Source organism: Sarcophilus harrisii, chromosome 3, assembly GCF_902635505.1.
Source record: "Sarcophilus harrisii chromosome 3, mSarHar1.11, whole genome shotgun sequence".
NCBI lineage: Eukaryota > Metazoa > Chordata > Mammalia > Dasyuromorphia > Dasyuridae > Sarcophilus > Sarcophilus harrisii.
In genome coordinates this window covers 89,951,784-90,023,872 of record NC_045428.1, presented here as the reverse complement: position 1 = coordinate 90,023,872, position 72,089 = coordinate 89,951,784, and the positions used below count along the sequence as shown (strand labels likewise).

Here is a 72,089-nt window from a genome sequence, read left to right as displayed (position 1 = left end):
TGACCTAAAAATCTACAAATGTGCCATTACATTTCTATTTATTTTGTTAAATATTGTACCAGTGGGAGGTTTTACAGAACTCAGCAGGTTGGGAATTTAACATATCTGATGTTCTTATATATACATACACATATAAATATGTGAATAAAAGAAAAATACTCCCAAAAGAATGAGAAGGAATGGATCTCTGATTTTATTGGTAGAGAAATCTTAGATGAGGGGTTTCATTTTACCCATAGAAGTAAATGATTTCTTATAGACTTATAGAGTGAGAGAAGTGACTTGCCTAGAATCAGAACTTATTTGTCAGAGTCAAGAATGAACCTTGGTCTTCCTAATAGTGATACTAGATCTCTTTGCACAAGACCATAATGCCTCATTTAAATTGAAAATTGATAATTCAAACAAATGTCCTCTCCCTCTTTAAATCACCTGTGTTGTATTTTTAATACCTGGTAATATGAAGACAAAAGAGGAAAAGGCATAAAGGGAAAGCTATGCTGAGTTACAAGGTTAAGGCTGCAAGTATCTCCTCTTTGTGTACCATGTCTGCATTCATGTCATTGGTGACCTCTCAGAAATAAAGCATTGCATGAGAAAAATCTTGAATTAAAAGAATTTGGGCCTTAAATCTTAGCTGTCTCCAATTCACTAGAAAATCAGGCAGGGGGAAGTTTTGTTAGTTATTTCAGAAATATGAAAAGAAATCCTTATAAAAATTCTTAAATTCTCATCCAAAGTTGAAGAAAAAACATAGTTTTGATTTTAAAATAAAATAGCTGGGATAAGCAGATCTTGAATACAACATATCTAAAGAAATCCTAAGTCTGCAGTATGGACCATCAAAATGGCAATACTTTGGGGATTGCTGATTCCTTAAGTTAGACTACCCCCCATAAACAGGACTCTATCTTTACCAATATTGGTTTCTGTTTCTGAATTATCTGCTAATGATACCACTGCTGACTCAGATTCTCCAAGTATAGAAAACATTTCTACTTTTATGCTGTTTCATTAGGAACTGAAAAATTGTGTGGAAATTGAAAAAGTGAGAAAACTCATCTTTTTATTTCTTTTCCCAGTCCATGAATAAAAAAGGGAAAGGTGAAAAAAGAATAATACAAGAAAATATTCAAAATTTAGTTTGCATTTTGCTTTCTCATTTTTATTTTCTTTTTGATCTGATTTTTCTTGGGCAGCATGATAATTGTGGAAATATGTACAGAAGAATTTCAAATGTTTATCATATATTAGATTACTTGTTGTCTAGGGGAGAGGGTGGGAGGGAAAGGAGGGAGAAAAAATTGGAACACAAGGTTTTCCAAAGATGAATGTTGATAACTATCTGTTTTGAAAATAAAAAACTTTAATTTAAAAAAGGTTTGTTTAAAAATTTATAGTTTATGATATTAAAAACTGAATGAATTGTGAAAATATAGGCAGTATACTGTTATTCTTCTCAACAAGGTTATAATTTTTAAATTATTTTTTTAAATCTAGACAAAACATGCTTAGAATGAAATAGCTTGAAATTATCAATATGTATATTACTATTTTATTAAAACAATTTAATTACATATGTTTTATTTTGAAAAGAAAAATCAAAAATTTAAAAAAACTATAGATTTACAACTGAGATGAACTTTATAGCTCATCAGGTCCAATTTTCCTCTTCCCCTGCCTCCTCTTAAAAAAAGCTTTTGCTTTAAAAAAATTTCCACACATAATTTTAAAGTAATATCTATTGTCTCCCAATAAAGTCGACAACTCCCCATATACTTTTATTAGATTTTGAGTTAGATATAATTCATATCCTATTAATTTACAAGAAATTTTAAATTAGCTTTGGCTCACAAAATAACCAAATCATTATTTTTCTATTATTGCTATAAAATTAAACTGAAAAACAAATCATAGCAAAGAATGGTTATGAGAATTAAAATGTATACCTTTTTAAACAAAATTAAGTAAGTCTATCCCTGCGGAGATATAATATTTTGGACACAATTGTGTGTTGTTGGTAACTCAACTTTACAAAGGATTTTTAAGGTGAAATATCATTAAAATATACATTAAAGAATCATCAAAATTGAGGAGTGTTACAAAAGGACAGCACAGAGCTTGAATTGTATAGTGAAAAGGAGTCACAGTTAGCAACACTGCTCTTCAAAGGTGAGATTTGCTATCCAATTAGTAGCTCTCTAAACTTGACTAATGAGATACTTTAAGAGGCAAAAACCTCATTCAATAAATAGAGGATTTAACAAACTTTGAAGTATGAAGAAAATTAGAAAAATTTCTGGCCTACAAAAATTACTCCTAAACATTGATAAAATAATCTCTAAGAAAACTTACATAGATAGATAGATGGATAGATGGATAAATTGATAGCCATGAATTTTGTTTAAAAAAAAACTATTTTCTTTTAAAATGTATACTGTAATCCTTCATCAGATTTGCTATCAAAATTTTTAAGTGAAACATGTATTTCTTCATAGAGAATTAAATTATATAATACCCAGGCTTTTTTTCACTTTAGCACCTTGAAAAACTTTCCTAGATTTGAGTTATTACATATACTAGTACCCATTTAAAATTATAGCTTTGAGGCCCTATTAATATGTTTATTTTTCCAACCAAATGATACTTTATTTCAAAGGAAAATATGTTTCTTTTAAAAATAGCATATTAAGTGATAAAAATTATCTTTTATGCATGCATATATAGAACAATCTTTCCCCCAGGTTACCACAACCAACTAAGAGGAAAAAGAAACACATGGGAAGAATTCACATGAGTAGGTAATATTCACGAAGTGCATATTTAGAGAATATGCATGACAAGAGAAAATATACCCAAAAGGTGGATTTCCAGGTACCCATGTGAGTAGGGCATGTGTATATAAGCCTGGGGTCAGGGCTCATGTCAGAGTGTTTATATGATCAGAGCAATTCATAACTGACTCACTGCAATGCTGCTCATATCCTCTGGCAATTGTACTCTAGAGATGTCATCATTTTGCTCTCTGATATTTTCTGTCGGGCATAGTGCCACTCTTAAGTATCTCTGTTGGTTGCTGATTGTTTTATGCTACCATCAGCTAGTGCATAGGTACTAATAAGTTTCTCCTTATTAAAGGAGAATTAAAAATGCATAGTTGAGGACTATGAAGTCCTTCCCTAGCTAGGAAAACAACAAAAAGCAACAGAATTCCACAGGGTAAGTAGCAATCTATTTTGAATAATTTATTCTTTGGGTTACCCAAGGTCTTTGACACCAGTCAAATATTAAATATTAACCATGACATTATATTTTTATTTCTAATAATTTTCTGATTTTGAATCTTTATCTGCTCAATTACAGAAATTCTTTTTAACAAAACCCCCAAGAGCTATATATGTCCAAGGTTCTCTTCATTCTCATGATGCTTTCTGATTGACATTCAAATAGGCACAATCAAAAGGCTAGGTGAAAGAGAAATCTCTATCAGCTTCTGTCTCTTTCCCACATTTTTGTGATTATTTTCTCATATAATCTGCTTGCAACAGACTCATTGACTTTTTTCTGTACTCTCCTTAATATTAAAAAATGCTAATGCTTCTACAAATATAAATCAATGTCTGACCCAGACCTTGACATTAGGCTACCGTGAATCAGAACTCTCTTCTTCCTCCAATACAGAGGATTGAGGAGAGAGAGAGAGAGAGAGAGAGAGAGAGAGAGAGACAGAGAGAGAGAGAGAGAGAGAGAGAGAGAGAGAGAGAGAGAGAGAGAGAGAGAGAGAGAGAGAGAGACAGAGAGAGAGAGAGAGAGAGAGAGAGAGAGAGAGAGAGAGAGAGAGAGAGACACTGAGGGGCAGGAGGGAAAAAGAGAAAATCAGAAACCCCATGTGCAAATTCATTGCATATTCACTACTAATACTATTTTGATTGCCGTTTTCTCTAGTCTGTGAAAATTATACCTTATGTTTTCATTGAAATTTGGATCAAACCATCTGATTTTCCAATCTATGCCAGATTTGATAGTAAATTTTTTGGAGGAGGTTATTTTCTTGTTTTAATGGACTTGTTAGAATGAATTGACCTGAGCTTTGCCCAAACACTGTCAAAAAGAAGAATGTGTGCCTCTTTTCTTTTTACTCCACATACTTGTGATTGCCCATCCAGCCCTCCTGCCCCAGGAGCTGTCATCTTCCTAAATTCTATGGTCTTTCTATTCTCTTCCAGATCCCAAATATTATTTTTACTATTATTACACATTCACAATTAATTTTAAATGCACATTAACAATAATTTCAAGACAAATCACAAGGACATTTTTTTTTTTTTTTGCAGCCAAGAAAGATAGTGGATGTTTGATCTGGAAACAGAAAGAATTGAGTTCTAATCTTGCTTAATTGTTTGATAACAGACAAATTAGTCACCTCACAGTATCTATAAACTGTGGATATAAGGCTCTAAGATCCTTTCCAAATCTATATCTTTGATTCTTTCCTTAATATTTCATAATGACAAAGTATTCTAGAGTCTTTAATTCAATTTCACATATACAATAATTTGAGCTGCGGAGTGCAACCACTTCAATAAAGAGCATCCTTTGACCTGTGGTTTCAAAATAGAAATGGGGACTACTAATTTATACAAAGGATCCTTGCCAGCTATATATTGACTTTGTTTTTAAATGCAATGTTATCTATGTTTTATTACACTTTTTATTTTGTTAAATATTTTCCAATTACATTTTAATGTAACACTGTACTCAGGAGTGTTATTGGCTATACATGGCACAAAGTCTGTGTATCTGATATGTCTGCTTTGGATGTTTAAACATATTATAAAATTCTATACAGTGTGGTGTAGCAAAAAGTGCTGGACCTGATAACATTGGTTTGAATCCTACTCCAGACAATTACTAGTTATGTAAGGTGAAAGAGGTCACCTTTGCTTTTAAGTCTCAGTTTCTACAGTTGTAGAATATGAATAATAGTGGCACCTATCATATGCTTATTGTGTGCTTCCAAGTAGATAATATCTCAAGTAGATAAAGTCATTCGCGAACTTTAAACTGTAGCATGCATATATATATATATATATATATATATATATATATATATTTATATATATATGTATGTATATAAGCTAGATAGATATTAACTAAGATAGACAGATATTAACCACTATTATTTTTACTGTTATATTGTTCTGTATCAATATGGTTCAGATAGAAAAGGTTCAAAGACAAGTTGCTCTCCTGCTGTTATTGCTTTATATTTAACATTCTGCAGACTCTTGCACTGGTGATTTAAAGGCCTTATTTTTATAATTGAATTAGAATACTGGAATCTTAGCTCATTTTTGCAGGCCCACTATTACTATTCTGCTTAGAATTACAGTAGTAGACAAGATTAGTGGGATTAGATGCATTTGCCCTATTCCTATGTCATTTTAATTTTTTCCTCAAGGTTACTATATTTTGAAAGTTTGATTTCCATGTAGTCTAGAGAATATTAATATTCAAGATGGCAACTTCTCTTAAAATTGATTATAAATTGCTATGGATCAGTGTTGTCCGTGGGCAATTGTGGGCAACAATTTTGCTTGTAATGATATTCCATTTTCAACAGAGTTTATTCATTGAATTCTTAAGTATATTTGGGCTATATTGGTAGTGCAGAGATTTCTTGTTTCTTGGCTTATGAATGATAGGAAGCTTCTTATGCATAATTAATTTAAAATATTTTTATCATTATAAATTGCCTTTATATCAACTACATTTTCTCCTAGTCCCTCTCCCTACTTCTTTTAAAATGAGTTTTGAAAAAGAAAAATAGTAAGAATAAAACATCAAAACCAATCAATACTTATGAATACAAAACTGAATGTATGCATTGGTTTATATATATCTCCCAGTTTCCAACACCCCACTTTCAATCCTTCAAACAAATAAAGGGAATTATTTTTCTATCTCTTCACTGAGGCCATGTTTATTTCTATTTTTGCAACGTTCATTTCCAATTGTTTTATATTTTTTGCTGTTTTTTCATCTATATTGGATATATATATATACACACATACATACACATTAGTTCTGTTGGCTCTGCTAAACTTCACTTAAGTTTATCTAAGTCTTTCTATGCTTCCCTAAATTCATATTTGTGACTCTATACTGCTTAATAATAAATCATTAAATTCATTACCATATCATTTTTAGTCATTTCCCAAGTAATAGTTGGTCTGAATGACTCATTTTTCTCTACTCCAATCTATCCTCCATTCACCAGCCCAAATGATTTTCTTAAAGCTCTACCATGTCACCTCCCTCTACCACACCTTCCACACATAATTAATCAATTCCAGGGACTCCTTGTCATATTCATGATCAAATTCAAAAAATCTTCTGTTTCATGGTTAACAGGTGCTTCATAACATAATCTTTCTTCCCCAACTTTTCATTCATTTTATATCTCACTGTTTGACACAATCCTCTTCAATACTGTGACATCAACTCTCTGGCTATTACTTAACAAAATCTCCATCTGAGCATTTTCTCTAACAATCCTCCATGCCTAGAATGTTCTCTCTTCATTTTTGCTTAGAGGATACTCTGGTTTCTTTCAAATCCTAAATAAGATCCCTTCAGCCTGTCCTAATCACTCATTTCTAGTTCCTTCCCTCTTTTAATTATTTCCTATTTATCATATATAGATCTTATTTGTATATATTTCTTTTCTTGTCTCCTCATTAAATTGTGAAGTCCTTCAAGGCAGAAATGGTTTTTTGTCTCATTTTACATACCCAACATTTAACATAATGTCTAGCTTGTAAAAAGTGCTTAATTTTTTTTTTATTCATTGACTTTAAGTTAATAAATATCTAATCTGGTTCCAATTCTTTCTTCTACAGAAAGTGTTTCTATAAAAAAAGCTAGCACAATTTTATTTTAGCAAGGACTTTTAAAAAATGGCTCTCTGGGCCAAATGGATATTTTAGCTACTTAATTTACACAATTCCAAATTACTTTCCAAAATATCTCCACTAATTCATATTCCAACAACAAAATATTGATGTTTATATTTCTATAATCCCTCTGACTTTAATTTTTCTGGCATTTTGTCCTTATTAGCAATTTAAGGGTATAAAGTGAAATCTTAGAGTTATTTTGATTGTTTTATTTAGAACGTAGTTTCAGACGTTTTTAGGTTACAATTTTTTTTTATAGCGATGTTCATATTTTTACTTATTTATTGGAAAATAACTTTTGACTTTATGCATTTCTGTTAGATACCTACATACATTGACTACTCAACCTTTGTCAGAGAAATGGGCTATCAAGAAAGATGCTTCCTATTCACTTCCCTTTTCATCAAAGATGGATTGTTTTTGGGGGGTGTAATTGTTTTTTATTTTATTTGGTTAAAAATTTAATTTAGTTAAAATTCATTTATTCATACCAATGAAATAATATTCTATTTTTATTATAATCTATAATATTCAGATCATATATTAATTTTAATTTCATTATGGGCTCGGTTATTAGCATTATTTTTGTGGTACTGCTTTCCTTTTTTTTCCAGGAGTTCTTAAAACATAGGCATTTCTCTGCTAAGTAATTTATGTTTTGAAGTTTACCAAGCATTCTTCGACTGTATTCTATTATTTCTTGTTCTTCCTTGTTTAGACTGTTTTGGTAATATTTTTTATGCTTTTTAATAAGGAGGTAATGCTTTTGAAGACTAACATTTTGTGATATCATGACATATGGAAAGATCCCATATATTTTGGCTTCACTGCTATACTACTCAATATTTTTTGTAGTTGACAAGGCTAAATCATGAATGCAAAATTTTCCTTCAGCTATTTATAGGTCCTTTATTTCTTTAAAGAACACTTAACAATTGCTATTCAATTATTTTTTTATGTTATGGCAAATTGATCCCTAAATACTTTATACTTTTAAATTTATTTAGAATAGGTTTTTCTCTTTCTATTATTGCCACTTCAGTTTTCTTCTTCTTATATTAATTATGTAAAATTATTGTTTTTTGTGGCTTTATTGTAAAGTCTTCAGTTTTGCTAATGCTGTTAGTTCTCTCTATTATTATCTTTGTTGAACTCTTTCTAAATAGATTGCTATTTCTTCAGCATATTTGTATGTTATGCATGTATGTAGCTTTATCTTCTCCTTGACTATATTTAGACTTGTCGATAATTTAAATTAAAAGTTTAATCTGTAATTTGTTTGACAGAATGTTATTTAAATTTTTCAGATTGAAATCCATTCATGATAATAATCTATAGTTTGTTTCTGTTTTTTCCCCCATGGATTAGGTATTAGAAGCATATTTATCTCATATTAGAAGTATATTTATCTCAAAGAAGAAATTTGACAGTTCTATCTCAATGTTTGAGAATAATTTGTATAATATTGGTGCTCATTGTCCTAAAAGTTTGACATAATTCTCTTGTAAAGTTATCGAGGTCAAGAGAAACCCCCATGTATTCTTTGATAATTACAATATAGCCAGTTCTATTTTCTGTAATTGGATCTACATTATATTGCATTCCAACAACAGACTAATGTCATCAATATTGTCACAGTTGAAAAGGTGTGGCATCATTAAATGTACCATGGCTAAATAATTTCATCCCATATTTATAATAGACTCCCAAACAATAAATTATATCCAATTAAACAGCAAACTCAATTTTCATCCCATTATAATTGTGAAATCTATCAATTACATAAAATCTGTGAATCTAAACTAGTTAAAACTAAAATACCAAATATAATTCCAAATTACCTACTTGCCAGAGGGTTTCCTAGGACAAATGGAGCCAGTATTTGATATCTTGTTATAATGATTCATCAGACCCTTAGCAACAGGAGGATTAGCTGCCCTTGTCCCCCGCCTCCTCGGCACCCAATAAGCCAGTTCCAATTGGAGAATACTGGTATTTCTTCCTTCTCCTTCTCCTCCTTTTCCTCCTTCTCTTTCTCTTCATCTTGTTCCACTGTCTCTTCCTTCCCCTCCCACTCCTCCTCTTCTCCTTTTCCACCTTCCCATCCCTTTTCCACTTCCTGCTCCTTCAACCCCTTTCTACTTCTCTCCTTATACTTCATTTTCTTCCTTCTTTTCTTCCTCCTCAAATCCTTCTCCCCCTTATCCTCCCTCTTCTCCCTGTTTCCATATGGATTGGCATACACTTACATGCCAGTTCTCTGTTCAAAATAATATAAAATGTAATAGCTTATACTTCACAAGATATCTTGGGATATGAGGACTAGATTTGTTTTTCTTCCCTACTTATTTATTCAAATATTTTTTAAAAAGAGACAAATCTTTTGTCTTGTGTTTTCATTTATTTGTTAAATAAACTCTGAAAAAACAAGCTTTCATAATACCCATTGGGATTCAAATGGAGTTACTTGACTAGACTTTTAAACCAAAATCACTCTGGTTCACACTAATTGTCCACTAATAGGTCCCACCCACCAAAACTCGCTTGCTTATTATTTGGTTTTGATAGCAATATCACTAGTCCTCTTGATATATATCTATCTTGCCATTGGGTTCTGGTGATTCTGGAGGAGAAAATAGTACTGATGACTGCACAGATCTGCCTCACTTAAATCCAATTTAAGTAGGAAAGAACAAAGAAGGCAAAAAAGGGAAGAAGGACTTGGATGAGGAAGGGCTAGAGTTGAAGGGCGAGAGGGGAAGAGAAAGAAGGAGGCATTATATGCACATACATACATATACATTTTTATATGTGATATTTTTGTTTGAATATATTAAGAGATTTAAAATTTGAGAGATTTGGTTATTCACCTTCTACTTCTTGTGTATAGAGATCAATATTGTCTCAAAAGGGATATATATGCCACAGTTTGGAATCCAAAATATAACATATAATACAACATATTCAGGAAACCCAACTTTTTTTCATCTATTCAGGAGTCATATTTTAATTTCATGTGATGTTTTTTCTGGGGTTGAAATATTCTGTACAACTCTATGAACTACTGAAACTATGGACCTTTGTTCTACTTAGTCTGAGTTAATTGAACATTCTATCATGGTAAATCAGGGGCTGTCTTAAGTTCTTCACTGGATAATTCTGATTTAAAACCTTTTAGATCTCCTACTTACACATTATCAATTAAGTTTTGAGACATGTTAAATTGTTCTTTTAAACTTTTTAAAAATTTTTCTCACTATACATTTCTTATAGTTGCCCCACTTTTAATATAAAAACATGTTTTAAAAATATGGGAAATATCAAAACATGTCACTGATCCAAATAGCTGTTTGACCCAACTACTTTTGCCTCATTGTTTGCTTCTGGTGACATATATGTGTCCCTTTCTAACAAGAGGAAGGGAAGAAAGAAACAAGCATTTCTCAAGCACCTACAATGTGACAGGCATTGTGATAAATGCTTTACAAATATTATCATATTTAATTTTCTCAGTAATTCCATGAATAAGTGCTATCATTATCTCTATTTTATAGTTGAGTAAATTCAGGCAGACCAGGATTACATGGCTAATAATTGTCTGAGGCAGAATTTGAACTCAGGTCTTTTTAACTCCAGTTCTAATGCTCTTTCTACTGCATTAGCTAGCCACTTAAGGGGATTATTTAATAGAGATTTTATTTTAAACTTCTTTACTAGAGCATCATATTTAAACTTTTCTGTTATTTCCCTTTGTCCTGCTTTTTTGTTTCAATTTGGTGTGGTTTTATCCATACTGTATATCCAATGGGCAGTAAAATAACACAATGAGTAGAGTCAGAAAAACTCATCTTCATGAATTCTGATGTTGCCATATCACTGTTCTGTGTCACTGGACAAATCATTTAAACATCTTTGCCTTCTGAGAAGGAAATGGCAAATTACTCCAGCCTCTTTTCTAAGAAAGTTGGACATAACTTAAAAATGGCAAAACAATGACAAATCCATACTTGAGTAATTATATTTCATATTAAGGCCTACTATCTAGAATGCCCTCAAATGCTCACTATCCCTAAAGCTTAAGAATTTTTCAAAACTAATTAGATTTTTCATAGATTTTGACTACTGAGTTATAAGATCTGGATCTGGAAGAAATTTCAGAAGATATGAATCTTACATGTTATAGATAAGAAAACAGATGCAAGAAGGTAAAGTGGGATACCACAAGGTTCAGTGGGAAGATCACTGGCTCTGGAGGCATATGTTTGTGATTCAAAGCCTTCCTCTGATACTATTTAGGACACTAAATAAGTCCGGACCTCAGTTTTCTTATCTATAAAATAGAGAAATGCACTAGAAGTCCTTGGAGATTCCTAAGAATTGTGATAATCCTAATTCAAGTTTATACGCACTAAATTGAAAACATAGGACAAAAATAATGGCCACCTAATATGGCCACCTTCAGAACTAATGAAAAAGAGCTGCTATTGCATATGACAGAGGTATTTTAATATTCAGACAAGCATTAAAGGAAGGAAGAAAAAAACAAAGACTTAAAAAAGACTAGACGTGCTGATGGCTTTAAAAATATCATCTTATTTAATTCTCATAATAATTCTGCAAAGGAGGCATTATTATTTTTTCTTATTTTACAGGTAAGGAAACTTAGGTAAATAAAGGTTGAGTGACTTGTTCAGTGGCTTGCCATCTAATGGAGGAGGTGGTGGGGAATGAGGGGAAAATCTGAAACACAAGGCTATACAAGAGTCAATGTTGAAAAATTATCTATGCATATGATTTGAAAATAAAAAGCTTTAAAATTAAAAAAGTGACTTGCTCAGAATCACGCAGCTATTAAGTGTTGGAGATCAAATTTGGACTCAGGTTCCCCAATTCCAATTCAATATACACTTATTGAGCATCTTCTATGTGTCAGGGACTATTAAATATTAGGGATACAATTAAAAAAAAAGATGAAGTCCCTACTCTCAAGAAGCTCATAATCTAATGAAGAAGGGGCATGTGTAAAAGAAAGAAGGAGGAGGGCAACATCTATTCTGGTTGCATCTATCATATCACAGAAGTGCCTCCAGCAGCCTGGAAAGTAACTGCATGTTCGTGGGATAAGGGTGGAAACCAGAAACCAGATGAGAAAAGAGTTTTGTAAGTGGTACATGAAATAATCCTTATAGGAAGCAAAGGGTCCCAAGAGATGAAAGGGAGAGATGTCCACTTTCCACGGGAACCCTTCCCCAAGTCCTCTTAATTCTAGTGCCTTTCCTCTCTTAATTATCTTCTATTTATCCTGTATATAGTTTACTTTGTATAAATTTGATTATATGTTGATTATATATTAAACTGGAAGCTTCTCAAGGATAGGGATTTTCTTTTATTTTTGTATTTTTGTATCTCCAGCACTTAGCACAGTGTCCAAACATAGATTTTGTTCATCCTGCATTTTCAAAGATGACCCATGATATCACAGGTGAATCTTGGCTTATGCATGAATTGGATGTAAGAAAGGCACATTTACACAAAGTCATCCACCTCACTCTCCCTTCCAGAGTCACAGCAGGAAAAATAAAAGTCAGGAGGACTGGTGATGTACTGGGATGCAGTGGATTACCTAGCATCTCCAGTGTCTGACCACGCTCTAAGGCTCTCCAGCACCTACTTCAGCTGCCTTCTGGCCATTGAAACATTCCATCAGGGGAAGACTTCACCCAGTATGTGTAGACATTCCCCCAAGGAGTTTTGAGACTTGTTGGTTACTCTCAGCCTCTTTTAACCCTTCTGCCAAGATCTTTTTACTACAGTTTGATGGTTGTGCCTCTTACAGCTTCTTAAAGTCACAGGTGAGAGTTGGGTGAAAGATAGACATCACAAGTTGATGAGCAGCCTGGAAAATGGCTCAATAAGCCCTCACAACAGAAGTATTAGACCTCAGGGAACACTCCTTATACCTCTGACACATAGTAGGTACTTAATAAAAGTGATTGAGTTAACTGGAAAATTCTGAGATTTCTTTAAGGAAAGCTTTGGGAAAAGTTTTTTGCTCCACTTTCTCACTTCCAAATCAGAGGTGAGAGGAAATTAAGGGAGCTGAGGAGATGAATATAAATCTGCATGGTGATGAGATTTCTGGTGGAAGGTGGCTGGGGAGGAGAAAGAAAATGGTTGGGGATGGCAGCTGATATTCCTCAGTAGAAGTTACTCATAGAAAATGAAGAGCTCTAGACAAAGAGCAGAGAATAAGGGAGTATATGTAGTCATGTCAAAGAACTTTAAATGGTAGATGATTGTATGGTTTATTTTAATATGATATATTTGATAAAATAAAAATGATAATGATACTTTTGTAGCTTCTTAAACAGAGAAGTAAGTGGAAACAAGTTTTATAGACATTCAATTTGGAAGTTCTGCTTAGGATGGAATAACTAAACACTGTTTTTATGCCAGGAATAGATATAATTCCTTTTTGCTGAATTACATTGAAATGAATATATATTTTATATAATGATGGCCCCATTTAGAAGGGAAGAAAAGATAAATTTGAAGCATTCTTAGTAATTTAAGTAACCTGATTTTTTTTTAAGTGGCAACCTTTCTTGGTGACCTCAATAAAGAACATACTAAAATAAAAATTAAGGGATACAAATTCAAACAAAAAATCACTGAGGGCATGAACAACAACAAAAAACACCAAAACATAACATATATAGGCATATTATTTTCAGAATAAATTCTTGCATTCTATAATAAGTAATGGTCCATATCCCTAAGTAATAGGGGTCTCACTATAAGTTGAGCAAAAGGAAAAAAAAAATCCAAGTAAGAAGTTGAAAAATTGTGGGTAATTCAAATATCTCCACATACAACAGGAAACAATCTTGTCTAAATAAATCAGAAGCTATTACACTACATCAATTCATTACCTATAATAATATTCCAATATCTTGGCATTCTTCATGTTTTTATGATTTTATCCAATATAAATCCATTATAGAATCTCAGTAACTTTAGGTAATCTCAACACCCTAGGTATTCTAAGTTTTAAGAAATTATTTATACTAGTGTATTTGGTCTTTAAATCAGATATCAGAAATATCTGATAGTCAATTCAATAGATCTTATATATTAGGTTTCTCTTAGTTCATGTCAACAAGCTTAAATTTAAAATACATTCAAGAAAAAAAAATTAATTCTTTTTAAAAATTAGAAAATTATCTACCAATGTTTGTAAAAGGAATCCCACAGTATGTGTATGGGGGGAAGGGAGGAATGAGAAACAGAGAATTCCCTCTAAATGTCATAGATTTTATTCCTGGAAAGCCCAGAAAATTAAGTCCATAAGAACTAGAATACAATTGGAAACTTAAACCACAACACAGTGAACTACAGCACAGTAATACAATCATCCCTGGCACTCCTGATTTCAGTTCTTTGAAGTCAGGCATCATGTTTTATGCTTCTTTTGATCTCTACCCCACTTCTACAATACTTAGAGCAGTCTCTTGTATTTTTTAGTATGTGCTTGATATGTATAGTTGTTAAGTTAAATATAAGGGAATTAAAAGATGAATTCAGAAAAGAACAATAAACTGATTACCAAATTAGCTTTCCTTAGGAGTTCACATCAGATACAAGCATTAAGGATTACATAAATGACAACTTATCTGTACACCTTACTGAGAACTACAAATTAAGGAGTGTGAAGAATTTGTAAGTAGAATTCTAGAAATGGAATTAGAAAATGAGTGCAATCTTGTATAATGCAGAGCCCTTGGTTTGAGGTCAAATCCTAATTTTTCCACTACATGGTGTGATGGAAAAAATGCTGGAGGATCAAGGGTCAGGTAGACCTAAGATCAAATGCAATTTCAAGCAATTACTGAATAAATTTTAGCCAAGACATTCTCTACCTGACTCAGTTTTTTCGATTATAAAAATATGATATGATATAAATATCACCTTTCTCTCAGAGTTATTGTGAAATCAAATTAGACATTTGTAAATGATTTGGACAGTGGCTGATATACAGTAGGAACTTAATGAATATGTATTCCTTCCTTCCCTTTCCAGTTAATGGCTGAGAGGGCAGCTAGGTGGTATAGTACATAGAGTGCTAAGACTGGAGTCAAAAGGATTTGAGTTCAAATCTGGCTTAAGAAATTTATTAGCTATGAGCTCTGAGTGACAATTGTATTTGATTCAGTTTCCTCATCTGCAAAGTGGGCTAGAAAATGAAATAGCAAACCATTCTAGTTTCTTTGCCAAGAAAATCCCAAACAGGATAATTAATAGTCAGACAAAATTGAAATGACTGATAAATAAGAAAAAAGGCTCCAATTGCTTTATCTTTAAAATGAGGGTGTTTATACATTATTAAATACAAAATGAATACTTTTGATTATATTAAATTAAAATGTGTTTGTACAAATAAAACAATGCAGACAAGATTAGAAGGGAAGCAATAAACTGGCAAAAAAAGTTTTACATTCAAGGGTTCTGATAAAGGCCTCATTTCTAAAATATATAATTGATTCAACTTTATAAGAACTCAAGCCATTCTACAATTGATAAATGGTCAAAGTATGTGAACAGATGATTTTCAGATGAAGAAATGGAAACTATTTCTAGTCATATGAAAAATGCTCTAAATCATTATTGATCAGAGAAATGCAAATTAAGACAACTCTGAGGTACCACTATACCTTCTCAGATTGGTTAAGATGATAGGAAAAGATAATGACAAATGTTAGAAGGGATGTGGGAAAACTGGGACACTGATACATTGTTGGTGGAACTGTGAACTGATTCAATCATTCTGGAGAGCAGTAGGGAACATTGCCCAAAGGGCTATCAAATTGTGCATACTTTTGATCCATCAGTTCTTTTACTGGGTCTATACCCTAAACAGGATAAAAGAGGGAAAAGGGACCTTTATGTACAATAATGTTTGTGGCAGCTCTTTCTGTAGTGGCCAGAAACTGGAAATTGAATAGATGCCCATCAGTTGGAGAATGGATGAATAAGCTATGGTATGTAAATGTTATAGAATATTATTGTTCTATAAGAAATGACCAGCAGGATGATTTCAGAGAGGCTTGGAGGGACCTACATGAACTGATGCTGAGTGAAATGAGCAGAGCCAGGAGACCACAGCAATAGCAAGATTATGCAATGATCAACTCTGATTGATGTGGCTCTTGTCAACAATGAGGTGAGTCAGGCCAGTTCCATGGTCATATCATGAAGAGAGCCATCTGCACAGAGGAGGACTGTGGGAAACGAGTGCGACTCATAACACAGTATTTTCACTCTTTTTGTTGTTGTTTGCTTGTATTTTGTTTTCTTTCTCATTTTTTTCCTTTTTGACCTAATTTTTCTTGTGCAATATGATAATTGTGGAAATATATATAGAAGAATTGCACTGTTTAACATATATTATATTACTTGCTGTCTAGGAGAGAATTGGGAGGAAGAGAGGGAAAAAATTTGGAACACAAGGTTTTGCAAGGGTGAATGTTGAATCTATTTATTGAATTGAATCTATTTATATTTTTTAAATGAGGGTGTTTACTAGCTAGAAATATCTTTGGTCACATCAATACTTTTTTTTTTTAAAAAAAAAAGAAAAAATGGGTCCTTTTTGTTTCTCCCCTTCTGGAATTACATTAGCAAAGTGGTGGAAAATAAGGCAGAAAGTGATACAAATTACATCCATTTTAAACTTTTTACAAAGATTAATATAACTGTTGAATATTGGACATGAACCCTAAAATTGATTCCATGTAAATTTTGTTCTTGGGACACTTAAAAATTAAGGACACCAAAGAAAATTGTATGTGGGATATGTATATAAATGCATATATATGCATAAGTGCATATAAAATATATCATATATCATATAAGAAGTCTGTTATACTATACTTAATAATCCTGATAAAAATACTGATACCAGAAAAGTATCTTGCATATACCCAGAAGTCCTTGGATTATACATTGAGCATCATAGCAGAGGATCATATCAGTTTTGACAGTCTCCAGATAAATAAAAGAAGAAGACAAAAGCATTGTGTGGCCAGATGAAAAGACAGCTCACATATTGTCTCTTTAGAATTAAAAATAATGTATTTGGTAAAGCTAGTGTTGAATGGGAAACATAATTGCAATAGACATTTTGCCAATTTACATTTTGTGTTCCTTATAAGTACTTCTAAAACAAAATGAAAGAGTCTTAGCAGTAAAATAATTATAGCTTATGCATTATCATCCATTTGCAGAGAAAAATCAGATAGGGAGATTCCAGCAAGACTCATTAAAACCATTAGATAAATCAATATATAGTTTAAAAATTATTTATTTCAATATAACAATGGACATAGAGAAATGTGTCCAAAAGAATGGTTCAAGATAAACAGAGACTAAACTTTTGTAGACAATACAAAAGACATATATTGCTAAATTGTGAACTGTCTGCAAGAATAGCATTAAGAAGCATTAAACATGGTAAGCATTGAATAACACAATCAAAAAAAAAGATAAATTTATTATAATCTAATATATAGGAAACAAATTATTCCAAATAGATTAACTGTATAAATTCATTCCCTAGATTTGCCAGAAAATAATAATCAATACAAATAATAATAAAAAATGAAAAGTGAGGAAACTATATTCTAAGCTATACAAATAAGCTATTCATGCCAAAAATTGGAAATGGATAAAAGAACAGATAACATAAAACCATTTTCTATACAAGTTTAATAAATATGAATATCACCATAATAAGAACAAAAAAGCCCTAAAAACTATCAGACAGCAAATATTTCACTGCCTTGCAAGTGGAGACATATAACAGTGAAGAATAACATCAGTTTAGGATATAATCTGTTTTGTAAAATCTTATAGAGAAAAAAGGTGAAAGATTGGTGTGGGAAGTATATACTTAAAAAGTAATGAGAAGCAAAGAAGGGAAAATCGGGTTTAGAAGAAATGTGGTGAGTCACTCAATTAAATCAACATTTCTGAAACATTTAATAATGTAACTGGAAGAAGGTTAAAGACAACTAAAAAATGAAAACTGTCAGACTAAGTTTCTTCAATGAACATATTTCATTGCATCATTGAGAGAATAACCATCACCTTTAAACCTTAACATTGCCTTTCCTGTTGCATTGGATGAAAATAAAATGTTATTAATGGAATACATAGGAAAAATAATCTGATCAAATATAGACATAAGGGATTCATAAATAGGCAAGAAAATTTAGAGGTTGTTGAGGAATTTGTTAATATGATATGTGAAAACAGTATGTGAAGAATAGATTAGATACACATGACACAATAATCAAGGCCTGTGGCAATATAGTGTTTCATAAATCCTCAAATTCTAACTTCTGGAATAAAAACTCACTATTTGACAAAAATTGCTGGAAACATGGAAAATAATATTTAAGAAACTCACCATGGCCCTAAATCCCACACCCCATAACAAAATAGGGTCAAAATGGATATATAGTTTGAGTACAAAGGGTGAGACCATAAACAAATTAGGAGAACAAAGGATAATTTATCAATCAGATCTTTGGAGGAGGGATGAATTTATGACCAAAGAAGAACTAGAGAACATTATGAAAGGCAAAATTGACAACTTTGATTATATTAAATTAAGAAGTTTTTTGCACAAACAAAACCTTCAGAAACAAGATTAAAAGGGAAGTACAAAGCTGAAAAAAAATTTTTACAGACAGTATTTCTAATAAAGTTCTCATTTCTAAAATATATAAAGAACTATCTCAAATTTAAAAGAATATAAGTCATTCCCCAGTTGATAAATGGTCAAAGGATATGAACAGACAATTTTCAGATGATAAAATTAAAGGTATTTATAATTATGTGAAAAATGCTCAAAATCACTATTGATTAGAGAAATACAAATTAAAACAACTATGAGGTACCACCTCATACCTCTCAGATTAGCTAAAATGACAGGAAAAGATAATGATAAATGTTGGAGGGGATGTGGGAAAACTGGGAGACATGCATTGTTGGTGGAGTTGTGAACTGATCCAACCATTCTGGAGAGCAATCTGGAACTATGTCCAAAGGACTATGGAACTGTGCACATCCTTTTACCCAGCAATGCCATTACTGGTCTGTATCCCAAGAAAATTTTATAGGAGGGAAAAGGACCCACATGTGCAAAAATGTTTGTAGCAGCTCTTTATGTGATAGTAAAGAATTGGAAAAGGAGTGGATGTCCATCAGTTGGAGAATGGCTAAACAAGTAGTGGTACGTGAAGGTGATGGAATTTTATTGTTCTATCAAATTGATGAACAGGATAATAATAGAATGCCTGGAAATGTTTACATAAACTGATGCTGAGTGAAACAAACAGAACCAGGAATACATTATAGAAAATAACAGCAAGAATGTGTGATGATCAACTATGAAAGGCTTGGTTCTTCTCAGTAATTCACTGATCTGAAACAATTCCAATAGACTTAGGATAGAAAATGCTATCTGCATCCAGAAAAAGATCTAAGGAGTTTGAATGTAAATCAACACATGCTATGTTCACTTTTTTCAGTTTTTTTTCCTCCCTCATGGTTTTTCTCTTTTGCTCTGATTTTTCTTTCCCAACATTATTCATAAAGCAACGTGTATTAAAAATAAGTAAACTTGCTACAAATTAAAAAAAAAGAAAATAGAATGTTAACCAAAGACTTATTAAGTACTAAATGTTAAGTATTAAGGAAGGAAGGAAAGAAGAAAGGGAGACCAAAAGGAAGACAGAGAAAAGAAAGATAAAGCTTTAGACATCTCAGATATTATAACCAAAATAGGGGACAGAAAAATATTAATACTTTTTTACCTTTTATGCTAATTTTCCTTTTAACTGTTCAGTTATTTTTTAGTTATGCCCAACTCTTTGTGACTTTTGGGTTTTTCTTGGCAAATATGTTGAAATGGTTTGCTATTTCCTTCACTAACTCATTTTATAGATGAGGAAACTGAAGCTAAGTGGATCAAGTGACTTGCCCAGGATTATATAAGTGCTGAGGCCCAATTTGAACTCAAGTTTTCCTTCAGGCCCAGTACTGTAGCCCCCATACTACTTAGTTGCCCTGCTGATTTTCCTATCTTTCTAAAATCTTGAGAATAATCTACATATTTGTTTGTGATATATATGTTCAAACAATCAATTAATAATTATTTAAGTGGCTACTATATGCCTGAAATAATTATTCTTGTTAAGAGTTTACATTCTAGTGGAGGAGGCACAAATATGTCTTGTAACAATTATATGTACTGCATATATATATATATATATACACACACACACACACACACACACACACATATATGTATTTAGGCACATATAGATATATAGCAAAAATATAGAGAATAAATACAAATATATTCAAAGTAGTTACATACAAGAAGTTTGGAAAAGCAATGTGGAAAATGGTACATGACCTTTAGGAGACAATATTAAGAATAATACAGATATGTGAAAAATATAAATGTAAGTTTTGTTGGAGGAGATAGACATTTTTTTCTGAATCAATGAGTCTATGATAGGAAGTAATGTCTAATGAATCTAAAAAAGATTAATTATGGACTACTTAAAAATAAATATGAGTTTATATTTTATATTAGAAGCAGTAAGAAGCCACTAGAACTAACTGAGGAGGAGAAGCACATGATAAGCTATGCTTAAAGAAAATCATTTAGAAATCAACATATAGAATGGAATAGAGAAGAGATCTTTGAGGCAGGGAGAACAATTAAGACTTCTCACAGAGATCTAGGAAGAATAAACATATCTTTATAGTTTCATGGTTAATTGAAAGCTACAAAAGAATCCAATACAACATTAAGCTTACTCATTGTTAATTATTTTTTAAAATTCAGACAATAATACATTGTTTGAATAATACATTACTTTTAAGGCTCTCATCTATTAAAGTGTCTCCCAAGTATATGTTAAAAATCATTGCAGAAGTCTTAGAAAATATAATAGGGATGCTATTGTAATGATTCTCTGATTAATAAGATCAACAAAACATAAAATTGGTCCATTTATACTTACCAAAGGTATTTGCTTCTTTCATGAAGAATGTCCAATACAAAGTTCAAATAGAAGAGAAATTTTCTATAAATGTGGATGTTTCTCAATTGCAACTGGACTGATTACACTAAGCCTCAGAATAAAGCTAAGCATCCTAAATGAAGTGCATAATTGCTCAAAAGCATTTGACCCCATTTTCCACATAGGAGAAACCAAGTGGAAGAATGCTTATCATCAAGTTGATATTTGAGCAGTAACAGAAAAGGAATTTGGGTTTGTTTTGCCTTTGGAAAAATGTATAGATTTTAAGGAGGCAAAGATTTTCCCTATAATAAGAAGTATTTCTTCTTAGGCTCAATTTTTTTCTGATGATGCTATGTGGCTGCAAGTCATGAAATACCACAGGCTTCAATGATATAAAGCTACAGTTCTCCAAATGGGCAATGGAGAATTATATGGTAGCCGTGAATAGACAGCCTTAGGCATGTTACCAATATATAATTGAGAAGTCAAAGCAGAATAAAATATATTATCAAAGAGTAGATTGGAAAGGAGGTGGACATTTAATAAAGTCAGAGTGAATGATAGTCCTCTCTTGGTATCCACATAACATTATGAGACCTAAAGGGATGCCATAACATATTGGCTTGATCACCTGCAAAGGATTTATAGATGATTCTCATACAATATGAAGATATGGATGCATTTCAGTCTTTACTGTTAGAGGGATAACCCACCATCAATTTTATTGCTGATCAATAAAACAAAGCAATTTTTCAGAATGGGGAAGTTTATAGTCCCATTGCACTTTTTCCCATTCAGAACATGTTTGTAGTATTGTGGTCAGTTGCATGGACTAAATTTGAGGAATTATTTTGATTAAATGAAATTCAGAGACGGGAATACCAAAAATTAGGACTGAAGACAAAGACTTATGAGAATTAGTGAGAGAAAATGGGGATATTTAATTTGAAGAAAAGCAGATTTCAGGAGGGGAAGCTCACACTTACTATGTATATGTTTAATTTGTTCTCTATTATTTTGTATTTGAGGCTGCTACTCTATAACTATTTTCAAATCCTTTTATATGTATCCCAAAACAGATTGAAATCTCCTTAAGGACAGGGATTGTGTCTTATAATTTCTTCTATCTCTTTTATTCCAGGAGAATATATTGAGGAATTTTTCAACCTGTGTTCTTAAAGATTCACAGATCCTATCAAGTATCTGAAGGGTTAATGTGTAGATGAGGGATTGAGGTTACTATATGACCCCAGGAATCAAATCTTATATTAATGAGTAGAAACTATAAAAAGAAATATCTTAGCTCAATGCCTAGATAAACTAGCTAACAATTAAGAGTTTCCTCAAAGTAGAATTAGCTAGTTCAAGAAGTTGGTCCTCCCCCTCCCTAGAAATTTTCAAATAGAAGGTGGATGACCACTTCTTAAACATTTTGTAGGCATAATTTATGTTCAAATCTGTATTGAACAAGGTGATTCCTGAAGTCCCTTGCAACAAAGAGATTTTTGTGTCTATGTTATGCGATAAAGGTTGCTTCCTATCTGGAGATTCTGAGTCTATAAATCACATCTAAGCTAAATTCCACTTTGAATTAATCATCAAGGTCCATCGTCACACCCACATGTTATTTTAAGTATAAAACATAGCATGCTGTCTGATTACATTACAGTTTAACTACAGAAGTAGATTTACTATGCTAAGAAACATTTCCAACATCAGGTGCTATGTTGCTACCCAAGCAATGAAGCAGTTAATAGGCTTTTCAATACCCTTCAACTCTCCAGATTCACAAATACTCTGCTGAATTTACCCATATGCATTCTGAAACTATTTATTCTGGATCAGATGGTTCTTATGCAAATGAATTTTTCATACTACGTGTAGGATAAGAATAACATATGTCAATATTCAAGCATAGCCTTCACATATTAGCATACTGTGTGTAGTTCTGAAGGGACCAAAAGTTCAAATATATCCCACCTGGGGATAAGAATCCTTTATGGGTTTGCAATGGGATAGCAATGAATTTCCAAGTAACCACAATTCTCTTTAGGCTTTCCACTGATGAAGCATTCATTTATTTACCCTTAAAGTTTCAAAAATGAATTGGAAATATTTTGTGAACAGCAAGACACCAAATCTGTGAGAGGTGTAAGGCCATCCTTCACAGTGAGAGGGAGAGCTAGCATCTGTGTTAGGAATCAAACCATCTCTTACAAAACATTGACTTTCTACCTTTCAGAGGGACCGAGAATAGAACATACTGCCTTCTGGACAGACTGGAAAAAATAGGGAGAATGGGAAGAATTCCTGAAGTAAAGACTTACCACTCTGTACCTGTCAATACATACATGAGATTGGGTGTGCACATGCACACACACACACACACACACACATACACACATACACACACACACACCGCCACTTGTAAGACTATTTTAATTATTTAGGTAAGAATAAATACAAAGTACGGCAAGTGTGGACCTTGGCAGAGACAAAAAATTAAATCCTATTAATTGAATTTATACCTGGAAAGAATTAAGTGGCCATCAAGTCTAATCTTATGACACAAAGAGGTTAAAAGAACACTTATTGGATGTGCATTAAAATGCTCAGCATTAAGTTACTGGGTTAGCAACAGCTGCAAGTTGGCTAAAAAGTAGTGAGTTTAGAGATTTGCTCAAAATTTAATCTTCTCACAGCCCCCAATTTGACTTCCCCCTAGGAGCCTTCCCAGGTTAAGCTAAAATGATCTGATCATTCCTTAAATCTGTATCCCCTTACCATGTATATGTTTAATTTGTTCTATATTATTTTGCATTTGAGGCTGCTACTCTATAACTATTCTCAGATCCTTTTATATGTATCTCAAAACAGATTGAAATCTCCTTAAGGACAAGGATTGTGTCTTCTAATTCCTTCTATCTCTTTTATTCCTAATACAGTAAAAAGTCCATTTACTATTTGAAAATCAGTAGATATCCACAGATTACTTTAAATCTTCAATCTAATAAGGGAGACTAGTTCCACTAGAATTCAACTGCAGACTCAGCACCTTTGAAAGAGTTCTTATTGCAATGAAAGTGATGTAAGGGAGCAAAACAAACCTGGGGATGGACAGAAGAAAGAACAGGGGAAATAAAAATTTTCTCAAAACCTTACCTCATTAGGAAACAGAAAATTTTGTAAATGTCTGAAATCTGAGGTATTTAAAATAAATTATTATCAGATTAGATAGTTAAGAGGATAGAAATACTTCTGAAAAATAATGGGGCAATTGAAAAGCACTCATTAAAGTAATCAGGCTTGGAAAGCCTTTGATGGAAATGCAAATATGAAGTTTTGACTGGATCATTTAACCAGCAGAATCAACCTATAGCAATCCATTGTTTTGATTAGATTAAAACTCTAGTTTCTATGTCTTTAAAAATGAGCTAAAAAGCAAAGTTTCAGAAGTTCTTAAAGGACAAGTGAATAATTTAATAATACTAGCAAATGCTAATTCAAATTCTCTTAGTGTTTTTCTCCATTTTCTGTCCAAGTATCTTATAAAGCTCAGTTGTCATGTTCTTGAATTTCTTCTTCTTGATCAAACCCATTAAGTGGCTGGAGTGGGGAAAGGATGTGAAGACCTTCTATGATTAGACCTAAGGAACCTAGGAAATAAATAAAGGTAGTAACATTCCTCACTTGGGGAGGAGATAGACTCTACCATAAAGAGCTGAAGCTGCTTTCAACCATATACAATATTGAGGTAAGGATCCAGAGCCAGAACAGGAGTCAATACTAGGATAAAACAATTGAAAGGACACAGGAAGAATTTTGGTTTGTGGGCAAATTGGTAGATTTCAATACTGGGATACTAGAAATGTCTGAAATCCAAGTATTTATGGACACAATCCATAGGATGGCTTTGCATGCATGTGTGATTTCATATCTTGCCAGCTGATGATTTAATGTAACTAGCTCCATCTTTCTCCCCTTCTTCTAAATAACCTGAAACTGATAGACTATTTTCAGTGGCAGCAGTACTAAGGAAACAGTTCTCTTAAGTACCAGGGGCATTTCTCTGAGGAGCTACCTCACGTTTATATTTTCATATTGTCTCTCTAAGTTTGAATATATCAAAACACATTTTCCCAAATAATGCATGGAAACCCATTTTGGAGAGTGTCTTTGTTAACTTTTGTTTTTTTACTGGCAAATATCCTCCATTCCAACAAAAGTTTTTACTATACAACTCTGCACCAAATAGCCAGCCAGCTCTCAGTCACTAATAGGTGAGATTCATTGGAACATTTGTAATTTAGAGTATATCATTATATATTTTATCTATATAAACTCATTGGTTAAATGAAGCTGAGAAAGAATGAACTCAGGCACAATCCTTAAAACTAGTATTTTTTTGTTTGTGGTAGCATTCAAATAAGAACCCATCAACAACAATTTATATCTAATATGTACAAGTTTTATATTTATTTTATGTATATTTTACATGTCTATTATATATTATTCTTAGATTATTAAACATATTAGAAATTAATATTTGCTTTAATTAACTATAAACTTCATGAGGGCAGGGATTTTTTTCTTGTCTTTTTATCCCCCAGAGTTTAGCACATAGTTGGAATTTAGTAAACATTCTTTTTGATTATGACTAATTAAAAGTTGGAAAATAATGAGTGACTAAATCAAGATTTCTTGGATGATTCCTTACAATTCATGGCAGAAAATCACACTTACAAGTAGGGGGCAAATTACCATTTTCATTCAGGGGCAAGTTTCTTCTTTGGGAAGCATGTGTCCTTAACTTGATATGGATTTTTAGGCCATAAAAGCAATGAAAACTTGAATTTTCTGATGATAGGAAGTACTGCAAACATAACATACTTTAGAGAAGCTGGCTTGGGAAACATTCAAAATAAAATATGCCCAACAATGGCAAGATATGCAGGATGGTGAAATTCTATCAGTCCAAACAGAACTGTCTGATAAATGATATAGAAAACGAAGATTTAAAGCCGAGTGAAGATTCTTCTCTCTTAGAGGAATAGAAAGTTTAGAAAACAATGACTCTTTGCTCTAAAATACCACACTAGATGTCCAATTAACTTTCCACATCCTTTATGTTTTTGTCTTTAAAAATGCATAGTCTTTGTCTTTCTTTGCCTCTGTCACTGTGTGCTTGCATTTGTCTCTTTCTTTATATCCTACCTAGTTGATCTATAACTCAGGTTCATATATATCAAGACTTAAGTGGATGTGGCTTCCCAGTCTTAATAACCAGTTTTCCTTAAATGGTAGTTCATTAAGTCAAAGATTATAGTGTACATTTTACTCAATTTGATTCAATTAAAACATTAATAATTGAACATAAATATTTGTCAATCAATAACTATATTTATATAGCTAATATATAATCTGTAATCAGATTTTTTAAAAAAGAATTCAGAACACCTAGTTAAGAAAAACCATCTAATTAGTAATTTGTTCACTTTTTATTTCAATCCTTGCATAATATAGTCCTAGCCTTTTTCAGATCTGAGATTTAGGATTAATTTAGCTAGATGTTAAAATTAAGTAAATCACACATTTCTCTTGACAAAGCACCTTTATCTGACCTAGAAAATAATATAATACTTTAGTATTGTCATGCAACTGAACCTGAAATTTTATTAATGTAAGGAAGTGCTCTCTACCAATGGAGATGAGTAAATAGTTTGTAATTTATAGTCTAAGGGAGCATGATAGTATATATGACAACAGGTAAGAAATTGGAAAGCACTTTACACATGTCAACTATTCCCTGAATTCTTGGAGTTCTTGTATCTGCTTTTTATTTTTTTAAGGAAAAAAAAAAGCCATAATTATATAAACACTTCATATGTAACATGAAAAAAAGCTATCATCAGCAACAAAGCAACATTTTTGAGCAAGTTTGAGTCTCTGCCTTTTTTTTAAACAATGATTATCTTTTTTTATTATTATTATAGACTTTTATTTACAAGATATATGCATGGGTAATTTTTCAGCATTGACAATTGCAAACCCTTTTGTTCCAACTTTTCACCTCCTTCCATCCACCCCCTCCTCCAGATGGCAGGATGACCAATACATGTTAAATATGTTAAAGTATAAGTTAAATACAATATATGTATACATGTCCAAACCATTATTTTGCTGTACAAAAAGAATCGGACTTTGAAATAGTGTACAATTAGTCTGTGAAGGAAGGTGGGCAAAAATATAGAGATTAGGAATTCTATGTAGTGGTTCATAGTCATTTCCAAGAGTTCTTTCGCTGGGTATAGCTGGTTCAGTTCATTACTGCTCCATTGGAACTGATTTGGTTCATCTCATTGATGAAGATGGCCAAGTCCATCAGAATTGATCATCATATAGTATTGTTGTTGAAGTATATAATGATCTCCTGGTCCTGCTCATTTCACTCAGCATCAGTTCATGTAAGTCTCTCCAGGCCTTTCTGAAATCGTCCTGCTGGTCATTTCTTACTGAACAATAATATTCCATAATATTCATATACCACAATTTATTCACCCATTCTCTAATCGATGGGCATCCACTCAGTTTCCAGTTTCTGGCCACTACAAACAGGGCTGCCACAAACATTCTTGCACATACAGGTCCCTTTCTGTTCTTTAGTATCTCTTTGGGGTATCCAGTAGAAACACTGCTGGATCAAAGGGTATGCACAGTTTAATAACTTTTTGAGCATAGTTCCAAGTTGCTCTCCAGAATGGCTGGATGTATTCACAATTCCACCAATGATTATCTTTCTGATTAAGAGACATTCCTACTTCCCATTTCATATTCAAGTGAACATAACGAGGTTTTTTTTGTTTTTGTTTTTGCTTTGTTGTAGGTTTTCTATAGTTCTCACCTGTGAAGTTTTCACTTTATTCTTTTTTATCCCTTTCCTCTGTCCCACCTCCCCCAAGAAGGCTATAGTTAAATGCAGATATATTTATATATACTAACACACATACAGATATACATATGTGTGTATATATACACACTTAAACATACATGTATATATATACATACCTATACATTGATATCTATTATTTTACGTATATACACACACACACACACATACACATAAGCATTCATACACATCTATGAAAGGTTGTACTATGTTTGTCTTCCTCTGTTTCTCCGAAGGTGGAAAACATCCTTCTTAGGTCCAAGTCTAAATCCACCAACTCATCATTTCCTACACCACAGCAATATTCCAATCATATACTATCTAGTTGTTTTAAATAATTGAAAACAATATTGATTAAAATAGTTGGCATATAATATAGTTTCCCTATTTTTCTCTTTTGATTGAATTTATTTTTTTCTGAGATCAATGAGTACTACCCTATCTTTATTTTCAGATAAATTCCTCATCATTATGATTATGTTTGTGTATATCTCTCATTCCCTAAATCTGCTGACTCTTTGACTTTACTTCTACTTGCTACCTTTCCTTGATATTTTTTAACCTCCCTTCCAGGTTCCCTCCTTTGTCCTCTCCCCTCACTTTTTGCTACCACTCTCTCCCTCCCTCTTTATTCTGTTCCCATTAATCTACACACTTTTCCATATGTCCTCCTTTATTTTATTACTTCTCCCTCTTATTTTTTAACATTTAGAAGAATTTTATAACCTTCAAAATATAATATATATTTTTTCCTCTTTAACCCATTTCCAATGCAAGTAGAATTCCTGAACTACCAGACCTCCTCCCCCATCTAATCCCTCTGTGTCAGTTCTTGCTCTCCTATATCCTAATTGCTCCTTTTTTACCTTTTTCTACACAGTTTTGCTTTTTAGGATCATATCATGTTCAGTTCTTTTCTTTTGAACTATTCACTTACTAATGATAATCTTAGACTTGTGTTTTACAGTTAGTCTTTAGTTTGTCTTCAAATAGTTTGTATTTTTTAAGTTTTTAAGACAAACTAAAATAGTTTGTTTTAATTTAGTCCCTTGAAATTAATCTTTGATGTTTACATGATATTTCTCTTGGATAATATGCTATGTTTGACCTGCCCACTCTTCTGTCAGTCTGCATTCCACAGTTATTTAATCTCCTCTCCTCCTATTTCCCTGTCAAGTAAGACAGATTTCTATGTTCAACTGATTGCATATATCATTCACTTTTTTTTGAGATAATACTGGTAAGAGTAAGGTTCAAGTGATGCTCATTTACCACCTTCTCAGCTTCCTCTCCAAAGATCTTTTGTGCCTCTTCAGGTGAAATAATTTACAATATTATAATCCCTCCTTTTCTTCTTCGCTCAGTGTACCTCTTTAAAAATAAAACAAATATTTCCCCAACAAAGTAGAACAGACAAAATGATTATTGCATATGAAGTTATAAATTTATTACATACAACTTGTTATTCTTTTAAAATATGTAATATAGTTAGCATGTAAATTTTTTCCTCCCTCACTGTCCTAGAGATGGTTGCCATTAGATACAATCATATAAGTATATAGAGATATCTAGAGGTATATACACATGCACACATATGCACACATACATACACACATATGTGCATCTGTACATATATATTTCATATATATGTACTGTGTATACTGTGTTTTATATATGTATGTATGTATATATATATATATATATTTAACCATTTCATACATACTTCTCTTTATTGTTTCTTTCTCTGGATATAGATAGAAATTTCCTTCATAAACTTAAGTATTTATAATACTCAAAATGACTTAGTTGCTCAATGTTGTTCTTATGACAATATTGCTATTATTGTATTCGATATTTTCTTGATTTAGAAGTAGTAAGTTTAATAATTAATTATTAAATGCCATTCCCTTACTCGTAGCTGCTCATGGAATGTACCTGGGATTGACCAGTGTGGCATCTTTTATAGTATGTGAAGACATATAAGCTACAAATGTAGTTATATAGCAAGAGGGCTGGCTTCAATATCAATAAGACATGGTTTCAAGTCCTATTTGTTAGATGTTTCTTTGTATACAGAATGAGACATTGTATTAGGTCTAGGAAGTATATCTTCTCTGATTCTTGATTTTATTTTAAAAGTGGTTCATCTAGAACCAATATTCCAAGTAGCATCAAATATTTTAATATTTTTCAGTCACAAATTATGTGTGTATACACACATATTTGTATAAACACATATATGTATATACATACATATATACATAAATGTATACAAGTATAAATTTTTTAGTGTAGTTCCCTTAGTTGCTATGTAGACTATATTCCACAAGTCTCAGGGGGGGTTATCAAATGCCCAAATAAATATGTTAGTTCATTTTAAATGGTCATCCTAAAGTTTTCCATTGTATCAGATCAACATTTGACACGGCTCAAATACAATGACATACTATGCTAAAGCTTACATTGAATAGAATATGTTTCTCATTTGAGACCAACAGTGCAATTTAAAGTTTGCTAAGATAATAAGACCAAGTTTCTACATAAAAACAACAACAAAACTAAGAAGCAGTGAGAAGTGCTTCACAATTATAACTGCAATAAAGACAGTGACTCATTTTGGCTTTCTGAGAAATATCATACTTCATCATAAATCATCATATTATTCTTAATAGTACCTCTCAAATAAATTTTTAATTATTGCAGTTTATTTTAGAGTCTCCCATTTTCCCCCTTCTCCCTCAATTTTACTTGAATTTCTGCTACAGATGTTTCTAACAGCTGCAAATAAGCAGGGCTTGTGAAACAAGAAAGAGAAGATCAAATTGGTTCAACAACAGGCTTTTACTTTCTCAACTATGTTGCTTAGAGAGGATTTAGTTGTTTTTGTAATTTTCTCCTGTGCTACAGACCATGCAAACAAAACCTTTAAAAAGCAAATGTACAGACCACAGAAACAAACTGAAAATGGACAAGTTTCCTTGACAGACTGTTAATTGGAGTCTGAGTGATTCTAAAGCTATTAGATAGTCCCATGACACTTACTCCTACCTGGATTCAAAATTTCAGTAGGTCATTAACTTGGATGAACTTTGCAGTACAAGTGGATTAAGTAGAAGGGCAGAAGTTGAAACTTCCTTTCTAAGCAACAAAGAATCCATAAGCCAAAGATTCCATTGATATACTGACAGCAGTTAAATGGCCTAGCAGATTAACCATGGTACTTGGAGTAGAAAGATCTAAGTTTAAATCCAGCTTGAGTTCCTATCTGAGAGACCCTGGCCAAGTCAAATAATCACTGTTTGCCTTAGTTTTCTCATCTACAAATTGGGATAATAACTTTTCCTATCTTTTGTTAAGTGAAACTGTTGTGAAGATAAAAGGAGAGTGTTTGTAAACCTTTAAATGTTATATGTATGCTAGCTATTATTATTGTTTTTTTTTCTATATTTCTATTACTATTCTAATGCTCTAATATGTAAGTTGTTTATATTTTTTGGTATCTGGACACTAGGCATTTACAAAAAAAGAGTTGCAAGCTAAAATATTTTGCCCAAAAGAAAGTGTTTTTGTCAATCTACCTGGTACCAATAAGAACATTTTGAAGATGGAAAAAAATCACCTTCATATGTAGGCCCATCCCACAATGAAATCATAGTATATGATATAGTTTTGTAATTCAAAAGCATTTATTAAGGGCCCATTGTGTCCTAAGCCTTGTGCTAGGTATGCAAAAACAAAGATGAAGTGGCCTAAACCCTGAAAGAGCTTACATTCTGTTTTAGTTGAACTCCTCAAGACATAAATTCTTTTATTTGGGGAACTTTCAATTCCATTTTTAACATGCTACACAATGAAATACATTCATCTTGATATACTTGTAAGAATGACTTCAAAATGTATTTCTCAATGTCTCTGTAGTGAAAATTTTAGGAGAGTTTTAAGAGTCTTATAAACCTGGGTGGAGCCAAGATGGCAGAATAAAGGCAAGAATTCATCTGAGCTCTCCCCCAAACCTTTCCAAATACCTTTAGATGGTGATTTTAAATAAATTATGGATTGATAGAACTCACAAAAAAGACAGAGTTAAACAATTTTCCAGCCCAAGACAACTTAGAAGGTTAGCCAAAATGTCTATTGCATCAGGGTGAGAGAGAATTGCAGTCCAGCAGAGGTTACACTTGCTCAGACCAGGAACAGTTCTCAGCAGTGAATCAATGACAGCAATAGTGGTTTCCAGACCGCTTTACCCTGAGATGCTAAAGACAATTTAGAAAAGAAGCAGGAAAATTCTGTCACCTGGGTAAAAGTGGCCATAGTCTAGTGCAAGATACACCAGCAAAGTCCCTACCCTAGCAAACCAGGAGTGAGCCTTGAGAGCCACTGAATCAGCAACTTCAGCAGTTGCTTCTGGAGCTTTCAGCCCACAGAGAGTAAGGGGCTCAAACAAATGGTCAGAAGGAGATTACAAGGTCTTTATGCTAGCACTGAACCAGAACTCTATTACTTTGCACATTTTGGGATTCAGTTCAGAATCCTAAATGGCAGCTCCAGGGTGAACACTGAGCTTACAGCCACAATGGGTCAGGGACCATTGTCACAGGTGCAGGGCAGAAAAGATGCTTTTGTTCACTCACAAAGCAGCACAGGCCAGGAGGAGAATAAAGATACCTCTTCTTAGATCAAATCACCTTGGAAGAACCTGTTAGAAGAACATCTGAAAACAGCTGCACAAAATGCTTTTTAAAGCTAAAGAAATTACACGATCCACCCTTGTAAGTAGAGTATTATTTTAACAAAGAGTTAAAAATCAAGAAATAGGGGAAATGGGCAAATAACAAGAAAAAACCCTGTCTATAATGAGTTATTATAGTAACAAAGAAGATCAAAACACATACTCAAAAGAAGATAACAAAGGCAAAATCCTACATCCAAAGCCTCCAAAAAAAGCTTAATTGATCTTGTGTCATGGAAGGTCTCAGAAAGAATGTTGAAAATTAAGTAAGAGATGGATAGGAAAAAATGACAAGAAAAAATGAGTGTTGTGCAAGAAAATCATGAAAAAATGAGTCAATGGATTAAAGGGAGATACAAAAATACTGAAGAAGATAATGATTTAAAACAGATTAGGCCAAATGATAAAGAAGGTACAAAAAGTCAGTGAAGAGAAGAATTACTTAAAAAGCATATTGGCAAAATGGAAATAAAGGCACAAAAATTTACTGAAGGAAAAAAAAAAAAAAACTCCTTACAAAGTAGAATTGGTATTGATGCAAAATCTTAAATAAAATATTCACAAAGAGATTACAGCAAGTTATCCTTAGGATAATACACCATGAGCAAGTAGGTTTTAAACCAGGAATCCAGGGCTGGTTCAATATTAGAAAACTATTAGCATAATTGACTGTGTCAATAATCATAAAGTTTTTGTTAATTTGGTTATCTCAATAGATACAGAAAAAAGCATTTGACAAAATCCAGTATTGATCCCTATTAAAAACACTAAAGAGTATAGGAATTAATGAAGTTTTCCTTAAAATGATCAGTAGTATCTATTAAAGTTCAATCAGCAAGCATCATATATAATGGGGACAAAGTAGAAGCACTCCCAGTAAGATCAAGGATGAAACAAGTTTGTCCACTATCACAATTACTATTCAATATTGTATTAGAAATGTTAGTTTTAGCAATAAGAGAAGCTAAAAGAAATTAAAGATATTAGACTATGTAATGAGAAAACCAAATTAACACTCTTTGCATATGATATGAAGATATGCTTAGAGAATGCTAGTGTGAATCAACTAAAAAGTTACTAGAAACAATTCACGATTTTAACAGAGTTGCAGGATACAAGATAAATCCACATAAATCATCAACATTTCTATATGTTACAAAGAAAGTCCAGCATACAAAAAGAAAAATTCCATTTAAAATTACTGTAGGCAATATAAAATATGTGACAAAGTCAGGAACTATATGAACACAATTACAAAACACTTTTCATACAAATAAAGTCAGATCTAGTCAACTAGAAGAATATTATCATGGGTAAGCTGAGTTAATATAATAAGAATAAAAATTCTATCTAAATTAATCTACTCCCAAAAAAGTATTTTAAAGAATTAGAAAAATTCGTAACAAAATTCATCTAAAAGAACAAAAAGTCAAGAATTTCAAGAGAATTAATGGGGAGAAAATGCAAATGAAAATGGCCTAGGTATATCAGACCTAAAACTATATTATAAAGCAGCAGTCATCATAATCATATGGTACTGGCTAAGAAATAGAGTAGTTAATCAGTGGAATAGGTTAGGTTCATATGACACAATAGTGAATCTCTACTGTAATCTAGTGTTTGATAAATCCAAAGACCCCAGGTTCTGGGATAAGAACTCACTGTTTGACAAAAATTGCTGAGAAAAATTGCAAATTAGTATGGCAGAAGCTAAGCATTGACTCACACCTAACACTCTAGACCAAGATAAGGTCAAAATGAGTTCATAATTTAGACATAGTGATACTATAAGCAAATTAGAAGAACAAAGGATAGTCTGCCTTTCAGATCTGTGGAGGAAGAAAGAATTTGTGGCCAAAGAAGAATTAGAGTATATTATGGAATGCAAAATGTATAATTTTTATCGTTTAGGTAAAAAGGCTCTGTACAAAAAAATTCCTATGCAAACAAAATTAGAAGCAAAGCAGTAACCTGGGAAAAAATTTTTTGCATACAAGAGTAGTGATAAAGGCCTCATTTCAAAAATCTATAAAGAATTGACTCAAATCTATAAGAATACAAGACATTCTCCAATTGATAAATGGTCAAAGGATATGAACAGATGATTTTCAAATGAAGAAATTAAAACTTTTTCTAGTCATATGAAAAAAAAGTTTGAAATCACTATTGATCAGAGAAATGTAAATTAAGACAACTCTTAGGTACCAATACACACTTCTCACATTTACTAAGATGACAATAAAAGATACTGATAATTGTTGGAGTGGATGTGGGAAAACCAAGACACTAATATATTCTTGATGGAGTTGTGAATTGATCCAATCATTCCGGAGAGCAATATGGAGCTATGCCCAAAGGTCTATCAAACTGTGCATACTCTTTGCTCCAGCAGTGTCTTTACTTGGCCTATATCCCAAAGAATTAATAAAAAAGGGAAAAGGATGCATGTGCAAAAATGTTTGTGGTAGACCTTTTTCTAGTGGCAAAAAACCAGAAACTGAGTGAATGCCTATCAGTTGGGAAAATGACTGAATAAGTTATGGCATATAAATGTTGTGGAATATTATTCTATAAGAAACAACCATCAGGATGATTTCAGAGAGGCCTGGAGAAACTTACATGAACTGATGCTGAGTGAAATGAGCAGAACCAAGAGAGCATTGTACATGGCAACAAGTTTATATGATTATCAATTCTAATGAACATGGCTCTTTTCAACAGCAAGGTGATTCAGGCCAGTTCCAATATCCTTTTGATGGAGAGAGACATCTGAGCCCAGAGGGAAGACTATGGGAACTGAATGTGTGGATCACAACATAGTATTTTCACTTTTGTTATTGTTGTTGTTTGTTTGCATTTTTCCTTTTTGATTTGATTTTTCTCACACAGCACGTTAAGTGTAGAAATATGTGTAAAAGAATTGCACATGTTTAACATATATTGGATTACTTGCCATCTAAAGAAGGGAGTGGGGAAAGGGAGTGAGAAAAAAATTGGAACACAAGGTTTTGCAAGGATGAATGTTGAAAATTATCTGCGCATGTGTTTTGAAAATAAAAAAAAAATTATAAAAATAAGAAAGAAGAAAAACAAAAGTTGCCCTTATTTAAAAAAAAGGTAGAATTCAACAAATGGAAAAGAAGTTATAAAAATCACTGAAAAAATAATTCCTTAAAAATTAGAATTGAGAAAATAGAAGCTAATGACTTTACGAGAAATCATGAGATGTTAAAACAAAATCAAAGAAATGGGGAAAAAAAGACAATGTAAAATATTTCATTGAAAAAACAATTGACCTGGCCTGGAAAATAGATGCAAAAGAGATTGTTTTAAAATTACTGTACTACCTGAAAGCCATGATTTAAAAAGAGAGAGAGAGAGAGTAACATCATCTATCAACGAAAAGTGCCTTGATATTCTAGAACCAGGGGATAATAGAAAAATGAAAAGAATCCACAGATCACTTCTTGAAAGAGATCCCAAAATGAAAATTCCCAGGAACATTATTGACAAATTCCAGAACTCCGAGGTTTAAAAGAAACTACTGCAAGCAGTTGGAAAGAAACAATTCAAGCATCATGGAGTTTCAGTAAGGATAAAACCAGATTTGTCAGTTTCTACCTTAAAGGATCAGAAGGCTTGAAATATGGTATTCCAAATGGCAAAGAAGCTGGCCAGCAAGACTAAGTATAATCTTTCAGGGAGAAGAATAGATATTTAATGAAATAGAGAACTTAAAGTATTCCTGATGAAAATATCAGAGCTTAATAGAAAATATGACTATCAAATCAAAGAGTCAAGAAAAGAATAAAAATGTTAAAAGAGAAATCAAAAGGAACTAAATAAGGTTAAACTATTTATATTCCCACATGGAAAGATGATTCTTATAATTTATAAGAACTTTCTAATTATTAGGGCAGTTAAAAGGATATATATGAACAGATAGCACAAATCAGATGTAAGTTGAATAAGAAGGAATAAAATCTAATGCTAAAATTGAGAGATGAGAGGAATTTAATGGGAGAAGGGAAAAAACTAAAGTAGGATGAGACAAATTATCTCACATAAAACATGGAAGTAAAAGCTTTTACAATGTAGAGAAAATGCAGGGGGATAAAGGGTTGTGAATGAACCCTACTCTTATCGGAATTGACTCAAAGGGAGAATAAAATACACACTCAACTAGATGTGAAAATGTGCCTTAACCTACAGGAATGTGTGAAAGGAAGGAGAAGAGAAAAGATCAGGGGATAATTGAAATAGGTAGTCAGAAGAATATTTTTGAGGAGCGACAGCATGAAAGGGAGAGAGAAGAGAATAAATGGGTCAGGAAAAATAGGATAGAGAGAAATATAGTTAGCAAAATTAAGGGAAATATATTTTGAAGCAAGTTTGTCTGACAGAGACCTCATTTTTCAAACATATAGGGAACTGAGTCAAATTTATAAAAATAAGGGCCATTCCCCACTTGAGAATTGTTCATACATTATGAACAGTTTTTGGATAAATTAATCAAAGTTATTTATAGTCATATCAAAAAAATGCTCTAACTTACTATTTATTGAAGAAATTCAAAATATAATAATTCTGAGATATTGCCTCATACCAATTAGGTTGTCTAATAGGACAGAAAATGGAAATGACAAATGGTTGAGAGGATGTGGGGAAAATGAGATATTAATGCAGCTTTGCTGGAGTTGTAAAGTGATTCAATTCTTTTGTAGAGCAATTTGGAACTTTGCCTAAAAGATTATAAAAACATGCATACTCTTTGGCCTAGAAGTATTACTACTGTGTCTATATCCCAGAGAAGATTAGAAAACAAAAAGGGAAAGGGCCAAATGTACAAAAATATCTGTAGAAGCTTTTCTTTTTTTTTATGAAGGCAACAAATTGGAAAATGATGCAATGTGCTTCATTTGGGAAATGACTGCACAGAAATCTTGGGACAATGACACTGTAACCCCAGAAACACAGCTGAACTGCAAAAGTAAAAAGACAGGAAAGACCAAAAGAAAAGGAAAGAAAATGAACAAAACAAACAAACAAACAAACAAACAAAAACTTTGACCATAGAAAGCTGTTATGTTGACAGGGCAGATTAAAACATAAATTCATATGAGAATATAATATGCATAAAAGAAATCCCAAATACTGATATAAATTGGTCTCAGGCCCAAAGAGGCTTCTTGGAAATGCTCATAAAAGACTTCAAAAGGCAAATAAGAGAGGTAGAAGAGAAAATGAGAAAAGAAGTGAAAGATATGGATGAGAGTCAATAGTTTGGAAAAGTTATTTGATCAAGGTCAAAAAGCAAGTGAGTATTTGAAGTAATCTTGACTGAAAGTCCAGAACTTTATGCACTACAAAACCTAGCTGCTTTAAAGATTAAAAAGGACAAGTCAATACAAAAAAATTATTTCTTTTCTTCGTTACAAAAAAAAAAAATTAAGAAAATTTGAAAGACTCCTTGGGTTTGAGCCAAGATAGTAGAGTACAAGAAGCATTCGACTGAGCTTTCCCAACTTCACCAACCAAATAACTTTAAAGTCTCAAGTTGAATTCTGGAATGGACAAGTCAACAAAAAGTCAAAAAAAACATTTTTTCTAGCTCAAGACAATTTAAGAGATTGGAAGGCTCTCTAACATGGGAATGGAAACTGGTCCATAGCCAACATAAATGGAACATTAAAGATGGAACTAAGTAGTAATGATAAAATCAGCAGTAGCTTTGGGAGCACTTAAACAAGAGATAGAAAGGGAACCTGGCAAGTGGTCAAAAATTATAAGGTATCCCTGTACTGGTACTAAATATAGGACCAGAGGCTATTTAATGGTTTCATTGCCTATACCCCACTTCTGGGCCACACTTTAAAGGCACAGAAAATCATTCTCAGGCATGAGGGAACAAGAGCTCTGAGAAACAGTACCCCATTTGGTCATAAGGCATTAGGGAATTTTATTGTGTGAGGAACAAAGCAAAAGTCAGAAGAATAGTGACCATACTTCTTAGATCACACCATTTGGAAAGCACAAAACAAATAAACAAACAAAAAAAACATTCTCAAACACCTAGAACTAACTCAGAAAAGCTATGACCCCCCCCCCCCCAGCTTGAAAGGGCGCTTCCACCTCTGCAAGCCAAAATATAGCTCAATATTAACATAAAGTTGAAAGTCAGGAAATAGAGTGAGAAAATGGAAAAAAACAAACAATAAAAAGAACATCACCACCAAAGTCTTTTCCAGTGAACAGAAGGAAGATCAAGTCACAAAATAAGAAGACAATGATGTTAAAATAGCAACAAGCAAGGTCTCAAAGGAAAAAAAAAAGTGAATTAAAGACAGGTTCAATAATGCATTTCATGGAAGAACCTTAAAAAAAAACAAAATCAAATAAGAATGGTAGGAAAAAATAGTTAGAAAATGAGAGCAAGGGAAGAAAATTACGAAATAACAATCAATAGGTAGGTAAAATTAGGTTAAGAGACTCAAAAAATTCTGAATAAAATAACACCTGTTTCAGAAACAGAATTGGCCAAATGGGAAAAGTGATACAAAATTTTACTGATGAAAATAATTCTCTGAAATAGAATTGACCAAAGGGGAAAATGAGGCACAAAAGTTCACTGAAAAAAATATATATCTATCTGCTGAGGCAATTGGAGTTAAGTAACTTGCCCAGGGTCACATATATAGGAAGTGTTAAGTGTCTAAGACCAGATTTAACTCAGGTCAGGGCTGGTGCTCTATGCACTGCGCCACCTAGCTACCCACAGAAAATAATTTCAAAAAAAATTTTTTAATTAAAAAAAACTGGCAAAAAGGAAGCTAATGACACCTTGAGACATAGTAAAACAACAAAATAAAGTCAAAAGAAGAAAATGAGAAGAAAATGTGAAATATCAGAAAACAACTCCTGGAAAATAGATCCAGAAGAGATCATTTAAATTATTAGATTACCTGAAAGCTATGATCCAAGAAAGAGCATAGACACCATATTTCAAGAAATTATCAAGGAAAATTGTCGGGGGTCGGAGCCAAGATGGCAGAGAAGACACACGTGACTTTCTAAGCTCTTCTCTTACCCTCTTTATCAATATTATATCGAGCCTCAAAAATAGTCTTGACTACTACAATTCGTAAAGATAGGAAGTAGAACAACTTACCGGCCAAGAAAATCTGCAGTCTCGCCAAAAAAAGGTTGGTTCCGGGTCCAGGGGGGAGATCAGCGCAGACGGGGAGAGAAATTAGGTTCCGAGGAGAGCCTCAAACCGAAAGTGAAAGCACAGATCTCAGCACAAGCGCACAGCCCCAACCCGCAGTACTGGGCTTTTTCTTGGGCAGCTGTGATCCTGCACGGCAGGAGGACGCAGCCCGGGTTAGCCTCCAATCTGCACAGTGGGTAGCTCAGCTTGGGGCCATAGAGCTTTTCCAGGGCCGATTTGCATCAGGCAGAGACACTGGGGCAGAGTTGGGGGGGGGAGGCGGTCTGTGGTCTGCAGTCAGCTGCTAATACTCACAGTCCCACAAGAGGCTCCAGCCTGGGGCAGTGACACTTTCAGCCCTTAGTCTCTAGCCAAGGGCAATCGCTAACCCACACAGCCCAACCGGCACTTCTATAGCTCGGCCAGTGCTGAATCGACTTCCTGTTGGGGGAAGGGAAAACTCTCACTCAGAGCACTCCCATACCTCGGAGCCGGAAATCTGTTTACATCTCCCTGCTCTGCAGAGGAAGCTTGGAACCCCTTGCCTAGGAGACAACCCTAAAGGCTTTAAAACATGAATAAAAAGATGAAAAGAATCGATCAACAGCTTCTATGCAGAAAAAAGAGCAGGTCAGCAAACCTGAAGAGACCTCAAACAGCAAAATGCATCAGACTGTCCTCTTTTACATGATGCTCTCTACAGAAGAGACCATTAAAAGTCTCAAAAGAGAGTTAGAAGATAAAATGAGGAAAGGAAAGAGAAGCCTTACAAGAGAGCAACAACTTCCTGAAATACGAATTGGAAAAAGTAAAAAATCTCAGGAAAGTAAGAATTGTGAATTGAAAAATAAAAAATTACTAGAAAGTAGGATTTATGAATTGAAAAGACAAAGAACTTGCAAGAAAGTAGGATCTGTGAATTGGAAAAAGAAAAAAAATTAACTAAAAAAAAATTAGTGAAATGGAAAAAATTCACAGACCAAAAAATACATTTAAAAACTCAATTGGACATATACAGAAAGAAGTAAAAAAAGCTAATGAAGAAAATAATTTTAAAAATTAGAAATGAACAAATAGAAACTAATGATTCATTGAGACAGCAAGAATCAGTCAAGCAAACAAAAATGACAAACTGGAAAACCATGAATTATCTACTTGCAAAAACGACAGACTTGGAAAATAGATCTAGGAGAGATAATCTGAGGATTATTGGACTTTCCGAAAACTATGATGAAAAAAGAGCCTAGATACTATTTTACAAGAAATCATCAAAGAGAACTGCCCAGATGTAATAGAATCAGAAGGTAAAATAGGATTGAAGAATCATCGAACACCTTCTGAAAGAAACCCCTAAAATAAAACCCCAAGGAATATTGTGGCCAAATTTCAGAACTATCAGATTAAGGAAAAAATTTTACAAGCAGCAAAAAAAAAAAAAAACAACATTTAAATACCTGAGGTGCTACTAATAAGGATCACCCAAGATCTGGCTGCCTCTACATTAAAGGAAAGAAGGGCCTGGAACATGATATTCCGAAAGGCACAAGAACTTGGGATGCATCCAAGAATAAACTACCCAGCTATGTTGAGCATTTTCTTCCAGGGAAGAAGATGGACATTTAATGAAACAAATGAATTCCATTTGTTTCTGAAGAAAAACCAGAACTAAACAAAAAATTTGATCTCCAAACCATAGAACTCAAGAGATGCAGAAAAGGTAAAATAACTCTTGAGAATTGTATTTCTGTTGTGGATATACAAAAGAATACATGTATAATTTGATTGTATTGATATAAATAAAAGGGAAGTAGATATGGGAAAAGGATGATGGCAGAATAAGGTGGGAAGGAGGGATAAAAGAGGGAAACCACATCCCACAAAGAGGCAAAGGAAACTTATCATATCTGAGGGAATTTAGAGAGGAGGAACATTGTGTGAATCTTACCTCCATCAGAGTTGGCTCAAAGAAAAATAATTGACATTTGTTTTAGAGAAAATTCTCTCGCCTCATTAAAATCGGGGAGAGGAAAAGGAAAAGAAAAGAGTAATAAGGGAAGAAGGGGAAAGACTCAAAGGGAGGAGGAGGATTATAAAGAGGGTAAGCATCGTGTTACAAGAGGGTACATAAGTTTAAAAGGGGAAAGAGGGTTGGGGAGGCAAGAATAAGTAAAGCACAATCTGAGGGGTTATTAGGATGGTAGGAAATACAGATTTAGTAATTCTAACCGTAAATGTGAATGGGATGAATTTCCATAAAGAGGAGGCAGATAGCAGACTGGATCAAAGTCAGAACCCTACAATATGTTGTTTACAAGAAACACATTTAAAGCAGGGAGATACATATAGAGTAAAGGTAAAAAGGCTGGAGCAAAATCTATTATGCTTCAGATGAAGTCAAAAGTAGGGTAGCCATCCTTATCTCAGATCAAGTAAAAGTAAAAATTGATCTAATTAAAAGAGATAAGGAAGGAAACTACATCCTGCTAAAGGGTAGCATAAAACAACGAAGCAATATCAATATTAAACATATATGCACCAAGTGGTATGGCATCCAACTTCCTAAAGGAGAAGTTAAGAGAGTTGCAAGAAGAAATAGACAACAAAACTGTAATAGTTGGAGATCTCTAACCTTGCACCTCAGAATTAGACAAACTCAAACCACAAAACAAATAAGAAAGAAATTAAAGAAGTACAGAATATTAGAAAAATTAGGTATGTTGGATCTTTGGAGAAAATTGAATGGAGATAGAAAGGAATATACTTTCTTCTCAGCAGTTCATGGAACCTATTCAAAATTGACCATATATTAGGACATAAAGACCTCAAATTAAATGCAAGAAAGCAGAAATAGTAAATGCTTTCTTTTCAGATCATGATGCAATAAAACTACATTCAACAAAAAGTTAGGGGAAATAAACCAAAAGTAATTGGAAACTAAACAATCTCATCTTAAAGAATGATTGGGTGAAGCAGCAAATTATAGATACAATTAATAATTTCACCTAAGATAACTGACAATGATGAGACATCATACCAAAATTTGTGGGATGCAGCCAAAGCGGTAATAAGAGGGAATTTTATATCCGTAGAGGCTACTTGAATAAAACAGAGAAAGAAAAGATTAATGAATTGGGCTTGCAAACTAAAAAACTAAAAAAGACCAAATTAAAAACCCCTAATCAAATACTAAATTGAAAATTCTAAAATTAAAAGGAGAAATTAAAATACTGAAAGTAAAAAACTATTGAACTAATTAATAAAACTAAGAGTTGGTTCTATGAAAAAGCAATAAAATAGATAGCCTTTTGGTAAATCTGATTAGAAAAGGAGAGAGGAAAATGAAATTAGTAGTCTTAAAATGAAAAGGGAGAACTTTCCACCAATGAAGAGGAAATTAGAGAAATAATAAGGAGTTATTTTGCTCAACTTTATGCCAATAAATTTGATAACCTAAGTGAAATGGATGACTACTTTAAAAATATAGACTTCCCAGACTAACAGAGGAGGAAGTAAATTGCTTGAATAGTCCCATTTCAGAAAAAGAAATAGAACAGGCAATTAAACAACTCCCTAAGAAAAAATCCCCAGGACCAGATGGATTTACATGTGAATTTTACCAAACATTTAAAGAACAATTGGCCCCAATGCTATATAAATTATTTGATAAAATAGGGAATGAAGAAGTCCTACCAAATTCCTTCTATGACACAGACATGGTACTGATACCTAAACCAGTTAGGCTGAAAACAGAGAAAGAAAATGATAGACCAATCTCCCTAATGAATATTGATGCTAAAATCTTAAATAAGATATTAGCAAAAAGACTACAGAAAATCATCTCCAAGATAATACACAATGATCAAGTAGGATTTATACCAGGAATGCAGGGCTGGTTCAATATTAGGAAAACTATCAATATAATTGGCCATGTTAATAACCAAATTAACAAAAACCATATGATCATCTCAATAGATGCAGAAAAGCATTTGATAAAATCAAACATCCATTCCTATTAAAAACACTTGAGAGTATAGGAATAAATGGACTTTTCCTTAAAATAATCAGCAGCATCTATTTAAAACCATCAGTAAGCATCATATGCAATGGAGACAAACTGCAACCATTCCCAATAAGATCTGGAGTGAAACAAGGTTGCCCACTATCACCGTTACTATTTTATATTGTATTAGAAACGCTAGCTTTAGCAATAAGAGCTGAGAAAGAAATTAAAGGAATAAGAATAGGCAATGAGGAACCAAATTATCACTCTTTGCCGATGACATGATGGTATACTTAGAGAACCCCAGAGATTCTACTAAAAAGTTATTAGAAATAATCCACAACTTTAGCAAAGTTGCTGGTTATAAAATAAACCCACATAAGTCATCAGCATTCTTATATATCACTAACAAAATCCAACAGTCAGAGTTACAAAGAGAAATTCTATAAAGTAACTACTGATAATATACAATATTTAGGAATCTATCTGCCAGTGAAAATCAGAAACTTTATGAGCAAAATTACAGACCACTTTTCACACAAATTAAGTCTGATCTAACCAATTGGAAAAATATTAAATGCTCTTGGATAGGGCGAGCAAATATAATAAAGATGACAATATTACCTAAACTAATCTATTTATTTAGCGCTATACCAATCAGAGTCCCAAAAAACTATTTTAATGACCTAGAAAAATAACAACAAAGTTCATATGAAAACAAAAGGTCAAGAATTTCAAGGAATTAATGAAAAAAAATCAAATGAAGGTAGCTTAGCTGTACCAGATCTAAAATTATATTATAGAGCAGCAGTTACCAAAACTATTTGGTATTGGCTAAGGAATAGATTTGTTGATCAGTGAGAATAGATTAGGTTCAAGGATAAAACAGTCAACAAAGATAGCAACCTAGTCTTTGACAAACCCAAAGATCCCAGCTTTTGGGATAAGAACTTACTGTTTGATAAAAATTGCTGGGAAAATTGGAAACTAATATGGCAGAAACTAGCATTGATCCATACTTAACACCGTACACCAAGATAAGGTCAAAATGGGTTCATGACTTAGGCATAAAGAATGAAATTATTAATAAATTAGAGGAACACAGGATACTTTTACCTCTCAGACCTGTGAAGGGAAGGTCTTATGACCAAAGAAGAACTAGGAGATCATTACTGATCACAAAATAGAAAATTCTGATTATACTAAACTGAAAAGTTTTTGTACAAACAAACTAATGCAGACAAGATTAGAAGGGAAGCAATAAACTGGGAAAATATTTTACAGTCAAAGGTTCTGATAAAGGCCTTATTTCCAAAATATATAGAGAATTAACTCTAATTTATAAAAATCAAGCTTCATTCTCCAATTGAAAATGGTCAAAGTTGATATGAACAGACAATTCTCAGATGAAGAAATCTGAAACTATTTCTAGTCATATGAAAAGATGCTCCAAGTCATTATTAATCAGAGAAATGCAAATTAAGACAACTCTAATATACCACTACCACCGTCAGATTGGCTAAGATGACCGGAAAAATATGATGATTGTTGAGGGATGATGGGAAAACTGGGACATTGATGCATTGTTGGTGGAGTTGTGAACGAATCCAACCATTTTGGAGAGTAGTTTGGAACTATGCTCAAAAAGTTATCAAACGTGCATACCCTTTGATCCAGCAGTGTTATACTGGCATTTATATCCCAAAGAGATTATAAAGATAGGAAAGGGACCTGATATGCATGAATGTTTGTGGCAGCCTCTTTTGTAGTGGCTAAATCTGGAAACTGAATGGATGCCCATCAGTTGGAGAAATGGTGAATAAATTAGGTATATGAATATTATGGAATATTACTGTTCGAAGAAATGACCTACAGGATAATTTCAGAAAGGCCTGAGAGACTTAGACGAATCTGATGCTGAGCGAAATGAGCAGGACCAGGAGATCATTATATACTTCAACAATAATACTATATGATGACCAGTTCTGATGGACCAGGCCATCCATCAAACGAGATCCACCAAATGCTTCCAATGGAGCAGTAATGAACTGAACCAGCTATGCCCAGAAAAGAACTCTGGAGATGACTAAAACCATTACATTGAATTCTAATCCCTATATTTATGCACACCTGCATTTTTGATTTCCTTCACAAGCTAATTGTACAATATTTCAGAGTCTGATTCTTTTTGTACAGCAAAATAACGTTTTGGTCATGTATACTTATTGTGTATCTAATTTATATTTTAATATATTAACATCTACTGGTCATCCTGCCATCTAGGGGAGGGGGTGGGGGGTAAGAGGTGAAAAATTGGAACAAGAGGTTTGGCAATTGTTAATGCTGTAAAGTTACCCATGCATATATCCTGTAAATAAAAAGCTATTAAAAAAAAAAAGGAAAATTGTCTAATATAATTGGAACCATAGGATAAAAGAGAAATTGAAAGAATTCGTTAATCACTATCTGAAAGAGATTACAAAATGAATACTGCCAATAATATTGTAATCAAATGCCAAAAGTGAAAATGTTTCATGAATCCAGAAAGAAATCATTCAGATATCATGAAACCACAGCCAGAATCTTACATGATTTAGCAGCTACCATTTTAAAAAAAATCGGGGGCTTGGAATATTATATTCTGGAAGGTCAACAAGTTATTATTATAATAAAGAATATTGTAGCCTTCAAAATTGGCTATAATACTCTTAGGGGAAAATGTATATTTAATGGAATAAAGCGCTTTTAGATATTCCTGATGAAAACACCAGAGCTAAATAGAAAATTTGACATTCATACACAAGACTAAAGAGAAGCATAAAAAGATAAACATAAAAGAGAAACTGTAAGGGATTCTATAAGGTTAAACTGTTTACATTTCTATATCAGAATATAAAACACGTAACTTAGAAAATTTGACATTCAAACATAAGATTAAAGAGAAGCATAAAAAGATAAACATAAAAGAAACTGTAAGGGATTCTATAAGGTTAAACTGTTTACATTTCTATATCAGAATATAAAACACGTAACTTATAATTACTTTATTGTTATTAGGGCAATTAAAAGGACTCTATATAGACAGAGTACATGGCAGTGAGTCATTTATTTTGGTGTAAGAAATGGATTATCAAGAAAGGGAGAAGTGGGAAAGAAGAATGGAGAAAATTATGTCGCATTAAAGAGATATGCAAGGAAGAGCTTTTACAGTAGAGGGGGAAAGGGTCAAACACTTAAACCTTACTTTCATCTAAATTTGTTCAAAGACTCTCTCCCTTTCCTTTTCCTTTTTCCTCTCCCTCTTCTTCTGCTTCTCTCTCTCCCTCTTTCTCTCTTTTTCTCTCTGTTTGTGTGTGTGTGTGTGTGTTTAAATATATATATAACTACATATATACACTCTCTTAATTAGATATAGAAACTTCTCTTACCAACAGAAAATAGGAGGGGAAGGGGGCAATATAAATAGGAGGGTTATAAGAAAGAAAATGGTCAGAAGCAAAACATATTTTAGAGGAGGAAAAAGACAAAAGGAAAGAAAAGAATAAATTAAATAAACTGGAATGGAGGAAAATGCATAACTAGTAATCATAACTGTGAATATAAATGGGAAAACATAAGGGAATAGTAAAATGAATTAGAAACCATAACCCAACAATATGTTGTTCATCAGAAACTCTCTTAAAACAGAGAGACATACAAAGAGCTAAAATAAGAGGCTGGAGTAGTGTTGGAATCCTTACAAAGTGTTAAGTCATTAGAGTTGATAGAGACAATAATTATCTAATTTAACATGGCTCAGTATTATTGATCTGATCTTAGAAGGAGATGTTATGGGCCAAAAGAAACAAGGTACTAAGTGGAACTAATAGAAACAATGCTTGTGTTCACACCTTTAGAGAGCTCATATGAGCAAGAAATATTTAAATACTCATTGGAGTTCATAAGTATGGGAGATTCACAAAAGTTAACTTTGTAATTTTGTGAATTCACACCTCCCTTTATCCCTCCCTCAGAGGGGAGGAATCAACCTTTGGGAGATCATATATAAAGTGGACAGAGTCTCAGTTGAGAGTTCAGCTGAAAAGATTTAGAAGGGAGAGTCAGTTCAGTTGAGGAGAAGCACTCTCTCGGAGGCACAATCAGATTCAGCACTCTAGAGATTGGGAGCCAGAAACCCTTCTCTGAGGGGAAAGAGATTCATTCCATCTTCTACCTTTGTGCTGTCTGGAGGCTGAAGAAAGCAGAGGCAAAAGACAACTGCAAGAGCTCTTGGAAGCAAACATAAAGACAGGCCTCTAAGAAAAACTAACCAGGCTATTTTGGAGGAAGCAATAAAAGATCTGAACTTTTACACCTGGCTGCATTTGGGGTGATTATTGATCTGAACTGATACTAGGGCTACCTCTCCTAGAAACCTGCTCCCAGAGAACCATTATATTTTAAAGAAGAAAAACACAACAGAGTAGAACTTATGCTTCAGTTGAAGCAAAAAAGGCAAAGGTATCATTATGATCTCAGACAGAGGAAAAGTAAAAATGAACTATAAGAAATAATTAGGGAAACTATATCTGCTAAAAGGTATATGGACAATAAGTAATATCAGTATTAAATATATGTTACCACATAGAACAGTATCCAAATTTTCAAGGAAAATTTAAGTGAATTGAGGAAAGAAAAAGTGGAACTATAATTGTAGGTGACTTTCACTTTCTCCTCTCAAAATTAAAGATAACCATAAAATAAATAAGAAAGAAGTTAAGGAAATGAATGGAATCTTAGAAAAAAATCAGATGATAGAGCTTTGTGGGGAGGGGGAATGAATGAAAATAGAAAAGAGTATAGTTTTTTTTTTCTCAGCTGTATGTATGACACCTACGCAATAATTAACTATGTATACCATAAAAACTGCATAACCAAATGTGGAAAAGAGGAGTGTCAATTTTCAGAACATAATGCAATAAAAATTTATTCAATAAAGGGTCATAGAGGAATGTACTAAAATGAAGTGGAAACTAAATAAGCAAAAAAAAAAAAAAAAAAAAAAAAAAAAAAAGTAAAACTCCTTAAATGAATGGGTCAAAAAATAAATCATAGAAACAATATTTTTACTAAAGAGAATAACAACAATAAGAACAAAACAAAAATTAGTGGGATGCAACCAAACTACTACTTAGAAGACTAGTATATCTCTAAATGCACTTATGTGCATTTATGAGATATGCACATATCAACAAAAGAGAGACATAGTAGTTCAATGAATTGGGTATGTAACTAAAATAAAATGAAATAAAATAACAAATTTCAATTAAATACCAAAATGGAAATCCTGAAAATCAAAGAAAGTTTTTTTCAAATGGAATTTTTTAACAAATAAAATGAATTATTGAACAAATAAATAAAACTAAGAGTTTGTTATATGGGGAAAAAAAAACAATAAAATAGAAAAACCTTTTAAAATTTGATTTAAAAAAAAAACAAGAAAAACAAATTACCAAATAATGAAGTTTGAAAGCAACACCAATGAAGGTGAAATTAAAGTAATTATTGAAAGTTGTTTTTGACTAATTATGTATCAACAAAACTGATAATTCAAGTGAAGTAGATCACCATGCATATATACATACATACTATATGCCTCTCAGATTAACAAAGTGGACACAGAATACTTAAATAATCCTTTCTTAGGACAAGGCATTATTAAGTCCCTTAAGAAAAAAACCCAAGGACCATGTAAATTAATAAGTGAATTCTACCAAACATTTAAGCAACAATTATTCACAATATTATATAAATTTTTTTTTCTATGATAAAGTTTTTTTTTTTATTTAATAGCCTTTTATTTACAAAGAAAAGGAGGAAAGGACCTATTTGTACAAGAATATTTGTAGCATGTCTTTTTTTATGATGGCAGTCAATTGGAAATTGAGATGATACCCATCAATTTGGAAATGACAGAACAAGTTGTAGTATATGATTTTGAGAGAAACTATTGTTCTGCAAGTAATGACGATTGTTTCCTTTTTAAAGTACACATTACTTTATAAATCATGGGAGAGAAAAATCTTGAAGATGGCAGAGAGCAGACATGACTTTCTGTGACCTCCTCTGACCTTCTCTAAGCCTCTAAGCTGGTTTTGAAGTCACGGAACCCACAAATATTTGGATATAACACATTTCCAGAAAAAAGCTTGAAAAAACTTCAGAACAGGTCTGTTTCAAATGGACAGGGGGACAGTCTGCTAAACCCAGATCACAGTACAAGCCTGAGTCAAGGAACTAGGGCAAGGAGCTGGGACAGGGAGTCAAAGAGTTGTAGCTTTCATGTACATGGGAATCTTCTGTAAGCCTCTTAGGCTACTCTGGTCTGGTTGCAAGTGGGTGATCTAGCAAATTCGTTACAAAAGGCAAATTGAAACCACTGAGTGCTGGAAGAACACAGGACCTAAGCACTTTATCCAGCACAGGAAGTCAATTAGCAGAACTGCCCTAGAGCAAACTAAAGCAGCTGTCACTCCCTTGTGTTAAGAGCAGACCTCAAGCCTTAAAATAATAATAATGAACAAAAAACAAAAAAGAACTCTCATCATAGACAACTTTTATGGAGACAGAGAAGAACAAACCTCAAATCCTGAGGTTCCTAAAGGAAAATCAACTCCAGATGAAGGCCCAAAGGGAGATATGGGTTGGTTCCTATTTTACCAGGCTTTCTTAGAAGATTGCATAAAGAATCTTAAAAGAGAATAAGAAGAAAAATGGGGAAAACAAATGAGATCTTTGCAAGAAGGGATGGGAAAAGCATATAATTCCCTACAAAACAGAATTCATGAAATGTAAAAAGCATACAATTCCTTACAAAATAGATATGAAAAAGATACCACTTCATTTGAAAAACAGACTTTGTAAAATGGAAAAAAATGCAATGAACAAAACAATTCAGTTGATCAAATTCAAAAGTAGCCAAAAAAGATAATTGAAGAAAATAATACACTAAAAATAAGAATTGAACAAATGGAATTAAATAACTCAATAAGACTCAAGAGTCAGTCAAACAAAACCAAAAAAAAATGAAAAAGAAAAGAAAATATAAAATACCTCTTAGGAAAAACAACTAACCTGGAAAATGGTGAGACAATTTAAGGATTATTGGACTTCCTGAAAGCCATGATTAAAAAAAAAGAATCTAGATATTATCTTAAGGGAAATCATAAAGGAAAACTGCCCTAATATCTTAGAATCAAAAGCTAAAATAGCCATAGAAAGAATTCACCAATCACTTCCTGAAAGAGACCCCAAAATGAATCACGGGAGAGAAAAAAGTGAGCAAAAGTGAAAAAAAAAAACATGTGAGAGATTAAAAAAAAAAAAAAAAAACAGAAAAAAGAAGTGAACGTAGAATGTGTTGATTTACGTTAAGTCTCCTTAGTTCTTTTTCTGGATGCAAATCCAGAATTCTATCCAAAGTCTTTTGGGATCGTTTTGAATCACTGAACTATAGAGAAGAACCAAGCCTTTCATAATGTATCATCACACATTCTTGCTGTTATTATGTATAATGTATTCCTAGTTCTGCTTGTTTCACTCAGCATCAGTTCATGTAAATCCTTCCAGGCCTTTCTATAATCAGCCTTTACATAATTTTTTAAAGAACAATAATATTCCATTATCTTCATATACCACAACTTTTTCAGCTATTCCCCAGTTGATGGGCATCCACACCTTTTCCAATTCTTTTCTAATTCAAAAAGAGATACTATAAACATTTTTGCTTTTTTGCTTCATCTGAAGCATAATAAATTCTGTTTCATCCTTTTACCTTTATTCTGTATTTGTCTGTGTCAAATGTGTTTCTTGTAAACGCATTTTTTTGTGTCAAAAACATATTATAGGATTCTGGTTTCAATCCACTCTGCTATTTGTTTCCATTTTATGGAAGAGTTCATTCCATTCACATTAACAGTTATGATTACCAGCTTAGTTTTTCCTTCCATCTTATTTTCTCCTCTGTTCATATACTTTTATTCTCTCTTCCACACTGTTCTTAGTGGTGTTTTTTTTTTTACCCATCCCATCCACTACCTTATCTCCTATCACTTCTACCTCCATTTTTACTAGTGTTTTTTTAACCTCCTCTTACCTTCTCTTCTATCAACACTTCCCCCTTCTCTTAAGTTTTTCCCCTAGTGTTTCTTCCCTCTGTTCTATGCTATCCTTCCCTTTTCTTTTATTCCTTCTCCTCCTACTTCTTTGTAGGGTTTGATAAATCTCTGTACCCAACTGAATGATTAAGTTATTCCCTCAAAGTCAAAACTGGTAATATCAAATTTCAGCTAATGCTCATAACCTTCTCTTCTTTCCCTGGATTCTAATAGGTCTTTTGCACCTCTTCATGAGAACTAATTATCCCATTATGTCTCTCCTTTCCTCTTTTTCAAGTACAATTCCATCCCTTAATGTCTTTTTCTTTGATATCATCACATCAGAATTCATTCACAACCATACCCTCAGTTCATGTGATGCCCCACTCCTCTGCCCCAGTAACAGATACAGTTCTCAAAAGATATAGATATTGTTTTCTCATCTAAAGATGGGTAAACAGTTTAACCTTTAAATAAAATATATTTTCCTCTGTATATTTTCTATGGCTCTCTTGAGTCCTGTATTTGTAGATTAAATTTCCTGTTTAGTTCTCTTTTTTTTTTTCAATAGAAATGATTGAAAATCTCTTACTTCATTAAAACAACATCTCCTCCCTTGAAAGATGATGCTCAGTTTCTCTGGGTAGTTAATTCTTGGTTATAAGCATATGAAATATGGTATTCCAGACCCTTGAATTATTTATTGTAAAAGCTGCCAGATCCTGGGTAATCCTGATTGTTGCTCTTTGATATTTGAATTGGTTTTTCTGGCAACTTGTGGTATTTTTGCCTTGAGATTATAGTTCTGGAGTTTCACAACAATGTTTCTTGGGGTTTTCCTTGTGGAATCTCTTTCAAGAAATGATAAGTGGATTCTTTCAATGAGTATTTCCCCTCTCTGTTTCTAGAATATTAGGACAGTTTTCCTTAATGATCTCTTGAAGAATGTTATCCAGGCTAATTTTTTGGTCATGACCTTCAGGTAGGCCAACAATTTTTAAATTGTCTCTTCTGGACCTATTTTCCTGATTGGCTGTTTTGCCAGTGAGGTATTTCACATCATTTTTTTTCCTTCCATTTTATTTTGTGGCTCATTCTTGCTGTTTCACAAAGTCATTAGTTTCCATTTGCTCTGTTCTAGTTTTTAATGTGTGATATTCTTCAGTTAGCTTTTGTATCTCTTTTTCCATTTGATTTATTTTATTGTTGAAGGAGTTGTTATTTTCAGACATTTTTTTCCTTCTTTTTCCATCTGTTGACTCTCTCATGCATACCTCTCATTTCTTTTCTCATTTTCTCTTCTACCTCTCTTATTTGCCTTTTAAAGTCTTTTATGAGCATTTTCAAGAAGCTTCTTTGGACTTGAGACCAATTTCTCTCACTCTTTGAGATTTCTTCTGTGGACATTCTTTCTCTTCTGAGTTTTTATTTTGGTCTGTCCTGTCACGATAGTAGCTTACTATGGTCAAGGTGCTTTTCTGTTTCTTGCTCATTTCCTTTCCTTTTTTTTTTTTTTTTTAACTTTTAAGGTAGAACTCTGCTCCTGGGCTAAAGGAAACTGTCCCAAGCTTCCTGTGAAACTCAGAGCCTTGGTTTTGAGGATAGAGGCCTCTTGTCTTTGTAGGAGATAGTTTGGCTGCTCTTTATAGGAAACAGTCTGGTTTCTCAGAGTTTACCTTCTGAGCTAGGACTGGGGGGAGGAGGGATCCCCACTGATTAGCTCCTCTAGTGAGTCAGGCCTGAGAGTCTCAGTTGTTTATTTGCTGTGATTAAGACCTTCTCACTGGCTTTCCCAGAGTCTGTCTGAGCTGGTGTAAACACCCTTTTCATTCCAGGGAAACTGACCTTTTTTGAAGTTTTTTCAGTCTATTTTGAAGAGAGGTTTCATTCCACCAGACTCTGTTCAGAGGCTTGTTTTCATGTGGTTTTTGAGGGCAACTAATAGAGCTCAATCAGCTTCCTGACTTTACTCCTACACCTTGCCTCCACCCCCTGAGCCCAGGAGTAGAGTTTCTGAAAAACCTGAGAAGACTTATATGAATGAATGCAAAGTGAAGTGAGCAGAATCAGGAGAAAATTGTATACAGCAATATTATAAGGAAGATCAACTGGGAAATGCAGATTTACTCTGATCAAGACAATGATTCAAGAAAATTTTAAAGAATCAGTCATAGAAAATGCTATTGACTTCCAGAGAGAAATGATGAACTCTGAGTGCCTATTGAAACATATTTTAAAACTTTTTTTTCTTCTTTATATGCAACATACTAATATGGAAATATGCTTTGTATGAGTTCACATGTATAATCAATATCATATTGCTTATCTTTTCAAGGAATGGGAAAGAAGTGGAAGGAAAGGAAAGAATTTTTAAAATAAATGTTAAAAATTGTGCATGTAATTGGAAAATGTTTACTTAAATAAAAATATATTAAAATGTAAATTAAGATATAATGAAACTCCACACGTTGCTAAAGATTTTGTTTCCAAAAAGTTTTAATATTGCATATGTATTCTTGAAATATTTTTGAGACTTTGCAAAATAAGCTGCCTGAATTGCTTTTACTGAATTTACTTACTATTTTTTGTTGTTGGTTTGGTTTTAGTTGTGTATTCCCTTAAGATGTATTTGCTTGAAAAATGATTTGTTGAATTTCTACCTAGTGAAACTTGTTGTTTTTAAAGTTATCCTTTGTGGCAAAATTATTCCTGTCATCATCACTGTAACACCATGAACTTCCATTTATCATACTAAAACTGCTGGTCAATTTAAATCAGAAATCAGTGAGATGTTGCAGTTTTTTGTTTTTTGTTTTTTTGTTGTTGTTGTTTTTTGTCTGTTCCTCCGACCAAATTTCATATGAAATGGTCCAGAAGGGAAATGTCCTTTTTTTCATATTCTCTGGAAGTATTTATTGCCATTCAATGATTTCTGAAAGAAACAGTATACATAAGTAGAAGTTATTTTACTTCTCATATATTTTACTCTCTTTTCTCTCTCCTTTCCCACTCATCTCTATATTCTTTTATCTTTGTTTCTACTCTACATTGTGCTTATCTATCTTTCTTCCCTTCTATTTCCCATCTTTTCTCCTTTTCTTTTTATCCTTACATAAACTTTTCCTTCTTTCTCCTGAACAATAAAACAGGAAAACAAATTGTTCCCTTTCCTTGTGCTCCCCTCTTTTCCTTTCAGATTCTTCCTCCAGTGTGGAGAGTTTCTATCTAGAGATTAAGAGGGTTAAGTTATGAGTGGCCACCAAGTCCCTTTGATCACTTTGTGAGTACAAACAGTCATTAGTCTGTGCTATCTGTAGCAAAATAATGACTTAAAGATTTACAAGGATTTAATGTAAGGAACTAGTAGTGCCACAAAACCAGTAGGACTAACTCCAGGTTCAGATCCACTATATCTGATTCTTCTAAAATCAGAACAACTTCAGAGACTGCTTCAAACTCTTTTATAAACTTTTCTCCATTATTTAACAAGAGAGGTATTTTCATCACTGGGTTAATGAAAGCCAAGGGCTTAGAGGGTGAACCAATATGTTAACCCTGAGTGATAGTCTTTACCTGGAAATCCAAAATGAGCTAAAAAGAATAAATTCAAGAAGTATACTATCTCACAGTCAAATTTAAAGGGAAAAAAGCCATAATTTTAGAGTTCAAAAATTTCCTAAATCCTTTAAGTAAACAAGCTAGAAGAAGAGTATTTTAAGCCCTTATTATACTCCAAATGAACCTTCCCTAAGTCCCTTGTGGTTTTCTGCCTGTAATACCTGCATCTAGTTTGGAATGAACCTAAACATAGCATATTTTAAGAGAGAGATGAATTGAAGTCAAATGCAAACAATCTAGGAGAGATGGGGATTTCTGAAGTCACATTTCATTGTCTCCGCTTTCTCCTAATCTCTTTTCAAAGAGTACAAATTAGAGGATTAGACACTGACTAGTTACCTGTTCTACATTCTTTTATTATGAATGTTAAATAGTTACCATTTTTGTAGAGAGTTTGAAACACTATCTTTTTATATGACCTTTAAAATTTTAGAATAATAGGTTTGAAGAGCTCACTTTGGAATGGGGGATTTGCAAAAACTCATAAGACAAATACATTTATCTGAGACCAGGAACATATGATGGAGGGCAGGGAAGACATATGGGATCTTCATAGGAAATCCCCGTGTCCTCACAATTTTCCAAGACTTCTAGGATTTAAATGAATGAAAGTATAAAGAATGAACAGAAAGAATGTGTATCTGCAATACATATAAAATTGAGTACCTAAAAGCTATTGAGAAAAGTTATTTCCTCTCCCTCCTGCCTCAAAAGAAGTGAATTTAAATAAATCAGTTTTGATTCTCTCTACTTACACTTAAACATCATGGTTGATCTGTGATTTTATCCATGTCGGCCCTTCTTATAATGATTCAGATAACAATCTATTTCATAATTCAATTTTTAAAAAATGTCTATTAATCACTCATTGTGTCCATGCACTGTGCTAGGTATTGGGGATATATGTGTATAAATATGCATACACAGAGACATACATAAATACACATACACACATATATACACATGTATACACATATACACATGTGTTTTATATAAAATATTACCTATACATATATGTAATGGGGGTATACATGTGGGGGGGATAATAAAATTTGGAGTCAGGAAGACCTTAGTTCAAATGTGTCACCATTTTATCTCTGCATTAATTTCCACACATATATACACATTTATGCATACACAATGTTTACACATGCATACACAATGTACACATTATGCATCCACACAGACATGAATGTGTATATAAATATGACCCTACCTGCAAGGAGTTTACAGTCTACTGAGGGATGATAACAAGCTCAAAAATAATTATGAAATACATACAAAAATACTTGAAAATAATTTTATGGGGCACTAATATAGGAGAATCAGAAGAGACTTCTTGTCGGAGGTAGTACTTGACCTAAAACTTATAGGAAGATACTATTTTTAAAAGATAGATGGAAGGAAGGAACACAAGCAAAAAGACAGCAATGAGAGGTGAGATGTCATGTACAAAAGAAGAAAAATTAGGCCGGTTTGACTATAAAACGTAGTTTTTAAATAGATGGTGATATGAAATCTTTCTGGGAAGTAGGTTGAAGCCATTCTGTGAGAAGCTTTAAATGCCAAAGAGAAGAGTTAAGGCAGAATATTGTAGTAATAGAAAAATTATTAGTCCACCAGTGAGTAGCTGTAGGTACAAATCCTAGAGTTCTGCTTCTTAGAAACTCTGTATTGTATATATACTTACATCATATTTCTATTGTTATACAAACATACACATATATATATACATACATGCATTTATACACACATTAAAATATATATAGACAGACATATACACAATATACACATATTATATATCTATAACTATATACATAGTGTGTGTGTTTTGTCTTTGTTTCTCTATTTTCTCAACTTTAACATGAAAAGATTGAATTAGATGATCTGTAAAATACTTTCCAGCTCTAAACCTAGGATTTGCATGACAACACTGGGGAACCACAGAAGTCTTTTAGAAGTGGGGCTGACATGGCCAGATGTGCATACTCATTTTTATCTATACAACTTTTATTCCTGTCTTACTTTAAGTACTCCACAGAAGCTACATTGCTGTGATAACTTCTGGTAGATTGTTTGACCTTGCATGCATATTAATAGAACACCTAGGCAATTCATCAATTATTCCCCAAACTTTGTATCTGACTGACCTGCCTCCTTTATTAGTTATATATCATTTGGTTAGTCCTCTTTTTACTGCTAGTATCTTCCCTTTGAGATTAACTTCCAGATACTCTTGTTTGCATGCTGTCTCTTCCAATAAATTATCAGCTGTTTAAGGGAAGGAACAGTGCTTTACATTCCTTTATATTCTTGGAGCTTAGCATGGTATCTAGCACTTAGCAAGTGTTTAATCAATAATTGATGATTGATTGATAACATATTTTAAACAATTTTTCTCATAGAAAATTAAAAATCGTCAATCGCCAGGTTTGTTGAAGTGAATCTTTACACTAAGATGCCATAGGAAGAAAAAAAAGAAAGAAAAATATCTCTCCAAAGCTCAGTAGCAGTCAATACTATATAACTTGATAAAGTGTCTAGCCTAAAACATTGTTTTCAGATAAATATTTTTGTTTATCTTTGAGTTTTACTCAAATTCCTGAAGGATGCTGATAAGATAAAATAAGACATGATTACTTTTAATACAAAGAACATGTTCTGTCAAGGAAATTAATTTTTGGATCTTTGCATTGGGCAAGTTACTTTAATTTTTGAATGAAAGAACCTAGTGCTACATAGTTTTGTTTTGTGTTTTTTGGATAATTACAGAACATTTGACTTTAAAAGTAAAACCCTTCTACTTTAGTCCATTGTCAGTTTGAAACATAATGCTCCTGTACTAACACGTATTTGTTCTAAAAGCTTTCACTTCATCTGTAGCTTGGAAATGTTGCTATTGCTGTTTTATTTTAATTTTTAATGACACTACATTTCCCATAACCAGGTGGCTCAGTGGATAAAGCACTGGTCTCGCTGTTAGGAAGAATGAGTTCAAATATATCAGACATTTAATACCTTTGTCATACTAAGCAGGTCACTTAAATCCGCCTGCCTTAGTTTCCTCTACCATAAAACAGGAATAATAACATCTAACTTGTAGAATTGTTGTGTGAGATCAAATGACATAATATTTGTAAAGTATTTAACACAGTGCCTGGCAAATACTAGGTGCTATATAAATTCAAGCTGCTGTCATTATCATCATCATCTCTGAATAAGGGAAATTGTCTTCAAGAGAGAAACTGAAGACATCTTCAAGGCATTTATAGTGAATGAATTACATGCAAAACTAGAACATTATTTGAGCAAAACATTTCAAGAAAAAATATTGGCTATTCTGAAGCAAAGATTTTTTTTTACATAATAGCAATTGAAAATACATTAACATTATTTAGTCCAATATCCTTGTAAATAGGTAAGAAAGAAAGCTTCCTTAAGATAACATCACTAATAATTTGATAAACCCTCAATGTTTCTTCAATAAGAATGGACTTTTGCTTTAAGGGAAAAGCAAATTATCTACCTGGTGTTACTCTCAGAGATCTAAATCCTTCCCACAAATTTAATTCCATAGTTAGACTTAATTCTGCTATCAGAGTTTCATTGATCCTGGTCTTCTTTGAGAATGGAGGATAAACAACCTCTAATCAGTAGAGCTGACCCACTGGGTACCCAATTGGAACTGGTCTGTTAGCAAATACTTTCCTTCCTTTCTTCTTTCCTTCTTACCTCCTTCTTTTTATTCTTTCTCCTTCCTTCCTTCCTTCTTTATTTCCTTCCTTCCCTCCTTCCCTCTTTTCTTCCTTCATTCCTTCCTTCCTTTCCACCTTCCTGCATTCCTTCCTTCCTTCCTTTCCACCTTCTTTCCTTCTTTCCCTCCTCCCATCTTTCCTTCCTTCCTTTCTTCCTTCCTTCCTTCCTTCCTTCCTTCCTTCCTTCCTTCCTTCCTTCCTTCCTTCCTTCTTTCCTTCTTTCCTTCCTTCCTTTGTTCCTTCCTTCCTTTCATGTCATGGCACTACCTCCCTGATGTAATATCCATTTTCCAGAATGAAAGACAAACAACAACCAGTGTTCTATGCTATTGAGTTGCAAGGTTACAAGGCACTTTCTGTTGTTGATTTAGATAAAAGAAGGGAAGATTAGAGTATTCCACTACTATAGAGTTGAGGAAAGGTAGAGATAAAGAGAACAGAATAGGTAAAGACCATCAATGTCAAGTGGCAAAGGCATCAAAAACACTAGTTCTCTATTTTTAATCAAAGATATTGTTCTTCAGATTAAGATGAATAAAACAAAGAAAAGGAAGAGGAAGAGGAGGAGGAGAAAGAGGAAGAGGAAGAAGAAGAAGGAGGAAGAGGAGAAGGAGGAGGAAGAAGAGAGGAGAAGGAGGAGAAGCAAAGAACAGGAGAAGGAAAAGAAGAGTAAACAGGAAGAACAAGAAGAAGGAAGAAAGAAAGGGGCGGACATGAAATTTTACTGGATGATCTTTAAGGTCTTTCGCAACCCTATATGTTAGATAAGGATCATAGATTTATAATGAATTGGCTTCATAGCCAATTCATTTCATAGTGAATAGACTCAGCACTGAGTCACATTATTAAAACTGTATTTTCATCTCTTTCTTCCTCCTTTCTCTCCTCTTCTTCCTTCTCTTCCTTCTTTTCCTTCTTTCTTCCTTCTTTTCCTCCATCTCCTCCTCTTTTTCCTCTTACTCACTAACATCATCATCATCTTATTCCTCCTCTACTTCCTCCTACTCCTACCACTGCTGCTTCTTCCCTACCATCTTGCCTTGGAATAGATATTCTTGATGCCTCTTTTGTAAAGTGGAAGCTGAGGAGACTCCCAAACTCTCCATAGTTGACAAAGGGTCAAAAGAAGGAGTTACAACTAAAACCAACATTAATTTGAAAGTAGCAGACCAAGATAGTGCAGTAGTTCAATTTAAGTTTAGAAGGCACAAACTATTTAATAAACTAATGAAAGCATACTGTGAATGACAGGGTTTGTCACTAAGGAAGATCAGATTCTGATTTGATGGGCAGCCAATCAATAAAACAGACATACCTGCACAGATGGAAATGGGGGAAGATAATGCAATTGATGTATTACAGCAGCAGACAGAGCTTTACTTAAAAAGAAAACCTTCAACTCTACTCCAGAACTGTGCTCCCAAGGAAAACACTACATTCATAATTAGAAAAATAAGATTTGGTTAATCCATATCCTAACTACTGCAGCATAGTTTTCTCTCTTCTTTGATTCCCTTCCCCCATTTCTTTACTGTATATATGTGCATAGGTATAATGTATTTTGCTTTTGCTTTTTTTAACTAAATGGCCAATGGTATTTTTTGATCAACATCAAGTGAAAATGGGGAGGAAGGGAAAGAACTGGTTGTGTGAAAATATCCTTTTCCTCTATTAATGGCATGTTCATTTAACTATTATCCTATATTTGAGTAAGTCATTTTGCTCTCACTGTTTAACAACATCAATAACAAACCTTAAAAAAAATCCTTGCATAACTTATTTGATGGGATAATTTCAATGTTTTTCTTTTTATCATTGTAAAACTAAGGAAAATTTTATAACATAGCTGTCATATGTAGGTCAGTCTTTCTCTAACAGGAATAAATTACATAAAGAAATTAATCCTAGGGGCACCTAGGTGGCACAGCAGATGGAGCACCAGCCCTGAATCAGGAGGACCTAAATTCAGATCTGGTTTCAGACACTTAACACTTCCTAGCTGTTTGACCTTGGCCAAGTCACTTAACCCCAATTGCCTCAGCAGAAAGAAAGAAAGAAAGAAAGAAAGAAATTGATCCTTGATAGTTTTCCCTTCATGTCAAACATTTTGGTGTTTGAATAAACTTATTTTTAAAAATTAATTGTTTTCTTTAATGATTCACAAGAAACTTATGAAATGGTGATATAGGAAAACAGTCTAATTAACATGCTGAGACAGAAAGTTTAAATGATTAAAATTTATTTTCTTTACTTACAAAGTTAGCAATCATCAAAGTGATATGACATTTCTGTTGGTATTCATGATTAAAATTTAGTATATGGTCTTTTAAAATATATTTTCTTGTATGCTTAGTTTTGTATTGATTCTAGAAATTAAAAAAATGTGAAGATAAAAGAAAGAAAATGAAATATGATATGCAATATATGGCTCTCTTATGTTCATTATTCAGTGGAAGAAAGGTTTGGCTTCAGAAGAAATGAGGAAGAAAATAACTGGCACCAGTCCCACAAGAAATTGTCCCATAGCAAGAATAAGATTTAGGAAAGTATAAGTACATAATTCTATACATATGATTTATTTTTTTAAATTATGAAAATGGTAATAATAAATTTCTTATTTTGGGTTTTTTTAAATGCTTTCAGTGAATCCAGACCACCCACTGGTATAAAATTATAGCTGATCAACATCAATAGTCTCCAATTTATCTTAATGAGTATAAATTACAGAACATAATATTTTTTGAAAAAAAATAGATTTACACATTATATAAAGAAAAGATCCTTGGAGGGTATGAGTTCTATGCCCATGATACTCACAGTAACTTGAAAACATATAGTTGTATAAAAGTCACAAATAAATATGTTTATACAAAAAAAAAAAAAAAAAAAAAAAAGGTGAGCCAATCGTTTAGGAAGAACTCAGTGATAAACAACCCCTATGGCTTTTTAGTGAAACATTAAGAAAATAAGAGAAAGTCCTTAATGAAATTGAATGAATCCTCTATGGAGGATTTGTGGAAATACAGATCAGAATCACACAAGATGGGCAGAAGAGACACAAGTTATAATTTGTATCACTGTGAGAAGTACTCATACCAATAAAATCACAGATCCATCAACACATCAAGTAACTGACATTCACTTCCCTAGGATGTGTTCAGAATTAAATTACTTCTGACCATAAAACTCCTCTCAGTTTGCTATTTTCCTAAAAGAATTAAAAAAAAAAACTAGACAGTCAAAGCCAAAAAAAAGCATTTGAAAAAGGTGGTTGGCAAAGGAAAAAGGAACATAATTTAGAATTTCTCCCTGCATTGCATTTTATAATTAGAGCTGACTAGACATTTCATGATTAGAAATTGTTGCTTATAAAACATCATCTACCTAGCCAGAAGTTCTCAAATTAAAAACCTAGCAATTCTATAAAATGCCAATTTCTACATGAATACTGACATAGAAAGTTGGGGTGGGGAAAGAGAAAAGAAGAGAGAGAGAGAGAGAGAGAGAGAGAGAGAGAGAGAGGACAGAGACAGAAATAAGTGAAAGATATAGAAAGTTTGGAGGAAAAGGACATCATTCCACTGCCAAAAAGGGGGAGAGTTGTTCCAATTGAACAGTTTGACATAAATGTATCAAATTGTCAACAATACATATAGCAAGCACCACGTAGTTCTCCCCCTGCTGTGTAGACTCATATCATATCTAAAAGTCAGTTAAATGAATTATCTGTCTGACTAATATTATCTATGTGACCATAGGTAATTCACTTAATGTCTTTTTGCCCCAGGCAAATATCTAATACTATAAATTATGGATGGGATGTTGCTAAAGGGAGTTTCCCTGTGGACCTTTCATTACATGGTTGGAACTCAGGGGAAAAAAGGAGGGAAAAAAGTTAAGTCAAAGATTATCTCTACTGCAGAGGTCTTCAAACTTTTTAAATAGGGGGCTAGTTCACTGTCCCTCAGACTGTTGGAGGGCTGGACTATAGTAAAAACAAAAACTTTGTTTTGTGGACCTTTAAATAAAGAAACTTCATAGCGCTGGGTGAGGGGGATAAACATCCTCAGCTGCCGCATCTGGCCTGTGGGCCGTAGTTTGAGGACCCCTGACTGCAATGTGGCTACTTTCTCTTGAAAGCTGAAAATAGTTATGAAAACAATGTTATATGTTTCTACAAGAGTTTACTTAATTTTTTTGTTTGCTTACTTGTATTTTTTCAAGTTCTTTTGAAGGTTAAATCCAAGTTATCTGCAGTTTCACTTTTCAATAAAGCCATAAAGTTGTAAATGGTCAGAAAAAAAAATCTATTGACTAGACAATGTTTGCAACTGAAAAGGATTGAAAATAAATATATTTTTGGAGCAGAGGAAGCAGGGAGTGTTCTGTAGGCAAGCCATGGTGAGAGAAGATCAAACAAACAGAATTGGAGATGCAGTATAAGCCTTAGGGAGATCAATGAATATGACAGGTATAATAGATAGCACATGGCTAGCATCAGATTCAAAAGAATTGATGACAAGGCGCAAGAACAATAGATTGAGTGTGAGTTTCAGGATAAGAATATGTAAAATCATTCTGCATTTTTCTTGTTCAGGAAAATTGAGATTTTTCTGAATATGCTGAAAGACTTTCAATGTTGAGTGGGAGATGTTCTTCTCCCATTTTCATCACTGGGAGCTTTCCAGCGAGGATCAGGGAAAGATAAATAAAATGGCACCTTAGGGCTTCTCTTGTGTCTCCCACCAGTACAAGTCATTTGGCTGGAAGAAAGAACTGTCTATTCAATTTCTGACATAGTTTGTGCTATGAAAATCAGGGACTGACATTGACAAACTAATTTTTCTATTGACATGCCCCAAAGGGAAGTACAGAGAAACCCATAATAAGGAACAAAGACTGCTATCATAGTACTTTTTCCTCCCCATCATGGAGTATTAAGATATACATGCTCTTTCAACAGTATGTATGAGTGTGTCTAGGTGAATGTAGAGAAGAAAAAAGGTAATTGAACTGGATTTGATGCTTAAACTTATTCAATGAATGAATTATCAATAGCAACCTTTTAGTTATTTTTCCACCTACTCATGTTCCCACCCAACAATAAGTTCTAAGCTATCATCATGATTCCCAGCAAAATTGTGAGACAATTTTTGAATGTTACTGGAAATCAGAATTGCAGGGTTGTCTTTGTTTTCATTGTTTTGTTTTGTTTTAATTTTCCTATATTAAGAAGAATTGATCTACATTACCTCTTCCAACACAGTTTGTAATATATTGTTATTCTCTGGTTCTCTGATTCAACAGAAATGTTCATTTCTCCAAAAGAGGCAAGCTTCATCCTCCACAATAAGAAAGAATGAACTTTTTTCAGGTTTATAATTCATTATTTCCTTTCCCTTATCTCCCAACTCTGTGTTTTGTCAATAACTTCCCCAAGCCCGAAATGTAATACTTGCTTTCCTACACCTCTTGGAATCCTTAGCTTACTTTTCAATTTAAATGAGGAACCACCTTTTTCTTCAAGCCTTTTTGTGATCTTTCTAGATGCTAATCCCATCCCTGCAAAAATTGGTTTCGTTTTGTTTCATAGATATCTCTATGCACAAGTTATTTCTACCAGTTACATTGTAAGTACTTATAGAGCCAAGAACATTTCAATTTTATCTTTGTATGCTCAGAACACATAGAAGATATTTAATAAATGCAAATTAATTGATCTATCAATTGAACTTTTGAGGGGCACATATAAATGAAATGAACTAGACATTCTCAATCTATTCCTTCCCTTTCAAACTTTCTGAAGAATTTTTAAAAAGTGCCATATACAATGTATGGATATGTACATATGTACATGAATGTGTACATATACACATTCACATATGTGTATGTGTGTATGAATAATAGCCTTCCAACTCCCCTTCCCATTTTCCATGAAAGTAATTTAAGGCAAAATTATATCACAGATTTTGAGCTAGAAGGAAGAGATATTAAAGGCCATCTAGTCCAATCTATTCATTTTTACAGAAGAGGAAATTGAGGTCAGCAGATATGTGACTTTTTTAAGATCACTGACTAGTTAATGGCAGGATCAAGATTCAAATGCATTTAAATCACACATTCTTTCTAATGCATCACACTTAAAGTCAATATTACAGCTCCATACCTTGCCTACTTGTAGATGTAGAGCACAAAATAAATAGAACTATGGAGAGGGTGAAAATGACATTGGCTACATGTAAAGAGGGAGGATTGAAAAATAGCTATTTGAAAGCAGTTTAAAGGACTGAATATCATCAAACTTAAATCAGAGAGATCAATGCCATGGAATTCATTTCAGATTAAAAAAAAATCAAAGGAGACATTGTTAGAAGTCACTATATCAGTCAATATTAAAAACTGAGAGAAAGATATATTAGTGCATCTAAGTTACACTATCCGTTCTGGGATTTCTTAAGGTTGATGTGTCTGCACCAGAGAAAAATATTTAACAATATTCTATCTGAATAATAATTATTATAGGAAAAATCCATTAAGAATGATAGATATAGTCAATAAGTGATTTTCTTTGTTGATTCAATTTGTCTTTGAAGAAATTTGATATTCATTCTATGGGAAAATAGGAAAAGTGATGGGGAACTGAGGGATATGAGAAGCTGCTCAACATAATTTTTAAAATATTACTAAAACATGTGTAACAAATCCCTCTGGACTTAACTAAGGAGAAGCTTTTTGATTGCAGAACAAAGGCAGAGAGCTTGTGAAAATAAAAATATTCATTGACATATAAGAAGAAAGGAAGAAAATGATATAAATGTGAACATTTATAATAGCAATTAATGAGGGGTCACTTGAATATCACTAAATTTGGTCTTGAGCATGGTATTATGGGAAGGGCACTGAAATTACAATTAAAAGAACTAGATTTAAATCCAAGTTCTGCTACTAATTATGTATGTGACATTTTGGAAGTCACTCATTTAATCTTTCAATGTGGTTCAGTGGAAAGTTCACTGGACTTGTAGTCACAAGATCTGAGTTTCCTTAATTCATTTGAACTCTGAGCTTCAATATCCTTGTCCTCATTGTCAATGAAATAATTGGGCTAGATGACTTCCAAAGTCCCTTTGAACTCTAAATCTATAATCCTTTTTGAGTATTTCTTCCTTTTTTTTATTAAAATGAGTGGGTTGGACCAAATAATCTCCAAGGTTCCTGACTATTCTGAAACTTATGATCCTTCTGATAACTTGATTTGAAAGAGACCTTAGCAGACTTTAGAGTCTAATTTCCTCATTTTAGAAATAAAGGAAGGGAAGGGAGGATCTGATACAGTGTTGTTTGGTTTTATTTTTGTTTGTTTTGTTTTGTTTTGTTTTTGCCGATGATCAAATAGTTACTAAATGTCTTGGACAGGATAGAATGTATGTCTTTCTGACTCTAAGTACCATGGTCTATCTTTGATATAAACATCTTTATTATTGCTAGTATGAAGTTTGGAGTACTAAAATGTTTTTGTTTATACTCTTAGTGGGTAGAAATAGAGAAATGGATTTTCTTTTTTTTCCCCCAAGACTCCTGACTCATTTACCTTAACAAATTATACATAGGCTGTGCTGTTGAGAAGGAATGCTTTTACTTTTCTCAATCTTATACACTTTGCAGCTCTTTACATGATATAGCCCAAATTTACAGGAATATAGGAGGGAATCCTAGGAAAGGGATGAAGGAAAACTCAAATGAGGTTGCCCGATGCACAATTATTTTGTAAAATTATTCTGCCTAGGGCAAGGATTTTGGAATTAGAAGATCCAATTTTGCATTATTTCTCTGCTATATACTTTGTAACATGGGACCATTCACATAATCAAAGAACTTCACAGGAACTTAGATTTAGAGTTGGAAGTATCTTAGCTTAATCAACACTCAGAGAGATTTCATGAATTTCTCAGGCACATGGGATAAATAAGAAAGCTAGATTTTATTTTATTTTTTTTAATAGCCTTTTATTTACAGGATATATGCATGGGTAACTTTACAGCATTAACAATTGCCAAACCTCTTGTTCCATTTTTTCACCTCTTACCCCCCACCCCCTCCCCCAGATGGCAGGATGACCAGTAGATGTTAAGTACATTAAAATATAAATTAGATACACAATAAGTATACATGACCAAAACGTTATTTTGCTGTACAAAAAGAATCAGACTCTGAAATATTGTACAATTAGCTTGTGAAGGAAATCAAAAATGCAGGTGTGCATAAATATAGGGATTGGGAATTCAATGTAATGGTTTTTAGTCATCTCCCAGAGTTCTTTTTCTGGGCATAGCTGGTTCAGTTCATTACTGCTCCATTGGAAATGATTTGGTTGATCTCGTTGCTGAGGATGGCCTGGTCCATCAGAACTGGTCATCATATAGTATTGTTTTTGAAATATATAATGATCTCCTGGTCCTGCTCATTTCACTCAGCATCAGTTCGTGTAAGTCCCTCCAGGCCTTTCTGAAATCATCCTGTTGGTCATTTCTTACAGAACAGTAATATTCCATAATATTCAATATACCACAATTTATTCAGCCATTCTCCAACTGATGGACATCCATTCAGTTTCCAGTTTTTAGCCACTACAAAAAGGGCTGCCACAAACATTCGTGCACATACAGGTCCCTTTCCCTTCTTTATAATCTCTTTGGGATATAATCCCAGTAGTAACACTGCTGGATCAAAGGGTATGCACAGTTTGATAACTTTTTGAGCATAGTTCCAAACTACTCTCCAAAATGGTTGGATTCGTTCACAACTCCACCAACAATGCATCAATGTCCCAGTTTTCCCGCATCCCCTCCAACAATCATCATTATTTTTTCCTGTCATCTTAGCCAATCTGACAGGTGTGTAGTGGTATCTTAGAGTTGTCTTAATTTGCATTTCTCTGATTAATAATGACTTGGAGCATCTTTTCATATGACTAGAAATAGTTTCAATTTCTTCATCTGAGAATTGTCTGTTCATATCCTTTGACCATTTTTCAATTGGAGAATGGCTTGATTTTTTATAAATTAGAGTTAATTCTCTGTATATTTTGGAAATGAGGCCTTTATCAGAACCTTTGACTGTAAAAATATTTTCCCAGTTTATTGCTTCACTTCTAATCTTTTCTGCATTAGTTTTGTTTGTACAAAAACTTTTCAGTTTGGTATAATCGAAATTTTCTATTTTGTGATCAGTAATGATCTCTAGTTCTGCTTTGGTCATACAGACCTTCCCCTTCCACAGGTCTGAGAGGTAAACTATCCTATGTTCCTCTAATTTATTAATAATTTCATTCTTTATGCCTAGGTCATGAACCCATTTTGCACGGCGTTAAGTATGGATCAATGCCTAGTTTCTGCCATATTAGTTTCCAATTTTCCCAGCAATTTTTATCAAACAGTAAGTTCTTATCCCAAAACCTGGGATCTTTGGGTTTGTCAAAGACTAGGTTGCTATATTTGTTGACTGTTTTATCCCTTGAACCTAATCTATTCCACTGATCAACTAATCTATTCCTTAGCCAATACCAAATAGTTTTGGTAACTGCTGCTCTATAATATAATTTTAGATCTGGTACAGCTAAGCCACCTTCATTTGATTTTTTTTTTTCATTAATTCCCTTGAAATTCTTGACCTTTTGTTTTTCCATATGAACTTTGTTGTTATTTTTTCTAGGTCATTAAAATAGTTTTTTGGGAGTCTGATTGGTATAGCGCTAAATAAATAGATTAGTTTAGGTAATATTGTCATCTTTATTATATTTGCTCGCCCTATCCAAGAGCATTTAATATTTTTCCAATTGGTTAGATCAGACTTAATTTGTGTGAAAAGTGGTTTGTAATTTTGCTCATTAAGTTTCTGATTTTCCCTTGGCAGATAGATTCCTAAATATTTTGTATTATCAGTAGTTACTTTAAATGGAATTTCTCTTTGTAACTCTGACTGTTGGATTTTGTTAGTGATATATAAGAATGCTGATGACTTATGTGGGTTTATTTTATAACCAGCAACTTTGCTAAAGTTGTGGATTATTTCTAATAACTTTTTAGCAGAATCTCTGGGGTTCTCTAAGTATACCATCATGTCGTCGGCAAAGAGTGATAATTTGGTTTCCTCATTGCCTATTCTTATTCCTTTAATCTCTTTCTCAGCTCTTATTGATAAAGCTAGCGTTTCTAATACAATATTAAATAGTAAGGTGATAGTGGGCAACCTTGTTTCACTCCAGATCTTATTGGGAATGGTTGCAGTTTGTCTCCATTACATATGATGCTTACTGATGGTTTTAAATAGATGCTGCTGATTATTTTAAGGAAAAGTCCATTTATTCCTATACTCTCAAGAGAAAGCTAGATTTTAAACACAGGCAATATGACTTCAAGCCCTTTTCATTAAACCATAATGTTTCTAGTTCGAAAAAATCTCAGAATCAAAATTATTTTTATTTTATTCTGTTTATATTTTTATTTACTTATTTCCATTCATTCTGTTTGCCTCTTAGTTGGATATAAGTTCTTCATCTTTAAATCAGCAGTATCCAACCCAATGAAATATAAGTATGTAATAAAAGATTTATTGAATTGAATCTAGTCCAATGTCTACCTCATCAAGAATATCTCTAAGGACATCCTCAAAGAGTGATTATCCATCTTCTACTTTGAGATTCACAATGGTTAAGAACTTACTACTTACTAAAGCAGTCAATTCAATTTTTTCACAATTCTTATTGCTAAGACTCTTTTCCTTCTTATCTGGCCAAAATACCATTCATTGTTCCTAGTTTTGTATTCTTAGGACAAAATTGGTGTAATTTCTTTTCTATGTATCAGTTCTTTAAATAATGGAAGACAATAATCAAAGTAATTCTGAGTTTTTGCTTCTCCATGTTAATCACCCCCATATCCTTCAACTATTTCTTACATCATATGATCTCAACCGCCATCTTGGTTGCTCTCTTATGATTAATTCAAAGACTGAACACAATGTCCCAAATGTGGTGGATCATAGCAAATGGCCTAAATGGGACCATAGCATAAATGGGACTACCACCCCCTTCATTCTTTATAGCCTACAAAACCCTTAGGTCTCTTTGTTGTTATCTCGTGCCTACACATCTCTCCAGTTCTCTAATTATAAAGTAATTTTTTAAAAAATAAGCATTTCCTATACCTCACACATTCCTCCATTCTTAATTTCTTGACGTATCATATGAAAAGATTGGATCAGCCAGTCACTGTCATTTCTCTCTGGCTGTAAGTCTATGAATGAGTTTAGCATTGTGGTAGAGATGGGACCCATTTTACATAGATTGGACTGATTTCCCTTTAGGGGGAAAAAAAAAAAGAATCTATCCTTGGAAATTGGTAGGTGTAGGGGAATCAAGGCTTATATAATATTAACATGTTTTTCCTAATCACCCAAGGCATAAAAAACCAGTTTTTAAGAAAATGTTGTTGTTGAGATTTGGTAGAGTTCTATTGCCATTCAGGAGGTCTTTCTTACTAGATAGAGGCCCCACAGGCAATGTAAAGTTTGAAGAGAATTTCATCCACTCAGATCAATGTCATACCCTTTTTATGGTTGAATAAACCTTTCATTGTAAAATATTTTTTGGTCCAGGAGTGTCATGTGGTTCATTTCTGAGTTTGAAATATTGGATTAACCTGAACCTAGCCCAGAGACATATTTATCTGTACTTCCTGCCTCCCTCAAGGAAGAAAGATATATTACTTTATATTGTAAGTATAGAATGTGGCTTCAAATTCAGGGGGACATTTTGGGACTTATGAATTCAGTACTGGATTGGATGTCAAGTGACCTCAGTTCAATTTCTGAACACATCACTAGTTCTCAGTTTGATATGCAGCTAGTCATTTACAGCATAGTTACTCCAGACATTTCAAACAGAACACCATGGAGAAAGCAATATGGGTGCCATTAGAAAGTGTCAGGGACACTATTCTACAATAATGTCAAAGAGTAACTTTCATTACTTTTCCCCTCAAAATTGCTCACAACTCATTTGTCCTGCAAAAAAAGAACCTGTTGCTTATATGAGTAATACTCTGAGAAATCTAGACATTTCAAACAAAATGACTGGCTTTAGATAATGAATATGTCCAAAGGGTAGAGTTTATATAGCAGCTGCAGATTTTTACTAACTGTCTGATTTGGGGCAAGTCATTCAATACCTTTGGGTATCAGTTCTCTTGTCTGTAAAATTAATGAGCTAGCAAGTCAACCAATTCTAAGTTGCTATTCTATGGTTCTAGGAAGAAAACAAATATTTATTAAATGCCTGTTCTGTGCTTACTCTCATTTAATCCTCAAAATAACTCTGTGAGATAGATACTATACTTGTGCCTATACTGGATATTAAAAGGATACCAAAATATGAAGTATAGTTCAAGGAATTGATGAGATAGCCTGAGCGATGATATATACATATGAAAACTTATATAAGTCAGATTAACAGAGAGAGAAAGAGAGAGAGAGAGAGAGAGAGAGAGAGAGAGAGAAAGAGAATATGCAAACAACTGCATACAAACTAGACATAAATTTATGGAAGAAATTGTATGTAATATAATAGGGAAAGAATT

General features: G+C 33.1%; 1 pseudogene; it reads left to right on the top strand.

The window, feature by feature from the left end:
* Positions 1–12,558: 12,558 nt before the first annotated feature.
* Positions 12,559–60,949, top strand: LOC111720036 (annotated as a pseudogene).
* Positions 60,950–72,089: the final 11,140 nt, after the last annotated feature.